Here is a 72,089-nt window from a genome sequence, read left to right as displayed (position 1 = left end):
ATCATTATAGAGCTCGAGGCCTTTAAAGGTTTTCCTACAGCTCTGGTCTGCTTATTGTCCTGAGACCGAGAGGAAAGATCCTAACTATTTAGTGTCTTCCCTCTTCCTGGACTCAGGCACCAGCTCCATTCTGTCCAGAGCTCCCCCACAAAGAGATCAAGTGAAAATCTCAATGATGCACTTCTGTTCTACTTCACACAAACTGAATTTAAAACCCCCTGAAGATAAGAAAAACAATCTTCTTTTTTCTGTGTAAGCAAAGGGTTAACACTGACAAACAATGGCCTAAATGTGTTCATTTATGCATGTGCTTGCATGTCTAGTTGGAAGCACTCTGCCCATGCTCATTTTCCATGTGACCTTTACAAGTAGCTAAGAAAGACGTCTATTGTTTCCTTGCATTTGGTGGGTTTAAAACCATAGTCCCCACAACTGAAAAGGCATGTCGAGAAAGAATGCCGAAAGCAAAGATAGAGCATTCTCCCCCAAGACAAGTCATGTATCAAGTCAGTCACAAGAGAGTGGTTAGAAACTGTACCCATCTCTGTGAGCTACGTCGCGGTTTGATGAGTTCTAAAATAGAGCCTGTGTGCTCTCTTAAACCCATATCCAGGCCCTTACACACACTTTCTATACCATTCAATTTTTCCTTGCAAGCAAAAATGAGGCTTTGGGTCATTCATATGGGCCTACCTGGCTGAACTTGCACTAATGCACACTTCATGTCTCACATATATATAATGTGTTCTATTTACACATACATGTGTTAGAGAGAGAGAGAGCTAGGAGATATATATATATCAAGCTCATGAGAGGTAGGCCCTGACTGATAAGTAGGCACGTTTTGGCTTTCACATAAACTATTACGGCAGCTAGTTTCCCAAGATGGCCCCAAATAGTTTCCCACAATCCCACTCTTCTATGTACATGCTGCTCCTCTTACCAAGACATGGAGTCTATTTCCCTCCCCTTGAAACCTGGCTGGCCCCAAGACTGCTTTGACCAATAGAAAATGGAAGACTACTTTGGGACTTCTGAGCCCAGACATTAAGAAGGTCTGGCAGGGGCACCTGGGTGGCTCAGTTGTTTAGCATCTGCCTTTGGCTCAGGTCATGGTCCCAGGATCCTGGAAGCGAGCCCCGAATTGGGCTCTCTGCTCGGCAGGAAGCCTGCCTCCCTCTCCAATTCCCCCGGCTTGTGTCTCTCTCCCTCTCAAATAAATAATTTTTTTTAATTTAAAAATATATTAAGAAAAAAAAAAAAAAGGAGGTCTGGCAGCTTCTGCTTCCTTCCAGAAGCTTTGAGTTGCCATGCCAGAAGTCTAGGACGTGCTACTGGAGAGAGTGGTCATGGGGACAGGCTCTGAAAACTGAGACACCATGTGGGGAGGGAAGCTACATGGAGAAGCTCCAAGGCCTGAGACACCCATGCCAACCCAGCTGCAGCCCCCACTGCATGAGGAATTACATGAGACACACCAGGCAAGAGGAGAGGAGCCACAAGATACAATAAAATAGTTGTTGTAAGCCATGAAGGTTTGGGGTGGTTTCTTATGCAGTAATCAATAAATGAGACAGTGTTCATTTAAGGGGCAGTTTTTGTCTATCTGGGTAAAATGACAGCTTCAAATTTCACATAGAACACAACTTAAAAGATAAGCATTTGTTGTTCCTCTGTTTTGGGGCAGGAGGAGATGAGTGGGAAATGAACATCAAATAGTTCTTATATGAAAATATTTGAATGAGCTAAGTAGAAACATCTAAATTAAGTTACTTTTAAAATACAAATGATTTGGCAAATAAGAGGGAAGTATTTGGCATGATGTACTTAGGACTTTAGTCCTAAATGAGTTTTGAAGAAGTTCTCGTGTGCTTGGTTAACACCTTCTAAACCTAAAGTCTGACCGGTGTTTTAGGAATAGACACACCGCCTAATTTTTCTAAAATTATTTATAAAAAAATTTCAAATATATTCAAACTGAACGCAGAAGTATAATAACCTCTCACACATCCAATACTCAGTTTCTACAACTATCAACTTAACCATTTTTGTTTCACCTGTAGTACCCCAAGCTGCCCCCCGACTCCCCTGATTATTTGAAGGACATCTAAGACAATGGTATCAATTCACCCATAAATATTTCTAAGAATTCTTAAATAAAAGATAAAGATTTTTTTAAAACAAAACTATAATACCATTAACATACCTTAAAAAGGGGGGCACCTGGGTGGCTCAGTGGGTTAAGCCTCTGCCTTCGGCTTAGGGTCCTGAGATTGAGCCCCGCATCAGGCTCTCTGCTCAGCAGGGAGCCTGCTTCCTCCCCCACACCCCCACCCCCTATTCTGTCTGCCTCTCTGCCTACTTGTGATCTCTGTCTGTCAAATAAATAAATAAAATCTTTTAAAAAAAACTTAAAAATCTTTAACAGTGATTTCTTAATAGTATCAAATATTCTACTAGTATTTCAAGGAGTTATTTATTTTTTTTAATTTTTTATTTTTTATAAACATTTATTTTTATCCCCAGGGGTACAGGTCTGTGAATCGCCAGGTTTACACACTTCACAGCACTCACCAAAGCACATACCCTCCCCAATGTCCATAACCCCACCCCCTTCTCCCAACCTCCCTCCCCCCAGCAACCCTCAGTTTGTTTTGTGAGATTAAGAGTCACTTATGGTTTGTCTCCCTCCCAATCCCATCTTGATCAAGGAGTTATTTTTTAATTGAGATTCAGATAAGGTCCCTATATTGTTTTTTCTTGACATGTTTCTTCAGAATATATCTCGTCTCTCCTTTTCTCCCTTGCTATTTATTGGTATTGCTTGCTGTTGAGAATATTAGATTGCCTCTCCCATGGTTTTCCTCAATCCAGGTTTTGCTGACTGTATCCCCATGGCCTCCCTGAATACATTCTCCTGTTCCTTGTGATCCTGTAAGTGGTTAATTATTTACCTTTTACCCCTCTGTTTCTAGAAGCTCATTTTATATCATAACTTTCAAATATTTGTCTTGCCTTTCTTATGGTAGATCTTTCCTGCCATGCAAAATTTGTTTATGTTGTTTGTGAATCAATCTTTTCTACCTTTGCTTCTGAGGTTTAAGTCACAGAAAAAGTTTTGTGCACTGTATTTCCTTCTGGTACTTGGAGGGTGTGGTTTTTCACATTTGTATCTCCAATACACTTAAAGTTTATTTGATGTGAAGAATGGACCTAATTTTATCTTTTTGCATAAGGCCATCCAACTTTCATAGGAACACTTTTTATAAGTCCATCTCTTTCCCCACTGATTTGCATATGTAACTGAATCTATTTCTGGATGTTCTATTCCAATGCATGAGTCTGACGGTTTATTGATGTACACAAACCACTCTCTTTGTAATGTGTTTTATTATCAGCTTGTGCTAGCTCCATTCTCTATTTTGTTCTTTTACTGGCTATTCTTGTTTGTTGTTCCAAGTGAACTTTTATTCAACTTGTCTAATTGATTATAAAAAATTTAAAAACCTGATGACATTAAATGTATAAACTAAAGAGAGTTGACAACTTTATAATGTTGAATCATCCATCCAAGAACATAGTATGCCTTTCCATTTGTTCAAGTTTACTTTTGTATTTTGAAGGAAATGCTTATAAATTCTCTTTAAAAGTTTTTTTAATATGTCTTGTTACATATACACTAGTTATTCTGCTTTACTTCCCTTTTTTCATTTCATTCTATTCCATGTTATTTTATCTTATTTTTATTTTGTTATTACTTTATCTTATTATTTTACTTTATTGACCCTTATAAGTGGAGTCTTCTTTTCCAATATTTATATATTGTTGGAAAGGAATCTAATATATATATGTCCAATTCCTTTCCAACTATATATATATATATAATTTTTATGTATAAAAACTATTTTTGTATGCTGATTTTATAATCTATCATTCTATGAAATTATTTTATTATTTATAGTAGTTTTTCCATTGATACCTTTGAACTATTCAGTCCAATATAACCTGTAAAGATAATCTTGCCTTTTCAATTTACTGCTAATTGCCTTCTTCTGTCTAATTCCTTTAGCAGACACCCACAACACAATGTAAAATGGTGGTGAAGGTAGTGAACATCATTGTCTTGTTCCCAACTCTGATTTTTAGAAGGAAAACACCCTATCTTTCTCCATCAAGTAAGAGGTTTTAACACTGAGGTTAATTACCATGTTTTTAAAATATCGAAGATTTCTATTTTGTTGAATGTTTTGTAACATGAAAGAACATTGAATTTTGCCACTCGTCCTTTGTGCAGGTACAGAGATAATTATATTTTCATGACTTCTCTGTATTCCCCAGTATTAAGCTTTTTGTTCTTGGACTAAAGCCTACATGGTAATGATGCATTATTTTTTAATGTGCTGTTAAATTCTGTTTGCTAATATTTTAAGAATTTTTTATCACCATCTATATGTGATATTATTCTGAAATTTTCTCTTTTTGGTGCAGCCCTTGGCCAAATTTAGGAGTCAATATTATCTCATTTTATAAAACAAATTTTAAAATCTTTTTCTTTACACATATCTTGGTTTAGTTTCATTTGAATCTGGATTATTTTATATTTGAAAGTTTTTGTAGAATTCCCCCATGAACATTTAAGAGTCTGATGCTTTTTTGTAGGAGAGCTCTTTATCTACTTTTCTACTTCTTCTATAATAATCAGCTTATTTTATCTCTATTAAGATCAATTCTGCTATGTCATATTTTCTTGAAAACTCTACTTTTTCATCTAAATTTTCAAATTTATATGCATATGCAAAATAATCTATGATTAATATTCTCTATTGAATAATTTCTTTTACCTTGTCATTTCTAATTTTTTCTTTTTTTATTTAAATTTAATTACCCAACATATAGTAAGTATATCATTAGTTTCAGATCTAGTATTCAATAATTTATCAGTTGAGTATAACACCCAGTGCTCATCACATCCAGTGACTGCCTTAATGCCCACCACAATATTACTTCATTTATTTCTTGATTCCATTAGCCAGTGGTTTGTCTCTTTTGTTGATTTTTAAACAAAGCTTGTTTGTGTTTTGTTTTTGTCTTTGTTTTTAACCTACAGAGCTGTTCCACTTTTTTGTTTTGTTTTGCTTCTATCTAATTAATTTCTGCCTTCATCTATTATCTCCTGCTTTTTGTTATTGATGTTTTAAGTTGAATTTTCCATTTATTTTCTCTTTTCAATTTTTAATCATTGTAGGTTTTTTAAGTCACAAAATTTCCTTTGATAACTGCTTTGACTGTATGCCATAGATTTTAAGTCATATTTTCATTATTCTTATTTCAAAGATTTCTCCAATTTAGTTTTTTATTCCTCTTTTGACCTGAAAGTTAATTAATAGCATTTTTATGGTTGCTATGCTGATTTCTATTTTATTGCACTATGATCAGAGAATTTCATTTGTAATTTTTCTATTCTTTCTAATTGAATGAGGTTTTCTTTGTTGTTTAGACATAGAAAATTTTTGTAAATACTTCACTTGCATTTATAAGCAAAGGGCATTCTCTGTTAACTGGATTCAGAATTGAACATTTATCTGTAAACTGTAACTTGATGATTAGGTCATTTAAATTTTCTATATACTATTTTTATCCACTTGATCTATCTTTGAGAGAAATGTGTTAAAACCACCTATTACTGATATATTTTTGTCTATGTTTTCTACTTGTTTTGTTTTTATAAATTTCATTGCTATGTTATTGCAAATATAAACATTAATGACTGCTATATTTTCATTGTGGATTATAGCCTTAAGTATCATAAAATGTTCTTTGTCTTTCAATGCTTCAATGTCTGAACACTGCCTTGTCAAACACCAAGATAGCAAGCCCTACTTTTTATTTTTTTTTAATTTTTATTTTTTTAAAGGGATTCCTTTTTTTTTTTAAGATTTTATGTATTTATTTTGACAGAGAGAAATCACAAGTAGATGGAGAGGCAGGCAGAGAGAGAGAGAGAGAGGGAAACAGACTCCCTGCTGAGCAGAGAGCCTGATGCGGGACTTGATCCCAGGACCCCGAGATCATGACCTGAGCTGAAGGCAGCAGCTTAACCCACTGAGCCACCCAGGTGCCCAAGCCCTACTTTTTATATCTTTGTTCACCTTCTGACTTTTTTTTTCTTTAGGTATATTGCCTGTATACAACTTACAGTATTAAATTTTGCTGTTAGACAACCTCAGTTTTTATTTATTTTAAAAAGTGAGTTAATCCCATTTATATTTACTGATGCATTCAATGTATTTGACCTTAATTTTTATTGGTGTGTGTGGTTTGTGTGTATGTGCTATATATTCAGTCTTTCAATCTGTGTTCTTGTTGATCCTACCTTTTTTTATGTATCTTTCAGTATTTCAGACACTTTATATTTTTGTTCTAAAGATTACTTTAGTAATCCTTAGTTTTCCATCACCTTTCTTTTTGTTTTTGTCTATTAGTTCCTTATTCTACACATGATTGAAATTAGCTAGTAAATACTTCTCCCATTCTATTTCTTGAGCATTTAAGTTGAAAAAAATTTCCTTTTCTTCCCAATTTAACCTGTAAGTTCATTAAGCAAATTTATTTTATTTATATCAATAGTTTTCTGGTTATCTCCCAAATTCTTTATAATTATACTTATCTACATTGTCAGACTATATAGTCATTATGTATTATAAAATGTCTCCACTACAAATATTATGTAATCTTAATTCACCAGATACTTATTTATATTAAATGCTCTCAACTCTTCCTCTCCAGTCATCTTAGTTGCCTGAAGCTTGTCTTTTAGTGCACCCTTCATAAAGTCTCAAAAATACAAATTCTAAGAGTTTTTTCCATAGTTATAACAGTCTATCTATGACCTTTATTATTAAAGTTTGACAAGTTATAATATCTTTTGTTCATATTTCAATTACTAACTCTCTTAAATGTGTTACAATAAAGTTTTTGCTTAGATGGCCAAAGGATTGTCTCTCTTTTTTTTTTTTAAGTCCCTAGTTTTAGTGAAATATATATTTGAGTTCATTTTCCCAGGTTTGCAGTATTACCTTTTAATAAGTATTTTTAAGTCAGGAAATTTTTTCTTGAATCATACTTTGGAGTCCTTGTTCTATTCCATTGCCCTGGTTCTTTCTCTGGGTACCCCTATTATATATGTGTTGGATTTCCTCTGTCTGCTTTTATAGGGGTCACCCTCTCTTCAGTCCTTTTAATCCATTTGTTTTTATAATGTCATCTATATTTCTTAAGATGTTTATTTGTTCCTTTTAGTTTAGATTTCATTGCTGAGCTCGATTTTTTTATTTTATTACCAATTCTTCTTAAGTTATGTCATCAATATTTCCAAATCTTATTTTTTTCAATCACCTCATCTCTGAGTTTTTCTAATTCAGATTTGTTGTTCTGTCATATCTATTAGTGACTTCTCCATTTCTTTTGGTTCATTTTGAAATATTAGGTTCAGTTTTTATCAGTCTTGTAGGTCAATCTTAGTGGAATGACTTCATTGTCTTTAGATATATTACTCTACTTCATTTCTTTTTTTTTTTCTTATAATAACTTTATACAGGATGTGACTGTAATCTTTTTCTGTTCCTCATGCTAAAGTGAAATGAGTGTGCTTTATACTTTCATAGCAGTAATGGGGGCTCAAATTTACATTCTAGCACAACCTCTTTTCTTCTTTACCCCCTTCCCCATGAATGATCCCAAATTATGGCTTATGAGATTTGCCTCTTCTGCTCCTCCACCTCACTTTTGGTGGGACCTTCTATTTCCATGCCCCTATGGTCTCCATCTTATTCAATTTGAGTACCACTTCCAGAATCTCAATACAGGGCTCTGTTCTGAAAGTGAGCTTCACTTAGTTAGTTTCAAGAGTTCACAGAGCCAGAGAGTTAGAGCATCATCTGATCTTACCATGGCCTCATTGCACCCACCAGGAACTGAGTCCTCCAACACCACCTCTGAGAATCAGTTGAGCCCCTGTGAATAGCAATGGTGATATGGAGGTTCTCCAGTACCCAGGTCCAAAATGAGTCTCAATGTCTTCCCTCTGCTTCTTGCACAATTTTGGTGATAACATCTGACATTTTGCTGTCAGGGTTTTGTCCCTATATGCACATGTATTAGGACACTGGTTTTATTTTCTTTGTTGTAGGTTTCATCTTTGCAGTCTTGATTTTGCTACTTTGCCTGTGCTTACTGGAGAATTCAGGGATAGTCATAAATTATATTGCCACCTCCTGCCATCTCCCCAGAATTCTTATTTCCCTAATTTCATACATAACAGATCTTGAAAATAAAGTCACTTTCTTCTATACAGGTTATATCTCATCTCTGTATCTATGAGACAGCTAAGGAATAATAAAAGCTTAGAAGATAATAAAATTTTAAATAAAACATGCAATGAAAGGACTGTAAGTTAAATTTTTCTAGACATTTTTGAGTAGTCTAGGTGCACAGACATACATTCTGTGGGGGCTCAATGAATGCTAATGGTATTAAATTCTTTATTTTTCTATTTGGTCATTCTTTATAATTGCTTTTGATTTTCTATAACTGACACTCTAGCTTTTTTGTCATAGAACAGCAACTTTTCCTAGTATACAATGTGAGATAGTCTATCCAGTCATTGGTAATAGTTTCCTTTAGATATATGGCTTAGATTTGTTTTAGGATTAAATGGTTAAGATATATAATGTATTTAGAACAGTTAACAGAAGTTATCCCTGGAACATGGTAGATAATATATAAATGTTAGTTACTATTATTATAATTATTATTTGTATTTTTTTATCAAGAACACATGTCCCAGCTCTTCCCCACTTGGCCTTCTACTATAGTGCTGGAAAAGGTAGTGGACTGTGTGTTACATAGAATATTACATAGAATATTACTTTCGTGTAATATTTTAAAATATTGTATTCAAAACCAATTCTATTATTGATCAAAATAAAAATTTAGGAAACCAAATTAAGGGAAAAGAAGATTTCACTAGTTCATTGTAGTTCTCTGACAGTGAATCCAAAGTACTTCTCTGTCACTGTGTTTACCTATTCTCCCATTCTTTTCCTTCTCACCATACTGTCCCAAGAATTATCAAAACCTGGAGTCCACTCTCAAAGATACCATACTCAAGCATGATATTCATGTCAGGTGTAAACTTAAGCATACTTACTTTTGCCCCAAAGAAAAGAATGGATAGAAGGAAAACAGAAGAAGACTTTTGGTTATGTTGTTTAAAAAAAAAAAAAATGGAATGTCCTTCTACTGATGTCTGCAGTTTACTTCAAACTTTTCATATAATCAATGTAATATAATGTTCAGCCAGCTAAAGCTTTAATTCTAAAGATGGTTGCTACTATGATATCCAGAATGCAGAGTTCATGGTAGTCACCTACATTACATCAGAAAAGATCATACTCCAGGGTATCTATTATAAGTCCTTCAGTTACCAGCATCTCAGTGAACAAGCTACTTTGCTAATTAGCATCCATAATGTCAAAAATGGGTTCAATTGGTTAAACTGATGACTGACTATTGAGCATAATGAATATTACAAACAGGCTTTCATTGGTGACATTAGAAATACCAAGATATGTAAACTGACCACAGCAGTTCAAAGACATTTGCATGAATGGAGTTTGAAAATCGAACAAATCCTGCAACCTGGATGATAGAAAAAATGCCTAGTTCTAGTCATTGGTTTAAGAGGAGTTCTGATTTCATGTTACCTACTAGAGGGCACAAAATTCTGACCCTGGAATATTATGCCTGCTTAGAGTAAATCTTTCTTTCTTTTCTTTTCTTTTCTTTTTTTTTTAAGATTTTATTTATTTATTTGACAGAGAGAGATCACATGTAGGCAGAGAGGCAGGCAGAGAGAGAGGAAGGGAAGCAGGCTCCCTGCTGAGCAGAGAGCCCGATGGGGGCTCAATCCCAGGATCACCACCTGAGCCCAAGGCAGAGGCTTTAACCCACTGAGCCACCCAGGCATCCCCTAGAGTAAATCTTTCATACAAGATGGGGTCAGAGTGCCAAGAGAAGAGCTTAGACTTCATCAAACTTATAGAACAGGTTATAAGAACTCTTTTGTGCCTGCTTGCTTGTTAATGAAAGTGCAATCAGTGTCTGCAGGAAGAATCTCTTATGAGACTTATTTTTATTCTTATTTTTATTATAGCCATGTAGGAAGTTTGTGGGTCAGTAGCTAATCCTGGCCACCTCAAATTTCTTTGGTAGCTATTACCACCTACCAAAAAACAAATAAACAAATAAGACAAAAATACCAGGTGTTATAAATTAATCAAAGTACTACTTTCGGAACTGGTGAGTTGCTGTCATTCAAGGAATTCAAGAAGACAATCTTGACAAAATTTTGACTACTAGAAGGATATCAGAGAATTGTCAAATTCACTTTTTAAAAAAAAGACTTCTTTAGAGTAATGTTAGGTTTACAGAATAACTGAAACATAGTATAGAGAATTCCTATATACCCCACATTCAATATCTCCATATTATTAACATCTTACATTAGTATAATACATTTGTTACAATTAATGAACCAACTTTGATACATTATTAGTAATCAGTTATTGATACATTACTGATATATTACTAATAACTAAAGTTCATAGTCCATTCTGTAACTTCAGAAGGAAGTCACTGTGCAGATCATGCCTAAGGAGTGAGAGCTATGTTCTCCCTTCTTGAGATGGAGGTAATATCTACATGAGTTATTTGGAATTCTTCTCCATAGAGTCAAAATGTCTTTTAATTTGAGCTTTTATGATACTGTGAATTAGCTTTAGGAATCCCATCACCTCCCCAGATGTTCTTCCTAGTTTTAAATGATCTGAAATATGTTCTAAGTCTTCTAGGTAATTATCAGTGACATATAGATTTAATACTTCACCAATCACCTTGATTGTCAGACAAAATATTAAAAAGTCAAAGAAATGGCTAATAGTTTAACATAATGTAAACACTTTTTGTCTATTATTGATTTCCTGGGTGTGAGAACAGCATCATTACTAAAAGATATATGTGGAGTATTCCCCAAAAAGCAATCAGATTCTGAGGAAAACAATTCTATAACACTCTTGCTTGTTTACTGCAAAGAAATATAAGCCATCCAAAGACAAAAATAGAAAGAAATCAGCAAGTGGTATTTTCTTCTGTTTTTGTTTTAGGAACAAGAACTCAACTATGATAATTCCATAAATTTCCAGCACTTAAGAAAACATACTAAACTACTAATTTAGAGGCAGAAACCCAGTATTTAACCATAGAGACACAAGTTGGTACAATAACTTGATGTTCTATAAATATCTCTCCCTTTTTGCTCCAGGACTGTCACATGAGGGCTCTCCATGAGAGCAGTATGGAGGAGATCAAAGGTCAAGAGTCCAATCATGAATTCCCAAGGGAGGAGACAAGATCCTGAAGGTTTGGAGTTTGCTGCTGTCTATTACATGCCAAAAAGACACCAAAAGCAAGAGGATAAAGTCTGAATAAGCAGAAGAATGTTATTTTCAGAGAAATGATTATTTTCAGAGAAATGATTATTTTAGACCTGAACTTAAATATTCTCATTGCCCTCGAGAAGAGGCTTAAGTTAAAATAATTCTTTATGGTCTCAAAAATATATTCATACATTGACCATTCATAATCAGGCATGGTGACTGGATAAAATTAGGATTAAAAAGATAGTTATTGTGCTTTCCTTCACCTATTTAAAGCACTTCTTGTCCTTTGCTCTAACTTAAGGATAGAAAGAACATTTTTTTTAAATGATTGACTATTTTAGCTAAAAATAGAAAAACTATGGTATATTTGGCAATATACGTATATATACATATGTATTGACAATAAGTGGATCTTTATTGCCTACTTCAAGGTAAGTTCAGGTATGGCAGTGAAGTATTATAATAATAACATCTCCATTGAGCAGCTCTTCACAATTTAAAAAATATTTTGTCATTTATTATATGTATATTCAACTTTACAGATCATAAAAAGATGTTACTATTATTTTACAGATAAGGAGATATTTTACAGATAAGGAGACAGGCTTGAAGAGATTAAGTGACTTGCTCAAGTTTTCGGAATTGGAACCCCAGCTCAACAGGAAATCAGCTCTTGAATTCTCTCATCCTGGAACTTTTTTACCGCACCATTTTTCTTTTCCTTGTATGTGTGTAAACTTAGATTGTCCCCGTCAAAGTTTGGTCATCCTTGTGTTGAGGTCCTGAACCTGGTTCATTAAAGATGAGTGGATATATGTATGATTATACATCCATGTACACATATATACACATGCCTCCCTTTAACATATTATGACATCCCTTCCCAAAAAGCACTAAGAATCATTCCATCTTCTCTATATCAGCCAAAATGTTGATAATCTTTAAATGGCTCATATTAGGAAACTGGAAGTTTCTGTTTAATTTCAAATATAAATAATATAATACTGAAAATGTTTGTTTGTTTTTTTTTTAAGACATACTATGCCCCAGCCCCCATATACTCTTGTGACTTTGTGGGGACTGCTAAACTTCCCCTTCATGGCTTCTACCAATGAACCTAAGTTTCTTCCTCCTGACTAAGGAAAAATAAAATTGAAAGTAGAGACCACTTACCTGAACACGGACCTGGCATTTATGCTTGGCTTGACGCATTAAAAGTGGCGTCCAGAAATACCAAACTACAGCAAACATTCTTTATTAAGGCATGTCAGAAAATTCTCAATCCACAACTTGTTTTCCAAAATATCTAAAAGTCAGGAAGGTTTGTAACATGCAAAATGATGGTGGGAATTAAAGTAATTTTCCAGATAATTTAAATTAAAAAGCTTCCTTCCCCTCATTTTGCTATGGCATTTTGGCCCAAATTAGCCAGGTGGTTGACTCCATTCTGCACCTAACTTTGGAAATGTAAAAGCCCCTACCTTTGTAAGTGATGATGCATGTCAACACTAAGCCGTGAACCACATTTCTGACTAAACCAGCACAAATTTCCCTGGCATAAATGTTCAGCAACGTTCCTTCCCTGAAAAGAACAATCTCTCAGTCTCTCCAGCTTTTTTGCTGAGTCATCAGAGAAAGTCTTGGTGAAAAATACCTTATTGGGTCATCTTGTCCATAAACTTACACACATAATAACACTTCCTGTGGCTTACTCCCCCCATATGTTGCCTGAGTTTGCATGACTCCAACTCGAGATTCTACCTTGTCCTCGGGGACTCCTTTACAATTTAATATTCCTTATTGTCTGTATTTGCTGAGGGCTGTTGACTGTTTTCTTCATTTCTCATCATGACTCTTTGCCCTACTCTCCTGACACCTTTACTAGGATTTATATTTCTTCCTTGTTCTCAGCTAGATAGTAACAGCAGCTAATCATTAATGAACAATTACTACGGAGTTAACATTTTCAAAGTACGTTAAATATATGAATGCCTTTAATCCTCACAACAACTGTCTTGGGTGGCTGGGTACAATTATGATTCACATTTTATAAGTCGTGAAGTTGAGACACAGGAGGATTAAGGCTGCACGATTAGTAAAAAGCAGATCCAGGACTTGGAGCTCTGCCACCCAGCTCCAGAGACCATGCTGTAACCAACCACGCCTTTGGGCTGCATCAACAGACTCCATTGTCTGTTTGGCTCATCTGGATGCCACACGTAAAATTTTTCCTTGTAAATGAATGCCTCTACCATCTTCTGTTGCAGGGAGTAGAAAAATCATCCTTCAGTTCATTCTACCGTGTAATGATTAAAAGGCTGGTCTTGTCAACTGGATCCTCTTTATACATGCCATAGTTGTAAAATCTGGTCTTCTGAGCCTCACTTTCAGAAAGTCTTCCTTAAAGGATAATAATAACAAACCAACCATACTCCTTCTTTATCCCAAATCCTCAAGAAAATTTGATAGGCCACTTGGCCACTGTGATTATTTCCCCCAAATCTGTCAAGTCTTAAAGGTAATTTTATGTTTCCCATTAAGACTATTTCTAAGCCTTTATTCCAAACCATGGTTCTCTCTGTCTCTTAAGCCAAGTTTTCCATATTAATAATAATAATAGCTAGCATCAACTCAAACTTAAAATGTTCCAGGCATTCTTCAAACTGATTTACAGGAATTATAAACACTTCAACCCTATGAGATAGGCAATATTATTATTATTATTATATTATTATTATTATCATATGCATGTTATATATATATATGAAAGTGAGGCATAGAAGGTTAAATAACTAGCCAAAAGGCACACAGCTGGTAATCGGTAGACCACTATCTTCTGTTAATACTTGGGGCTCCACCAGCATACTTCTCACTAACTACTTACTGTGACAGAGAGGGTAGTACTCACCAAATGTTCCATATGCTCCTCTACACTTCCCAGGTGCCTACAGTTAGGCAGGACTATGTAACTAGTTATAATCAATTGGGTGTGAGAGGAAACAATGTGTAAAACTAAGGGTCATTGTGCATATGCAACCACGTGTTGAGATGGTGGCATCATAAAATGAAGGGAACTCAGAGAAGAAATGCTCAGGAGGATTGCCTGAACTGCACTGGATTTTATGTAACAAAAAATGAGCTGCTCTTCTTATACCATGGAATACAGACATCTACCTTATTAGTGCAATATAACATAGTAACATAATGTTACTCTAGTGCATTGATCTTCTTCCTCTTTCTCTGAGGCTATAATTTTATATCTGGATTTTTAGTTATCAGAATCTGATCTTATTGGGAAGGAAGAGATTCAAAGAATTTCTAATTTCTACCAGCAATCAATAGGATCACTGAGTTAATGAAAATGAAAGAAATACTTTAAATGGTGGCTTACATATAGATAGTAAGACTTCTATGAATACCTAATCCCTAAATCCTATTAATAGTACTTTAACCAATTCATAAAAGCCCCCAATATATTATATTTCATGTTCAAAACTCAAATATCCTGATTCAACAAATCATGTTCTAAGTACTGACCATAGGCATTGAGTTCAAAGCAGAAAGAACAATCAAGAAGAGGAAAGCATGGGTTTGAGTTCTTCCTAGCTAAATTATAGAGTATAAAAAGTTCTGCAGAGCCAAAAGGAGAGGTTCTTGCATACAAAAATAGGTAACTTGGAACATCTCCTATAGGCAGTAAAAACTACTGAAGGTTTCTGAGCAGAAGGGTGTAAGAGCTGAGCTTCAAAAAAAACTAACTTAAAAGCTAAGCGTAAAATAAATTCCTCAGAGGGATGGGAGGCTAAGAGCCCAGTGGAGACACTGTTGTTAGCCTGAGACCAGGGAGAGGCAGCAATGAGAGAAGGGAAGGCTTGCAGAGATAGGGAAAATCACCCAGATTTTTGTATGCATTCAGATGTGGCCAAGAGTGAAAGGGAAGGAACAGAGATTCCTTTGAGATTTAGAACCTGGATGACAGATGGGATGTTGGGTCCCTGAATACACAAAGAATACAAGAGAAGAAGCATGTGGGGAGAGGAAAAGCTATATATTCAGCTTTATCATCCTATCAAGTCATTCAATGTACATTTAAACATACTACCTTTCACTAAAATGTTAGAAAGCTTCCTGTAGAGATGTCAGTATTGTGTCCTCAGAAAAGTTATTGTGTGTTCTTTTTCTCCCTTCCTGGAATTTGCTCTCTTCTGCTCTAATAAGCTTTCTTATCAGGCCAGGCCTAACTCCAGTGGCAATTCCTCCTTAGAGCCAAAACTTACCACCCCACATCTATTCCATCGAAACCATTTATTAACAGTATCCCTCCTACTGGCACTTATCCACACGTGTACCACACATCTGGATTACAAGTCTCTAAAAGACAGAAAAATGTATGCTTCTTTTTATGCCTTAACTTCATCACAATTCCATCATGATTATGTGCATAGAGAGATAAGCTGCTGCTATGATGAGGGGAGGGAGGTGGTTATTATTTATAATGTTTGAGCCACAGCATTCCTATGCCCAATAAAACACACACCCAATATTTAACAAATATTAAAATTTAAGCACTGTTAAAATATCTCTACTATGTGTAATTTGTTACAATTATTGAAAAACACATTTTAAGGTAATATAACAGATTGATGCAAAACAGGTGGTCTCTCCATTGTTGACCAAAATACCAGTAACCCTACTCATGTATTTGAACAGTTGAGGATGAGGAATAGCCATCAAAGAATAGGTTTAAGAGATGGTAACATGGACACAGAGAGAACTTTTCTTAAAATCTCAGCATTACCAAAAAGCAAGTTTCTGCTTCCCATACCCAGATTCTCAGTCCTTTTTTTCTGAACTCTCAGAAATGCTTACATTACCTAAGAGATCATATGAAGCATATCGCACACAATTTGAAACTTTGGGTAAATATATTTATCTTCTCTCTCCTTGGCTAAAAAAATGAAATGCAAAAGTGAACTAAGCAATCTGAATGACAATGAAAAAACAAAGTTGCTCTGGAAGCCAATGCCAGCTTTCCTCTGAGACAGGACTCAGACTCTCCACTTCTCCCTGCAAACCATCTAAAATCAGGCTGAGAGCCCATTTTTAAATTCACTCAGGAGAGCCAAAGGGTTAAGAGATGATCCAGAAAGCATAACACAGCATTTCAAATCACTCTATTTCCAGTTTGAAGCACAGTGCTTATTACGCAGACTTCTTTTTTCTCTTCTTGCTCTCCTTCCCTCAACTCAAAAGACATTCTCCTTTTTTTAATAAAAAGAAACAAATCCCTATCTTAATCACACAACTAGCACGAAAATGAACTCAATGAATAAAGTTGTCAAAAGGGATAAATGATAGGATTCCCTCTTAGCCAACTTTTCTGTCTAAAATTAGACTGCCTTTCAGGATTTACTGCCGTTATTAAGTGAACATCCTTTTGACGATAAAGCAGTGCTTCTTGGATGTAGAGTGCTGTGGAACACAGGCTCAAGTGCTCAGTGATGTATGACTTTGATGGACTCCAGGGATCTTAATGTTTCAATGCTATCGTCTGTTCTTTGTTCACCAAAGACACTGCCGTGGAATATACAGTTCAAGACCAGCACTTGGGGAAGGATGAGTGTAAGGACGTAGAATACCTTGTTTTTGCCATGCTAACATGATGAATTACAGTGTATTAAGAAAGTGTTGACACATGTGGGAATAAGCTTTTGACAGGCTTGCCAGCAATTAAGGCACATCGTATGTAAAGTCACTACAAAACATTGCAGTCTCGTTCTTTGTTCAGGGTCTTCTGCCAAGGGGTGTTATTCATAAGCTTGATGGAAAATACTTGTATCTCCAAAATCTCTGTGGTTCACTGGGTGATGAGGGCAAGAAGGAAGAGAGATTGGGTTTTATGAAAGCTTTCAGTGTTCCTGCAGCTAGGTACAGTAATGATTATCCTACTGCTCCAGAGGGCTGCAGATTTTCAAGATAAATTACCTAAAATGGGACAGGGACATAACAGAATTTAGGAGATGTTTGGGAAAGTCAGAAAAGTTCCTCCTCTCCATTCCTTCCCTGACCATTTATCCTGACTGCTCCTAACTTGAAAAGTTCAATGGAAAAACCAAGTACTGCATAATAGTGTTTCATGTCACATTCCTTAAGCCCACCTGGCTCCTCATTCTTGGCTACTGCCAAGAAAATGGGCTCCCTATTTGTGATAACAACCAAGTAGATCTAGAGCTTACAAACCCAAAGCCTATAACCAGGCTTCAGGCTGGAGCCAACAACCTTTGTCCAGACCCTTCACACTTGGCTTCCAACAATCAGCACGATCTCATTCCCCAGTCCAGTGCAGATCTCAGCATCCAGCTCCCAGCCAGCAGCCATAAGGAATGGCATATCTTAGTTACCTCTCCTGCTATCCAACAAGATTTAGGACATTTATGATTTGCAAGGGCTGTATTGCATGTAGTCTGGCACTTCTAAACCTTATTTTTCCTAATAAATTGTTTTATTGAGTGATAAGAAATAGAATTGACATCCAGGCCAGGTGTAATGGAAATTCTTAGAATTGTACATCACTAAGAACCAAACTGAACCTCTCATTCCCTAAGAAGGGTTGAACTGAAGAGTTCATGTAAACAATAGTCTCATACTGAGTAATTTTCACTAGAGAGCTATTATTCCAAATTGCATCTCAGTGAAGGACAGATACTCAAACTGGATACCAGGCAAACACAGAGGTGACGTGCAGGTTCTCCCCCTACACCCAAAGGGCCAAAACCCAGATGGAGGTGGGGATGGGCTTGCATTTGCCTCAGTTTACCCTGTCAGAGAGACCATTGGCTTCTACTTCCTTGGCTGCTGAAATGAGCCAAAATGTCAGAACTCTCTACTACATACACTGTGAGCCTCTGACAATGGTTTGACCCTGCTACACATTAAAGTCACGTGGCTGTTCCCTGCCTGGGAGATAATTTTTAAAGTCTCCCACATAACTTTAAAGTAGAGTCAAGGCAGAGGGCCTCGGGCTTAGGAGATTTGTTTGAGTCCCATTAACAATGATGTCGACTCTGTAAAGAGACCTCTTCAATACAAGGTGAACAGTTGTCATAGACTTTGCACACCATGTTCAAAAGACCTGTCACTCACTGTACTCATATCTACTTTCTTTCTGCAAGAAAAGATGACACATTTCTTTTGAATTATGAAATTATAAAGATAAAATTATTAAAAATTCCATGCTCAATATAGAAAATTTGGAAATAAAACATGAAGAATAATATAAAACCTCAAATCTCACCAACCAGATAAATGTCTTTAATATTCTGAGGTCTTTGTTTCTGATGCTTTTTCTAAAATAAATAATAACATGCATATGTATTTTGTTTTAAAAATATTGGAATAATACATGGTTAGACAAGAATAGCTTATTTATATCATTGGAATTATTTGTTCCTTGAAAGTTCAAAATAACTTACCCACAGAATTCCATGGTTCTAAAGCCTTTTTTTGGATATACATCTCTGACATTAAAGTCTTTTATTGATATTTGTTTAAATAATTTTTTTTCTATTAGAACCAACGTTGATAATTCATAATTGCCCAGGAAAAGAGTACACTTTGGTAATTTGCATTTTATTGGGATAGAGTTTAATGTACTGTTTCTTTATATTCCTTGCTATGTTGTTTCCAACAGGAGCAGGGAAGGTGGTACTGGGGGGACTGGTGGAACATAATCTCCTGATGGGCAATTTTAAAGCATGTACCCCAGCATTTTGCAAATGTTCTCATGTGCCCTACCCCTAAACCTCCTTTGCCCCTAACATTGTTGAGAATCACTGGAGTGAAATGAGAACAACTACCGAGAGGTGCACCTTACACGTGCAAATGGCATGAAGTCATAAAAAAAAAAATAAAAATGCTGAGAGCCACCATGGGGCACTCTTATTCCAAAACCCCTTTTAGTGGAAGCTCCTGAAACATCACCAGGAGAGTATTACTGTCGTCTGGTTTGCCCAGCATGATCCAGCAGTAAGGAGCATAACTTAAAGTAATATACTTTATTTAAGCGGTAACTTGGGGTTAACACTACTTATATTCAGAGTGGAGTAGACCAGCCAAATTCATAAATTCTACACATGTTCCTACTATAAACAATTGGACTTCACAATTAGATCCAATTACTTTTCACTTCCAAGAACTCAATCACCTCTGTCATAAGATGTTCATTACAGCTGAATTTTTATTTTTGCTTTCTTGGCAATTTATAATCCCTCTTAACACTGGCTCTGAGGAAGACATGGAGAGCTTCCAGGCCTGTAAAAAGTCTTAGGTGTCTTTCTGGACAGCTCAATGAAGATGTATGCTCCATACATGGTGGTAATCCAAAAAAAAAAAAAAAAAAGGCAGAAATAGAATTTAAGAAAATATGAAACATATTATTATATTTCATAAATCATCCATGACTTATCTTTATCACTTAGAGTCATCTTCTCCCAAAAGGGAAAAGAATTCCACAAAAGAGCAATAAAAAGGAAGCAAGGCAAAAAGAGGATTTTCACATATAGAGGCATTAGAAAGCCTAGGCCTTACTGACAATACTTAAGAATATTTAGAGAAATGTGAAATAATGTGCAGAGATATAATAAAATGAATTTTAAAAAATGAAGAAATGAGTGACTCCCATGCTAAGCAAAAACCAATTCACTTTAATCAAAACCTATATAGGCACAATTAAAACAATAATTCAGAATTTTTAGTCCAATTTTTATGAACTGACCTGGATTATCATATATTTAAAAATAATTAAAAGCAATGATTTGGAGTACAAAATTATATAAATCTCCTCTTCCTAAAAGACTAGCAAAAAAAAAAATTGGTTTCTGACTTTTGCTGTACTAGAAAACTATCGACCTCTAATTTAAATGTTATCAGCTATACTTTAATAAATTACACAATAGATCAAATTAAGTGATTTTAGGTGAAACATAATCCCACATAAACAAAGGACTGCCATGAAAATGTCATTTTTCTGGAGAACTCAACCCAGCACATAAAATGAAATCTGAAAATCATACAACAAGAAAGCAGCTTTGTTAAAACAACACTCTCTGGGAAACACTTAATAAAGATGATTAACTCCCTACTTAGAACAACTGAAGGATGAAAGCTCTGGCACATTTATGAGAGCAATGATGAGCGACCTCACATAAATGAAGTACACATAGCACAGTGTATAATGTACCCTTCCCTATCTTTACATTCCACTTGGTCTATAAATGAATTGAGAACAAAACTACATGTGTCATGGACACAATGATCAAAAAACTAAAACTAAGTCTTTAATCGAAAGGCATCAGTAACAGACAACCATCCCTACTTCTATGCTTTAAGAGCAAGCTGGAAATTTCTTGCAGGGGGGATATTTATAAAGTCCACCATTTCGCTCTGTAGAATTTTAAAGAGCCTGAGAACAAGGGAAAATCCTGGCTTTGGTGAAGGCTGATTCTATAAGTGCCATCCATATCCGATATCCCCTAAAGTGCTGGCACTATTCAGACAGAAATTATTTTTCCTATTTCTGTACAATACTCTTTTAATGCCTAGATTGCATGCCTAATGACTAACAGGTAGTCTAATAAATAAGGGCAGAAGACAGAACAGTGGTTAACACACTGGGTTCAGCATTAAATGAACCAAGTACGATCATATCACATGCCACTTTCCAGCGGAAACCTGACACAGGTTCCCCAACTTCTCCGAGTTTCAGTGTCCTCATCCGTAAGTGAAGGCAACAACAGGCCTATCTTATGAGCCTTCTGTAGGGGTTCAAATGAAGACAAGGTGCTTAAAACAGGGCCTCACAAATGACAAGATTTCAATAATGTTGGCTATTTTTATAGAAAAACCATTGCTACAGCCTACATTATCTGAGGATATAGGTTCATACAAACTTTACAAATCTTCCTGAAAAGCAATTTGACTATGTGCCTCAAAAGTCTTAAAAGTGTCAGTACAATTTGTAGGAGAAATTTCAGCCTAAGGAAACAGAGACTCACATGCATAGAAATTCTCATTGCATTGATGTTTTCAATTTGAACTTCTAATTTTCAGAAGATTGTACATTCACATGCAGTTGTATAAAATAATAAAGAGAGATCCTGTGTACCAGTTATCCAGTTTCCCCGGTGTTTACATTTTATAAAACTACAATACAATATCACAACCAGGATATTAACATTGATACAGTCAAGACACTTGATTTTTTTTTTTTTTAATTAAGACATTAACTCCATGCCATCAGCACAAGGATCTCCAAGTTGCCCTTTTATGGCCATATCATGTCCCTCCTACTTTCCCCCACCTCCTTCTTGACCTCTGGCAATCACACATATGTTCTCCATTTATATAATATTGCCATTTCAAGAATGTTACATAAATGGAATCATAATGTATGAAATCTTTGAGATTGGCTTTTTCCACTCAGCATAATTCCCTGGGGATTCATCCAAGTTGCATGTCTCAGTAGTTCATTCCTTTGTATTCCTGAGTAGCAGCCCCTGGAATTGGTGTACCATGATTTGTCTAGCCATGCACCCATTGAAATGTATCTAGGTTGTCTGAGTTTGGGTCTTTTAAAAATTAAGTTGCCAAGAACATTTGTGTATAGTTTTTTTTGTAAACATACATTTTTATTTCTCTGGGAGGAATACCCAAGTGTTCAATTTCTGGGTAGTTGCATAGTTAGTTTATTAAGAAGCTGCCAAAATGTTTTCCAGAGTGCCTGTCCCATTTGGCATCCCACCAGCAATGTGTGAGTGATCTATTGCATTATTTTAAACACTGAAAACAATAAACCACTCCCAGTGGCAGCAACAAATAATGCCACAGCCTCAGGATGAACTAATATTAAGGTATTTTAAGATGTCATTTAAAAATACAAATAGAAGTAAGAATAGGTACAGTTGACCCTGGACTAGTACGGACTTAAATTGCACACCTCCACTTATTAATTAATTGCACATTTTTTGGTAAACATAGTGCAGTATCATAGCAACATTTTCTTTTTTCTAGTTTACTTTATTGTAAGAATATAAAATATAACACAGGTAACATACAAAATATGTTAATCAACCATTCATGTTATTCTTAAGGCTATTAGTCAACAGTAAGCTATTAACAGCTAAGTTTTGGGGGTGTCAAAAGTTATATGTAGGAGGAGGAGTCAGGATGGCTGAGAAGTAGCAGGCTGAGACTACTTCAGCTAGCCAGAGATCAGCTAGATAGCTTATCTAAAGATTGCAAACACCTGAAAATCCATCGGCAGATCGAAGAGAAGAACAGCAATTCTGGAAACAGAAAAACAACCACTTTCTGAAAGGTAGGACCGGCGGAGAAGTGAATCCAAAGCGACGGGAAGATAGACCCCGGGGGGAGGGGCCGGCTCCTGGCAAGCGGCGGAGCAACAGCAAACAAAATCAGGACTTTTAAAAGTCTGTTCCGCGGAGGGACATCGCTCCAGAGGCTAAACCGGGGCGAAGCCCACGTGGGGTCAGCGTGGCCTTAGGTCCCGCAGGGTCACAGAAGGATCGGGGGTGTCTGAGTGTCGCAGAGCTTGCGGGTATTGGAACAGGAAAGCCGGCTACGGAGACAGAGCCGACAGTAAGCTCACAGCTCGGTGTAACCTTGAACCGGTCGCAGGCTCGGTGAGCTTGGAGCGCAGCTGGAGGTTAGGCCTATGGGAGTAACTGGCGCTGTTCTCTGAGGACGCACTGAGGAGTGCGGCCCTGGGCTCTCGGCTCCTCCAGGCCGGAGACCAGGAGGCCGCCATTTGTATTCCAGTCCTCCGGAACTCTACGGAAAGCGCTCAGGGAACAAAAGCTCCTGAAAGCAAACCCTAGCGGATTACTCACCCCGGCCCCTGATAAGGGCGGTGCAATTCCGCCTGGGGCAAAGACACTTGAGAATCACTACACCAGGCCCCTCCCCCAGAAGATCATCAAGAAATCCAGCCGAGGGCGCCTGGGTGGCTCAGTGGGTTAAGCCGCTGCCTTCGGCTCAGGTCATGATCTCACGGTCCTGGGATCGAGTCCCGCATCAGGCTCTCTGCTCAGCAGGGAGCCTGCTTCCTCCTCTCTCTCTCTCAATCTGCCTGCCTCTCTGCTTACTTGTGATCTCTGTCTGTCAATAAAATAAATAAAATCTTTAAAAAAAAAAAAAAAAGAAATCCAGCCAAGACCAAGTTCACCTACCAAGGAGTGCGGTTTCAATACCAAGGAGAGCAGCAGAATTCCAGGGTAGGAGAAAGCAAAGCACGGAACTCATGGCTTTTTCCCTGTGATTTTTTTTAGTCTTGCAGTTAATTTAATATTTTTCTTTTCATTTTTTGGGTTTTTTTACTCGCCTTCTGGTAAAATTTTTTTTTAACTTTTACCTTTTTCTTTTTTAACATTTTTAACCAGTTTATCTAATATATATATTTTTTTCTTTTTATATTTTTATTTGTTTTCTTTTTTTTAAATTCATTTCTTTTTTTTTTTTCGTTTTTCTTTTTTTTTCTTTCTTCCTTTTTGAAACTCTTTTTATCCCCTTTCTCCTCCCTCACGATTTGGGATCTCTTCTAATTTGGTTAAAGCATATTTTCCTGGGGTTGTTGCCACCCTTTTAGTATTTTACTTGCTCCTTCATATACTCTTAGCTGGACAAAATGACAAGAAGGAAAAATTCAACACAAAAAAAAGAACAAGAGGCAGTACCGAAGGCTAGGGACCTAATCAATACAGACATTGGTAATATGTCAGATCTAGAGTTCAGAATGACAATTCTCAAGGTTCTAGTCGGGCTTAAAAAAGGCATGGAAGATATTAGAGAAACCCTCTCGAGAGATATAAAAGCCCTCTCTGGAGAAATAAAAGAACTAAAATCTAACCAAGTTGAAATCAAAAAAGCTATTAATGAGGTGCAATAAAAAATGGAGGCTCTCACTGCTAGGATAAATGAGGCAGAAGAAAGAATTAGTGACATAGAAGACCAAATGACAGAGAATAAAGAAGCTGAGCAAAAGAGGGACAAACAGCTACTGGACCACGAGGGGAGAATTCGAGAGATAAGTGACACCATAAGACGAAACAACATTAGAATAATTGGGATTCCAGAAGAAGAAGAAAGAGAGAGGGGAGCAGAAGGTATACTGGAGAGAATTATTGGGGAGAATTTCCCCAATATGGCAAAGGGAACGAGCATCAAAATTCAGGAGGTTCAGAGAATGCCCCTCAAAATCAATAAGAATAGGCCCACATCCCGTCACCTAATAGTAAAATTTACAAGTCTCAGTGACAAAGAGAAAATCCTGAAAGCAGCCCGGGGAAAGAAGTCTGTAACATACAAAGGTAAAAATATTAGATTGGCAGCTGACTTATCCACAGAGACCTGGCAGGCCAGAAAGAGCTGGCATGATATTTTCAGAGCACTAAATGAGAAAAACATGCAGCCAAGAATACTATATCCAGCCAGGCTATCATTGAAAATAGAAGGAGAGATTAAAAGCTTCCAGGACAAACAAAAACTGAAAGAATTTGCAAACACCAAACCAGCTCTACAGGAAATATTGAAAGGGGTCCTCTAAGCAAAGAGAGAGCCTACAAGTGGTAGATCAGAAAGGAACAGAGACCATATACAGTAACAGTCACCTTACAGGCAATATAATGGCACTAAATTCATATCTCTCAATAGTTACCCTGAATGTTAATGGGCTAAATGCCCCTGTCAAAAGACACAGGGTATCAGAATGGATAAAAAAACAAAACCCATCTATATGTTGCCTACAAGAAACTCATTTTAAACCCGAAGACACCTCCAGATTTAAAGTGAGGGGGTGGAAAAGAATTTACCATGCTAATGGACATCAGAAGAAAGCAGGAGTGGCAATCCTTATATCAGATCAATTAGATTTTAAGCCAAAGGCTATAATAAGAGATGAGGAAGGACACTATATCATACTCAAAGGGTGTGTCCAACAAGAAGATCTAACAATTTTAAATATCTATGCCCCCAACGTGAGAACAGCCAACTATATAAACCAATTAATAACAAAATCAAAGAAACACATCAACAATAATACAATAATAGTAGGGGACTTTAACACTCCCCTCACTGAAATGGACAGGTCATCCAAGCAAAAGATCAGCAAGGAAATAAAGGCCTTAAATGACACACTGGACCAGATGGACATCACAGATATATTCAGAACATTTCATCCCAAAGCAACAGAATACACATTCTTCTCTAGTGCACATGGAACATTCTCAAGAATAGATCACATCCTCGGTCCTAAATCAGGACTCAACCGGTATCAAAAGATTCGGATCATTCCCTGCATATTTTCAGACCACAATGCTCTAAAGCTAGAAATCAACCTCAAAAGGAAGTTTGAAAAGAACCCAAATACATGGAGACTAAACAGCATCCTTCTAAAGAATGAATGGGTGAACCGGGAAATTAAAGAAGAATTGAAAAAAATCATGGAAACAAATGATAATGAAAATACAACGGTTCAAAATCTGTGGGACACAAAAGGCAGTCCTGAGAGGAAAATATATAGCGGTACAAGCCTTTCTCAAGAAACAAGAAAGGTCTCAGGTACACAACCTAACCCTACACCTAAAGGAGCTGGAGAAAGAACAAGAAAGAAACCCTAAGCCCAGCAGGAGAAGAGAAATCTTAAAGATCAGAGCAGAAGTCAATGAAATAGAAACCAAAAAAAACAATAGAACAAATCAACGAAAGTAGGAGCTGGTTCTTTGAAAGAATTAATAAAATTGATAAACCCCTGGCCCGACTTATCAAAAAGAAAAGAGAAAGGACCCAAATAAATAAAATCATGAACGAAAGAGGAGAGATCACAACTAACACCAAAGAAATACAAACTATTATAAGAACATACTACGAGCAACTCTATGCCAATAAATTTGACAATCTGGAAGAAATGGATGCATTCCTAGAAACATATAAACTACCACAACTGAACCAGGAAGAAATAAAAAGCCTGAACAGACCCATAACCAGTAAGGAGATTGAAACAGTCATTAAAAATCTCCAAACAAACAAAAGCCCAGGGACGACGGCTTCCCGGGGGAATTCTACCAAACATTTAAAGAAGAATTAATTCCTATTCTCCTGAAAATGTTCCAAAAAATAGAAATGGAAGGAAAACTTCCAAACTCATTTTATGAGGCCAGCATCACCTTGATCCCAAAACCAGACAAGGATCCCATCAAAAAAGAGAGCTATAGACCAATATCCTTGATGAACACAGATGCGAAAATACTCAACAAAATACTAGCCAATAGGATTCAACAGTACATTAAAAGGATTATTCACCACGACCAAGTGGGATTTATTCCAGGGCTGCAAGGTTGGTTCAACATCCGCAAATCAGTCAATGTGATACAACACATCAATAAAAGAAAGAACAAGAACCATATGATACTCTCAATAGATGCTGAAAAAGCATTTGACAAAGTACAGCATCCCTTCCTGATCAAAACTCTTCAAAGTGTAGGGATAGAGGGCACATACCTCAATATCATCAAAGCCATCTATGAAAAACCCACCACAAATATCATTCTCAATGGAGAAAAACTGAAAGCTTTTCCGCTAAGGTCAGGAACACGGCAGGGATATCCATTATCACCACTGCTATTCAACATAGTACTAGAGGTCCTAGCCTCAGCAATCAGACAACAAAAGGAAATTAAAGGCATCCAAATCGGCAAAGAAGAAGTCAAATTATCACTCTTTGCAGATGATATGATACTATATGTGGAAAACCCAAAAGACTCCACTCCAAAACTGCTAGAACTTATACAGGAATTCAGTAAAGTGTCAGGATATAAAATCAATGCACAGAAATCAGTTGCATTTCTCTACACCAACAGCAAGACAGAAGAAAGAGAATTAAGGAGTCAATCCCATTTACAATTGCACCCAAAACCATAAGATACCTAGGAATAAACCTAACCAAAGAGGCACAGAATCTATACTCAGAAAACTATAAAGTACTCATGAAAGAAATTGAGGAAGACACAAAGAAATGGAAAAATGTTCCATGCTCCTAGATTGGAAGAATAAATATTGTGAAAATGTCTATGCTACCTACAGCAATCTACACATTTAATGCAATTCCTATCAAAGTACCATCCATCTTTTTCAAAGAAATGGAACAAATAATTCTAAAATTTATATGGAACCAGAAAAGACCTCGAATAGCCAAAGGGATATTGAAAAAAAAAGCCAACGTTGGTGGCATCACAATTCCGGACTTCAAGCTCTATTACAAAGTTGTCATCATCAAGACAGCATGGTACTGGCACAAAAACAGACACATAGATCAATGGAACAGAATAGAGAGCCCAGAAATAGACCTCAACACTATGGTCAACTAGTCTTCGACAAAGCAGGAAAGAATGTCCAATGGAAAAAAGACAGCCTCTTCAATAAATGGTGCTGGGAAAATTGGACAGCCACATGCAGAAAAATGAAATTGGACCATTTCCTTACACCACACATGAAAATAGACTCAAAATGGATGAAGGACCTCAATGTGCGAAAGGAATCCATCAAAATCCTTGAGGAGAACACAGGCAGCAACCTCTTCGACCTCAGCCGCAGCAACATCTTCCTAGGAACATCGCCAAAGGCAAGGGAAGCAAGGGCAAAAATGAACTATTGGGATTTCATCAAGATCAAAAGCTTTTGCACAGCAAAGGAAACAGTTAACAAAATCAAAAGACAACTGACAGAATGGGAGAAGATATTTGCAAACGACATATCCGATAAAGGACTAGTGTCCAGAATCTATAAAGAACTTAGCAAACTCAACACCCAAAGAACAAATAATCCAATCAAGAAATGGGCAGAGGACATGAACAGACATTTCTGCAAAGAAGACATCCAGATGGCCAACAGACACATGAAAAAGTGCTCCATATCACTCGGCATCAGGGAAATACAAATCAAAACCACAATGAGATACCACCTCACACCAGTCAGAATGGCTAAAATCAACAAGTCAGGAAATGACAGATGCTGGCGAGAATGCGGAGAAAGGGGAACCCTCCTACACTGTTGGTGGGAATGCAAGCTGGTGCAGCCACTCTGGAAAACAGCATGGAGGTTCCTCAAAATGTTGAAAATAGAACTGCCCTATGACCCAGCAATTGCACTATTGGGTATTTACCCTAAAGATACAAACGTAGTGATCCAAAGGGGCACATGCACCCGAATTTTTATAGCAGCAATGTCCACAATAGCCAAACTATGGAAAGAACCTAGATGTCCATCAACAGATGAATGGATCAAGAAGATGTGGTATATATACACAATGGAATACTATGCAGCCATCAAAAGAAATGAAATCTTGCCATTTGCGACAACATGGATGGAACTAGAGCGTATCATGCTTAGCGAAATAAGTCAAGCAGAGAAAGACAACTATCATATGATCACCCTGATATGAGGAAGTGGTGATGCAACATGGGGGCTTAAGTGGGTAGGAGAAGAATCAATGAAACAAGATGGGATTGGGAGGGAGACAAACCATAAGTGACTCTTAATCTCACAAAACAAACTGAGGGTTGCTGGGGGGAGGGGGTTTGGGAGAAGGGGGTGGGATTATGAACATTGGGGAGGGTATGTGCTTTGGTGAGTGCTGTAAAGTGTGTAAACCTGGTGATTCACAGACCTGTACCCCTGGGGATAAAAATATATGTTTATAAAAAATAAAAAAATTTAAAAAAAAAGTTATATGTAGGTTTTCAATTGCACAAGAGGTCTGCATTCATTTTGGTCAAGGGTCAACTGTATAACCACATAAATATGTATTGTCGGGCTCTCTGCTCGGCAGGGAGCCTGCCTCCTCCTCCTCTCTCTGTCTGCCTCTCTGTCTACTTGTGATCTGTCTGTCAAAAAAAAAAAATCTTAAAAAAAAAGTTTGTATTTTTAATCCTTATTTTCTAATTTTTGTATGTTGACTCTGGACCTGTATAATTTAGAAATGTTTCTTTTAACTAGAAATGATCTTCCTACTAAATCAATATCTCTTTAAAATGATACATATAAATGTATCATTATTTATTCAATGTACACTCTAATTATACATGTTAATGATTTGTCCAGCTTTTTGCCCCTTCAAACAATGGTAGAGTAAGAATTCTTGAACATATAGCCTTACACTCTAATGACTTTACTTCTAGAGGAGAGATGCTTAAAGGCAGAACTGAGAGGTCCAATAATATTATTAATTTTTACTTTAATCTGCCAGATCACTTTCCCCCCAAAAAATTTCACATTCCCAAGAGCAGTTTATGAGAACTATTTCCCCACACACTTTTTCCTTGAGTTTTTATAAATTTTGGACATTGTTGCCAACATAATGCATGAAAATGACATCTTGTTGCTTGATCTATATTTCTCTTCACATGTGATTTTTGTATCTTTTCATTTGTTTATTGCCCCTCTGATTTCCTCTTCTGGCTAACCTGTTGATATGCTTTCCCCAGTGTAAAATAGATTACTTGAATTTTTTGCATCAGTCTGTTGGATTTTTTTTTTAATAAAATGACACTAGCTCCTTGATTATTACATTATATATATTTTCTCCCTACATGATTTGTTTTAAACTTTGTTTATTGCCTTTACCCAAACAAAAATCTTTATTATATAGTCAAATTTGTCAGCCTTTTTGACTTTAGGACTTTTTATGTTGTTTAGAAGTCTACACCAATACATACACACATACCCAACGTTATACAAAAGGGTATTCTAAGTTGCCTTCTAATACTTTCAATGTTTTATATTTAATTCCTTAAATTTACTTCTATTTTTATATACTAGTCCATATATAAAGGACAGAGTAAGCATCTGTGTAGATGGGAAGGGAGGAAATAATTTTCTTACTGATTTAAAAGGTCAGATTCCAGGGACACCTGGATGGCTCAGTGGATTAAAACTCTTCCTTCGGCTTGGGTCATGATCCTGGGGTCCTGGGATCGAGCCACACATCGGGCTCTCTGCTCAGCAGGGAGCCTGCCTCCCCCCGCCCCCACCACGCTCTCTGTCTGCCTCTCTGCCTACTTGTGATCTCTGTCAAATAAATAAATAAAAATCTTTAAAAAAAAGTCAAATTCCCATTCGAATTTAGAATTATTCCTGAATTCCCTATTATGACTTAAGTATCGACTTTGTATGGCTACCACAAAATTTTGATTAAGTAGTTTCATGACGAATTTTAATATCTGATAAGGCAATTTTTTAAATTCTGCATTTTAAGCACACTTATTTTCCTGTATGACATTTAGATTCAGTTATACCCATGATATATTAAATAAAAAATGCCACAATGCTGAACAGGATATACAGCATGATTTTATGGTCTAATAAACAGAAAACACTGAGGGCAGGGGAAAGTGAATGGAGAAATGGTGTGCATATGTGCGTTTAAGTTTGTACTAATATAATAAAGAAAGGTCTAGAAAAAGAACACAAACCTAGTTGTCAACACTGGTTACCTCAGAAGGATAGGATTAGGAGGTGTGGAGATTGGCTTTCTCATCCCCACTCCACCCTGTTGTTGGGTCACCTTGTGGTTTGGCTTGTTGCAAGAATGCTAGTTTGAGGAGGAGGAGTCAAGATGGCGGAGAAGTAGCAAGCTGAGACTGCTTCAGCTAGCCGGAGATCAGCTAGATAGCTTATCTAAAGATTGCAAACACCTGAAAATCCATCGGCAGATCGAAGAGAAGAAGAACAGCAATTCTGGAAACAGAAAAACAACCACTTTCTGAAAGGTAGGACCGGCGGAGAAGTGAATCCAAAGCGACGGGAAGATAGACCCCGGGGGGAGGGGCCGGCTCCCGGCAAGCGGCGGAGCAACCGCGCACAAAATCAGGACTTTTAAAAGTCTGTTCCGCGGAGGGACATCGCTCCAGAGGCTAAACCGGAGCGAAGCCCACGCGGGGTCAGCGTGGCCTCAGGTCCCGCAGGGTCACAGAAGGATCGGGGGTGTCTGAGTGTCGCAGAGCTTGCGGGTATTGGAACGGGAAAGCCGGCTACAGAGACAGAGCCGACAGTAAGCTCGCAGCTCCGTGTTACCTTGAACCGGTCGCAGGCTCGGTGAGCTCGGAGCGCGGCCGGAGGTCAGGCAGACGGGAGTAACTGGGCGCTGTTCTCTGAGGGCGCACTGAGGAGTGGGGCCCTGGGCTCTCGGCTCCTCCGGGCCGGAGACCAGGAGGCCGCCATTTGTATTCCCGTCCTCTGGAACTCTACGGAAAGCGCTCAGGGAACAAAAGCTCCTGAAAGCAAACCCGAGCGGATTACTCACCCCGGCCCCGGGTAAGGGCGGTGTAATTCCGCCTGGGGCAAAGACACTTGAGAATCACTACAACAGGCCCCTCCCCCAGAAGATCAACAAGAAATCCAGCCGAGACCAAGTTCACCTACCAAGGAGTGCGGTTTCAATACCAAGGAGAGCAGCAGAATTCCAGAGGAGGAGAAAGCCAAGCACGGAACTCATGGCTTTTTTCCTGTGATTTTTTTTAGTCTTGCAGTTAATTTAATTTTTTCTTTTTCATTTTTTTTTTCTCGCCTTCGGGTAAAATTTTTTTTTTTTTAACTGTTACCTTTTTCTTTTTTAACGATTTTTTACTAGTTTATCTAATATATATATATTTTTTTTTACATTTTTCTTAGGTGTTTTCTTTTTTAAAAAAAATTCTTTTCTTTTTTTTTTTTTTTTTTTTTTTTTCTTTTTTCTTTCTTCCTTTTTGAACCTCTTTTTATCCCCTTTCTCCCCACTCACGATTTTGGATCTCTTCTAATTTGGCTAAAGCATATTTTCCTGGGGTTGTTGCCACCCTTTTAGTATTTTACTTGCCCCTTCATTTACTCTTATCTGGACAAAATGACAAGTCGTAAAAATTCACCACAAAAAAAAGAACAAGAGGCAGTACCGAAGGCTAGGGACCTAATCAATACAGACATCGGTAATATGTCAGATCTAGAGTTCAGAATGACAATTCTCAAGGTTCTAGCCGGGCTCGAAAAAGGCATGGAAGATATTAGAGAAACCCTCTCGAGAGATATAAAAGCCCTTTCTGGAGAAATAAAAGAACTAAAATCTAACCAAGTTGAAATCAAAAAAGCTATTAATGAGGTGCAATCAAAAATGGAGGCTCTAACTGCTAGGATAAATGAGGCAGAAGAAAGAATTAGTGATATAGAAGACCAAATGACAGAGAATAAAGAAGCTGATCAAAAGAGGGACAAACAGCTACTGGACCACGAGGGGAGAATTCGAGAAATAAGTGACACCATAAGACGAAACAACATTAGAATAATTGGGATTCCAGAAGAAGAAGAAAGTGAGAGGGGAGCAGAAGGTATACTGGAGAGAATTATTGGGGAGAATTTCCCCAATATGGCAAAGGGAACAAGCATCAAAATTCAGGAGGTTCAGAGAATGCCCCTCAAAATAAATAAGAATAGGCCCACACCCCGTCACATAATAGTAAAATTTACAAGTCTCAATGACAAAGAGAAAATCCTGAAAGCAGCCCGGGAAAAGAAGTCTGTAACATACAATGGTAAAAATATTAGATTGGCAGCTGACTTATCCACAGAGACCTGGCAGGCCAGAAAGAGCTGGCATGATATTTTCAGAGCACTAAACGAGAAAAACATGCAGCCAAGAATACTATATCCAGCTAGGCTATCATTGAAAATAGAAGGAGAGATTAAAAGCTTCCAGGACAAACAACAACTGAAAGAATTTGCAAATACCAAACCAGCTCTACAGGAAATATTGAAAGGGGTCCTCTAAGCAAAGAGAGAGCCTACAAGTGGTAGATCAGAAAGGAACAGAGACCATATACAGTAACAGTCACCTTACAGGCAATACAATGGCACTAAATTCATATCTCTCAATAGTTACCCTGAATGTGAATGGGCTAAATGCCCCTGTCAAAAGACACAGGGTATCAGAATGGATAAAAAAACAAAACCCATCTATATGTTGCCTCCAAGAAACACATTTTAAGCCCGAAGACACATCCAGATTTAAAGTGAGGGGGTGGAAAAGAATTTACCATGCTAATGGACATCAGAAGAAAGCAGGAGTGGCAATCCTTATATCAGATCAATTAGATTTTAAGCCAAAGACTGTAATAAGAGATGAGGAAGGACACTATATCATACTCAAAGGGTCTGTCCAACAAGAAGATTTAACAATTTTAAATATCTATGCCCCCAACGTGGGAGCAGCCAACTATATAAACCAATTAATAACAAAATCAAAGAAACACATAAACAACAATACAATAATAGTAGGGGACTTTAATATTCCCCTCACTGAAATGGACAGGTCATCCAAGCAAAAGATCAGCAAGGAAATAAAGGCCTTAAATGACACACTGGACCAGATGGACATCACAGATATATTCAGAATATTTCATCCCAAAGCAACAGAATACACATTCTTCTCTAGTGCACATGGAACATTCTCCAGAATAGATCACATCCTCGGTCCTAAATCAGGACTCAACCGGTATCAAAAGATTGGGATCATTCCCTGCATATTTTCAGACCACAATGCTCTAAAGCTAGAACTCAACCACAAAAGGAAGTTTGGAAAGAACCCAAATACATGGAGACTAAACAGTATCCTTCTAAAGAATGAATGGGTCAACCGGGAAATTAAAGAAGAATTGAAAAAAATCATGGAAACAAATGATAATGAAAATACAACGGTTCAAAATCTGTGGGACACAACAAAGGCAGTCCTGAGAGGAAAATATATAGCGGTACAAGCCTTTCTCAAGAAACAAGAAAGGTCTCAGGTACACAACCTAACCCTACACCTAAAGGAGCTGGAGAAGGAACAAGAAAGAAACCCTAAGCCCAGCAGGAGAAGAGAAATCATAAAGATCAGAGCAGAAATCAATGAAATAGAAACCAAAAAAACAATAGAACAAATCAACGAAACTAGGAGCTGGTTCTTTGAAAGAATTAATAAAATTGATAAACCCCTGGCCCGACTTATCAAAAAGAAAAGAGAAAGGACCCAAATAAATAAAATCATGAATGAAAGAGGAGAGATCACAACTAACACCAAGGAAATACAAACTATTATAAGAACATACTATGAGCAACTCTACTCCAACAAATTTGACAATCTGGAAGAAATGGATGCATTCCTAGAAACATATAAACTACCACAACTGAACCATGAAGAAATAGAAAGCCTGAACAGACCCATAACCAGTAAGGAGATTGAAACAGTCATTAAAAATCTCCAAACAAACAAAAGCCCAGGGCCAGACGGCTTCCCGGGGGAATTCTACCAAACATTTAAAGAAGAACTAATTCCTATTCTCCTGAAACTGTTCCAAAAAATAGAAATGGAAGGAAAACTTCCAAACTCATTTTATGAGGCCAGCATCACCTTGATCCCAAAACCAGACAAGGATCCCACCAAAAAAGAGAGCTATAGACCGATATCCTTGATGAACACAGATGCGAAAATACTCAACAAAATACTAGCCAATCGGATTCAACAGTACATTAAAAAGATTATTCACCACGACCAAGTGGGATTTATTCCAGGGCTGCAAGGTTGGTTCAACATCCGCAAATCAGTCAATGTGATACAACACATCAATAAAAGTAAGAACAAGAACCATATGATACTCTCAATAGATGCTGAAAAAGCATTTGACAAAGTACAACATCCCTTCCTGATCAAAACTCTTCAAAGTGTAGGGATAGAGGGCACATACCTCAATATCATCAAAGCCATCTATGAAAAACCCACCGCAAATATCATTCTCAATGGAGAAAAACTGAAAGCTTTTCCGCTAAGGTCAGGAACACGGCAGGGATGTCCATTATCACCACTGCTATTCAACATCGTACTAGAGGTCCTAGCCTCAGCAATCAGACAACAAAAGGAAATTAAAGGCATCCAAATCGGCAAAGAAGAAGTCAAATTATCACTCTTCGCAGATGATATGATACTATATGTGGAAAACCCAAAAGACTCCACTCCAAAACTGCTAGAACTTATACAGGAATTCAGTAAAGTGTCAGGATATAAAATCAATGCACAGAAATCAGTTGCATTTCTCTACACCAACAGCAAGACAGAAGAAAGAGATATTAAGGAGTCAATCCCATTTACAATTGCATCCAAAACCATAAGATACCTAGGAATAAACCTAACCAAAGAGACACAGAATCTATACTCAGAAAACTATAAAGTACTCATGAAAGAAATTGAGGAAGACACAAAGAAATGGAAAAATGTTCCATGCTCCTGGATTGGAAGAATAAATATTGTGAAAATGTCTATGCTACCTAAAGCAATCTACACATTTAATGCAATTCCTATCAAAGTACCATCCATCTTTTTCAAAGAAATGGAACAAATAATTCTAAAATTTATATGGAACCAGAAAAGACCTCGAATAGCCAAAGGGATATTGAAAAAGAAAGCCAACGTTGGTGGCATCACAATTCCGGACTTCAAGCTCTATTACAAAGCTGTCATCATCAAGACAGCATGGTACTGGCACAAAAACAGACACATAGATCAATGGAACAGAATAGAGAGCCCAGAAATAGACCCTCAACTCTATGGTCAACTAATCTTCGACAAAGCAGGAAAGAATGTCCAATGGAAAAAAGACAGCCTTTTCAATAAATGGTGCTGGGAAAATTGGACAGCCACATGCAGAAAAATGAAATTGGACCATTTCCTTACACCACACAGAAAAATAGACTCAAAATGGATGAAGGACCTCAATGTACGAAAGGAATCCATCAAAATCCTTGAGGAGAACACGGGCAGCAACCTCTTCGACCTCTGCCGCAGCAACATCTTCCTAGGAACAACGCAAAAGGCAAGGGAAGCAAGGGAAAAAATGAACTACTGGGATTTCATCAAGATCAAAAGCTTTTGCACAGCAAAGGAAACAGTTAACAAAATCAAAAGACAACTGACAGAATGGGAGAAGATATTTGCAAACGACATATCAGATAAAGGACTAGTGTCCAGAATCTATAAAGAACTTAGCAAACTCAACACCCAAAGAACAAATAATCCAATCAAGAAATGGGCAGAAGACATGAACAGACATTTCTGCAAAGAAGACATCCAGATGGCCAACAGACACATGAAAAAGTGCTCCATATCACTCGGCATCAGGGAAATACAAATCAAAACCACAATGAGATATCACCTCACACCAGTCAGAATGGCTAAAATCAACAAGTCAGGAAATGACAGATGCTGGCGAGGATGCGGAGAAAGGGGAACCCTCCTACACTGTTGGTGGGAATGCAAGCTGGTGCAGCCACTCTGGAAAACAGCATGGAGGTTCCTCAAAATGTTGAAAATAGAACTGCCCTATGACCCAGCAATTGCACTATTGGGTATTTACCCTAAAGATACAAATGTAGTGATCCAAAGGGACACATGCACCCGAATGTTTATAGCAGCAATGTCCACAATAGCCAAACTATGGAAAGAACCTAGATGTCCATCAACAGATGAATGGATCAAGAAGATGTGGTATATATACACAATGGAATACTATGCAGCCATCAAAAGAAATGAAATCTTGCCATTTGCGACAACATGGATGGAACTAGAGCGTATCATGCTTAGCGAAATAAGTCAAGCAGAGAAAGACAACTATCATATGATCTCCCTGATATGAGGAAGTGGTGATGCAACATGGAGGCTTAAGTGGGTAGAAGAATAAATGAAACAAGATGGGATTGGGAGGGAGACAAACCATAAGTGACTCTTAATCTCACAAAACAAACTGAGGGTTGCCGGGGGGAGGGGGTTGGGAAAAAAAAAAAAAAAATGCTAGTTTGAAAGAAAAACCCAATTAAATATTTTAAATAAATAAAATATAATTACATTATTAGACCTGGAAAAAACTTTAGAATTTATTTCTTCCAATTCTTACCCAAACAGGAATCTCTTTGGCTATATCTCTGTCAGATGGTCCTCCAGACTATTTTAAAATGTCCAGAGACAGTTTGTTCTCTTATTTTTGCTCGGCTGCCTGCTCTATCATTGGAGAATTGTAACTGTTGGAAGGCTCTTTCTTAAATTTATTCAAAATGTGTCAGCCTCTAATAACCACGCAGGTCCTGGGGCTGTCTTCTGAAGCAACATAGTATGAAAAGGACTTTTGCTTCATTTAATGGTGCCCCCCATTGTGAACTTGACCAATCCTTCAACTGTGTTGTTAGTTGTTGCTATACATGTTTTTAGAGTGTATCATGTACTAAATAATATTATATTAAACATTTTTGCATGGACTTTCTTACTCCTCCCAATAACATAATAATGTTAACTAGTAAGTGATAGTACCAAGATAAAAAATCTAAATCTGGGGTTTGGGGGAAGATGGCAGAGTAGGAGGACCCTAAACTCACCTTAACTCATGGTTACAATTAGATAACATTCAAATCCGTGCAAATAACCCAGAAAACAACACAGAAAGGCTGGCAGAACAAACTCTATAACTGAATGTAGAGAAAAGGCCACATCAAGGAGGGCAGGAAGGGCAGAGCTGCAATGGAGAGCTAAATCCTGCAGGTCTGGTGACTGGAGGGAGGAAGGAGGGAGAAAGGGGTGCAGAGAGGGGTGAGAAATAGACCCATAAAAGGGAACCTACACAGGGCAGATGAATCCCCATAGCATTTAGCTTTGAAAATCAGAGGAACCAAACTTCATGAGTTCTTAGAACCAACAGGACTTAAAGCCTAGAACTTTAAAAATCAGCAGCTTGGTTCTGGAGAGCCTGGAGAATGATAAGAAGTGGAGTCCCCCACCCCTAAAGAGACAGTGCAACAAACAACCAGGGAGATACAGCTTAAAAAAATGGTAGTTGGAAAAATGCCTAGGGCGTTCCAGAGGGAGAGTTAGTTACTAATCTCAGAGTTGACTGAAGGACTTCTCCAGGAACAAAGGAGCTGGCAGGTGCCCCTTCCCTCTCTGACCCCCCAGCATAATCACGCAGCCACCTGCTGGAACATGAGTGGCTCAGCCATTCACTACATAACTTACTTATGCCACGCTCCACTCCTCCAGCTTGACATGCTTGCTTCTTTCCGATACTTGAGGTCTCTTCCCCAATAAGACCAGTGTCAATACTGTGATACCTGTAAAGAATGTGCACACCTTGTTATGGTACCCCTGGCCGCCCATGCTTTGGACAACATTCCCAGCTACCTGCATCTCCACAGAGTCTACATGTTCCCTGTGGAAGTTGATAGGCACCATCTTGTTAAAAGTACACACCATGCCCACTATTTTCAAACCAAAAGACTAACTGAATTTCCTACACAGAAAATAGACACAGAGAGCTAGGCAAAATGAGGAGACAGAGAAATACGTCCCAGATGAAAGAACAAGCCAAAATTGCAACAAAACACCTGACTAAATTGGAGGTAAGCAATATATTTGATAGCGAATTTAAAGTAATGATCATAAATATACCTACTGGACTTGAGAAGAGAGTAGAGAACATCAGTGAGACCCAAGAAGACATAACAATGTAAATGTTTATGCCCCCAACATGGGAGCATCCAAATACATAAAACACTTATTAACAAATATAAAGGAACTAATCGATAATAATATGATAATACTAAGGGACTTTAATACTCCATGTACATCAATGGACACATCATACAAACAGAAAATCAATAAGGAAACTGTGGCTTTGAATGAGACACTGGACCAGATGGTTTCAGCAAATATATTCAGAACATTCCATCCTGAAGCAGCAGAATACACATTCTTTTCAAAGGAACATGGAACATTCTCCAGAACAGGTCACATATTAGCCACAAAACAAATCTCAACAAAGTCAAAAAGACTGAAGTCATACCACACATCTTTTCTGACCAAAATGCTAGGAAACTAGAAATCAACCACAAGAAAAAAAATCTGGAAAAAGCACAAACACATGAAGGTTAAATAATATGCTACTAAACACTGAATGGGTCAACCAAGAAATCAAAGAGGAAATTTTTAAAAAATGCATAAAGACAAATGAAAATGAAAATACAAGGCTACCTCAAAAAAACAAGAAAAATCTCAAATAAATAACCTAACATTATACCTACAGGAACTAGAAAAAGAACAAACAAAACACAAAATCAACAGAAGAAAGCAAATAGCTAAAGATTAGAGTAGAAATAAATGAATACAGAACAGATCAATGAAAATGGGAGCTGGTTTACTGAAAAGATCAACAAAATTTATAAACCTCTAGCTAGATAACAAAAAGAGAGAGAGGACTCAAATAAATAAAATCACTAATATACAGAAATCCATTCCATTTCTATATGCTAATATTGAAACAGCAGAAATAGAAATTAAGAAAACACTCCCATTTGTAACTATACCAAAAATGATAAAATGCCTGGGAATAAACTTAACCAAAGAGGTGGAAAACCTGCACTCTGAAAATGAGAAAACACTGATGAAAGAAATTGAAGATGACGTAAACAAATGGAAAGACGTTCTACAATCACATTAAAATGTCTTTACTACCCAAAGCAGTCTACAGATTAATGCAATCCCTATCAAAATACCAACAGCATTTGCACAGAACTAAAACAAACAATCCTAAAATTTGTATAGAACCATGGAAGAGCCCAATAGCCAAAGCAATATTTAAAAAGGAAAATAAATCTTAAAATATCACAATTCCAAACTTTGAGTTATATTACAAAGCTGTAGTTATCAAAACAGTATGATACTAGCATAAAAATAGATGTATGGCATGGATCAATAGAACAGATTTGAAAACCCGGCAATAAACCCACAACTATATGGTCATTAAATCTTCAAGAAAGGAAGAAAGAATATGCAATGAAAATAAATGGTGCTGGGAAAACTGGACAGCTACATGTAAAATAAGGAAAGTGGACCTCTTTCTTACATCATACACAAAAATAAATTCAAAATGGATTAAAGACCTAAATGTGAGACCTGAAACCATAAAAATCCTACAGGACAACATAGGCAGTAATTCCTCTGACAGTAGACTTAACATTTTTCTAAGTATGTCTCCTGATATAGGGGAAACAAAAGCAAAAATAAACTGTTGGGCCTACCTCAAAATAAAAAAACTTCTGCATAGTGAAGGAAACAATCAACAAAACTAAAAGGAAACCGAGTGAAAGGGAAAAGATATTTGCAAATGACATAGCCAATAAAGGGTTAGTATCCAAAATGTATAAAGAACTTATACAACACAATACCTAAAAAACAAATCCAATTTAAAATGGTCAGAAGACATGAACAAATATTTCTCTAAAAATGACATCCAGAAGACCAAAAGACACATGAAAAGATGCTCAACATCATGCATCATCAGGGAAATGCAAACCAAAACTACAATGAAATATCTCCTCACACCTGTCAAAAAGCACTAACAAAACAAAACAAAACAAAAAACACAAGAAAGAACAAATATAGGCAAGGATGTGGAGATAAAAGAACTCTCGTGCACTGTTGGTGGGAATGCAAACTGGTGCAACCACTGTGGAAGAAACTAGGGAGGTTCCTCGAAAAGTTAAAAACAGAACTACCCTATTATCCAGGAATTGTGCTACCTGGTATTTACCAAAAAAACACAATAACACAAATTCAAGGGGATACTGGCACCCCTATGTTTATACCAGCATTATTTATAACAGCCAAGGCAGGGAAGCAGCCTACTGCCAATCAAATGATGAATGGAACAAGAAGATGCAGCATACACATGTAATAGAATATGATTCCGCTATAGAAGAGAATGAAATCTTGCCATTTGCAACAACATGGATGGAGCTAGAGTATTATGCTAAGCAAATTAAGACAGTCAGAGAAAAATAAGTGCCCTATGATTTCATTCATATGTGGAATTTAAGAAACAAAAAAAATGAACAAAGATAAAAAAAGAGAGAGAGAGAGACAAACTAAGAAACAGATTCTTAACCATAGAGAACAAAGTGATGGTTACCAAAGGGAAGGTGGGGTGGGGCATGAAATAGGTAATGACAATTAAGAAGTTCACTTGTCGTAATGAGCACGGGATGATGTATGGAAGTGTTGAATTACTGAAACTAATATAGCACTGTATCTTAACTATACTAGAATTAAAATTTAAAAATTAATTTAAAAATATCTAAGTCTGGCTGGCTCCATAGACTATACTCTAACTACTCTGCTGCACTACACTTTGGTGCCCCTCTGTTTCAATACTATGGGATTTTTTTTTCCCTAGCATAAACAATGCTTCAATAAACATCCCTGGCGATGTCTCCTTTGTACATGTCCCTGAAGTGAAAATTCAATTCACAGGGTGTGTATGTACATCCTCAGTGTTATAAGATACTACAACATTGGCCTTACAAAGTAGCAGGCCAATTTATACTTTTACTCTTAACTTTGTAGGGATACTTGAAAAGTGGCCCCAAGGATATCCAGATCCTAATCCTTAGAATCTGTGAATGTTATCTTTATGGCAAAAAGGACTTTATGGAAGTGATTAAGGTACAGAGAGGTAGAGTGAAATTTGACTACAGAAACCGAAAAAAAAAAAAATCAATGGGATGATGGACACAGGGGGAGAAGAAATGATGCGATGTGAGGGAGACGACGTAAGCGAGCAAGGAACACAGGTGATTTCCAGAAGCTGGAAAAAGCAAGGAAATGGATTTTCCTCTAGAGTCTCCAGAAGGAACGATACCTGGCAACACCTTGCTTTTAACTCCTTAAAACTATTTTTGGATTTCTGACCTCTAGAACTATAAGAGAATAAATCTGTGTTGACTTAGAATACTAAGGTTGCAATAATTTATTGTACCAGCCATAAGAATAGATATAATGCTTTAATTATATTTTTAAAAATTTTTAAATTTTTTTTAAATCATAAAAGTGGTGCTGAATTGTATTTATTCATATTTTTCTATGTATATCTTATCTTCCTTACTTTGTTAATATTTTGAATTATACTGATGGCACTGATAGATTTTTAGTATCAAAAAATCCTTACATTTCTGGGAAAATCAAACTTCATCATTATGTATTTTTAAAATACGTTGTTGAATTCTATTTGCTATTGTTTTGCCTATGATTTTGTACCATGCAAAATGTCCTCTCATTTTCTTCTTTATACCAACATTGTTCACTCTGAGATTACTGCCCCCAGTAAACCCTCCAGCACATCGTGTCATCACATTTCAACTCTTCACTCCCATGGTCTTTTCCTTATAAACTGCTGTCATTTCAGTCTCCCTCATTTTGTATTTAGGATTTTTTTTTTTTAAACTGACACATGTCCTTCCTTTCATTCAGTAAAAATTAATTAAGTACTAGGGTGCCTGGCTGGCTCAGTCAAAAGAACATGAGACTCTTGATCTCTGGGTAGCTGAGTTCAAGCCCCACACTGGATGTAGAAGTTAAAAAATAAATAAATAAAAGGTAAGGAAATAAGTAACTACCTTTTGAGTACTTCATTTAAAAATTAAACACATAAACTACTCCATCAAATAACTTGCAGGGAAAGTTATTGAAGGGAAAGACATAATGACAGAAGAATGGACTAAACCTATTTCTTTAACAAAATGCAGAAGGAATAGCAAGAAACAGAGAATAAATAACCATGGAAGTTACTGCCTTCTGCATGGCCACAATTTCTGGCCCTTCTGTAGTTGCATCTCACACTCCTCCACAGGAACTGTCTTTGGTCCCCTTTAAAACTGATTCCATCTGCCATATTTCTGCTAGACAATCTCCCAATTTCAGGCAGTCTTTCTGTCTTCCTTTGTGACGAGAGTGCATGGTCCATTGTTCATAGGGACTTCCCTGCCATCTTCGGCTCTCTCTTTCCTTTCCAATGCCTAGAACTGGGTGTCTTCCCCTTCCTACTCCCCTCCAATACAGGTATCTTTTACTCATCATCTTCCCAATAAAAATGTCCTCAACTCACCATCCTCCCAAACCACTGTCTCCTACTCATTCCCTCAAACACGGGTTGCAAAACGTAAGAATCAAAGATGTAAGTTCATAAACAAAGCTTTATGCTTTGTCGTAAGTTTACAGGACAGTAAATATATATAGCAAGGGCTTAGTTATTAATTGTTCGAGTTGTGTTCTTTTGTTGTTGTTATTGCTCTTCTGTTACCACATCTTTCTGATTCACATTCCACCCTCCACAGAGATGACTCCAAATCTTCACTCTCCCCAGTCCTACTCCCACTCGGGTTACTCTTAGAAAACCAAGATGCTTGCTGGTTCTACTCATAATGCCTCCACACCTTTTCTTTTCCCCGTTTCCCCATTTACTCTCTTTGCTTTGTTGTCCACAACAAAAGTCCTGGCTTCTCCAATACTAATGTTTTCACAGCCAAACTATTACTAACTCTACTAAGAAATGTAGCCTTTCTGGAGGCAGTTTAGCACTGTATGTGAAAGTTTTAAATGTATTTACCCACCCAAACTATTTCCAAGAAATTATCCTAAGAAAATAATTGGAAAGATTAAGACACCATCGGGGCGCCGGGGTGGCTCAGTGGGTTAAAGCCTCTGCCTTCGGCCCAGGGTCCTGGGATCGAGTCCCGCAGGGGGCTCTCTGCTCAGCAGAGAGCCTGCTTCCCCCTCTCTCTCTGCCTGCCTCTCTCTCTGCCTATCTGTGATCTCTATCTGACTTGTGATCTCTGTCTGTGAAATAAATAAATAAAATCTTAAAAAAAAAAAAAAGACACAATGGATGCTCATGACAGCATTAGTTGTAAATTAAGAAAAAAAAACAGGCTATATCAATAAAGAAATGACTACATGAATTTCAATATCGGAATACTATACAGCCATTAAAATTGAGAAAACAGATTCGTAGTTGTTGACATGGAGAAAGGTCCATGACACATTACCAATTAAAAAGGAAAATTACAACAAGCATTTTTCACAGAACTAGAACAAACAATACTAAAATTTGTATAGAACCAGAAAAGACCCTGAATAGCCAAAGGAATGTTTTTTAAAAAGAAAAGCAAAGCTGGTGGCATCACAATTCCAGACTTCAAGCTCTATTACAAAGCTGTAGTCATGAAGACAGTATAGTGCTGGCACAAAAACAGACACATAGATCAATGCAACAGAACAGAAAACCCAGAAATAGACCACAGCTATAAGGTCAACTAATTTTTAACAAAGCAGGAAATAGTATCCAATGGAAAAAAGACACTCTCTTTAAACAAATGGTTTTGGAAAACTGGACAGCAACATGCAGAAGAATGATACTCTCAATAGATCTGATACTCTCAGTAGATACTGAAAAAGCATTTGACAAAGTACAGCAATCTTTCTTGATTAAAATTCTTCACAGTGTAGGGATAGAGGGAACATACCTCAATATCATCAAAGCCATCTATGAAAAGCCCACAGAGAATATCATTCTCTATAGGGAAAAAGCTGAGAGCTTTTCCCCTAAGGTCAGGAACATGGCAGAGATGTCTACTATCACCACTGCTATTCAACTTATTATTTTTTGTTTGAGTATAGTTGACAAATAATATTACATTAGTTTTGCCGTACTACATAGTAACTCAACAACTCTATACATTATGCTGTGCTCACCATTGAATGTAAGTATCATCTGTCACCATACAAGGATATTACAGTACCATTGACTAAATTCCCTATGCTCTACCTTTTATCCCTGTGTTTTATTCATTCCATAACTGGAAGCCTGTACTTCCCACTCTCCTTTACCCATTTTGCCTATTCCCCTACTACATTTGCTTCTGGAAGTTTGCAGTTTGTTCTCTATAGGTTTGATCAGAATCTTAATTTAGGTTGCTATCTCTGTGTGGTGAGATCGGGAGTGATTTTGAATTTTCTCCTTTGTCGTATGTATGTATGTATGCATGTACATGGGATTTGTACATGCATGTACACAAAGTCTCTGTTAACCCATGGCAGTGTTTAGCAAATATATTTTGGCAATCAAATGCTTATCCAGGGGCACCTGGGTGGCTCAGTGGGTTAAAGCTCTGCCTTCGGCTCAGGTCATGATCCCAGGGTCCTGGGATCAAGCCCCGCATTGGGCTCTCTGCTCTGTGGGAGCCTCCTTCCCCCCCCCCCTCTCTCTCTGACTGCCTCTCTACCTACTTGTGATCTCTGTTTGTCAAGTAAATAAATAAAATCTAAAAAAAATGCTTATCCAACACCACTGTATTTTTTGCCTTTTTATACTATGTTTACTTTTATTTTTTTATTTATTTAATTTTTTTCTTTTTTGAGAGAGAGAGCGAGAAGTGGGGAGGGGTATGGGGAGAGGGAGAAAGAGAATCTTAAGCAAACTCCATGCATAACACAGAGCCTGAAGTGAGGCTCAATCTCATCACCCTGGGATCATGACCTGAGCCAAAACCAAGTCAAATGCTTTAACTGACTAAGCCACCCAGGTGCCCCCTATGTTTACTTTTATAACCAGAATAAACACTAAAGCTACTTTCAATCTGGGGAAATCTAAGTGTACCGGTTATCTACTACTATAGCAATATTGTATGACAACCACAAAACATAATGGCATAAAATAATAACCATTTATTTATCTCAAAAATCAGCTGGGCAATTCTCGTGCTCTGGACTGAGCTCGGCTGATCTTGGCAAGTCTTAATCATGTGTCTACAGTCAGCTAGTAGCATGGCCAGGAGCTTGCTGGTTCAGGTTGGCCTCAGCTGAGATGACCTGCTTCTGGTCCATGGGATCCCTCATCCCCTGGCAGATTAGCTTAGGCTTATTCTCATTGTGGAAACAGGGTTCTAAAAGATAAGGTGGAAGTCCCCCAGGCCTCTCAGACCTTTGCTTAAAACTGGCCCACTCTCACTTCCATTTCTTGTAGCTGCAGCCACATCCAAGAAGTAGAGAAATAAGCTCTTTATTGAAGGGGCAACAAAGTCACGATGCAAAGGGTATGAATACAGGAAGGCCACTCATTGGGGTCGCTGATGCAGTCCATCCATTAGAACCAGATTTACCCACAGCAGAGATGTATGATAAAGGGAGACAAGGACAAAAATAAAAAGTATCTGGGGTGTCTCATTTGCTAAGCCAGTTAAGTGTCTGCCTTCAGCTCAGGTCAAGATCCTGGGCTCCTGGAACTTAGTCCCGCATTGGGCTTCCTGCTCAGCAGGAAGCCTGCTTTTCCCTCTCCCATCCCCTTAGCTTGTGTTCCCTCTCTCGCTGTCTCTCTCTCTCTGTCTGTCAAATAAATAAGTAAAATCTTTTTTAAAAAAATACATAAATTAAAAAAATAATAATAAAGCATTCAACCCCGTACATTACATGGGAGGAAAGAGGAATCCATGGCCTCCTGAGTCAAGGTGATATAATGACATCATCCCTTCCTCTCCACAGGGTACATCATCAGTTGTTACTTGGTAAATGGCTGCACCATACCTTTAATTCGGACATTTCTTATGGTTGTGTGTGTTTGTGTGTGTGAATACAAGGTCTCAATTAATCCATGGGCATGATTTAGTAAAAAATTTTGGGAACAAAAAGCTTTATCTAATACCACCATCTCTAAAGCATAGAGCTGGCCATGAGAAATGAGAAGTGGCCCTAGTTGAACATGGATAAAGCACCTAAGACATTAGACAGATCCACTATTGAAAATCTCTATTTTCTGTGTGTTCTTTCTATGCAAAATTTGTATGTTTTTCCAACGTTCAACTGGACGTGACTTTCACATGATTGTTCCAAGAAATAAACAAAGATTTAGTGATTATGTCAAAGCACATCATCTGTTAAGTTACAAATGTGAACTCTGACAGTTGACAGGTAGATAGAAACTGTTTATATCAATTGTAGGCATTTCTGAGTGTATATTTACTCAACCTTTTAGAAATGAAACTAAAAATTTCTATAATCGGTGATGTTAAACACACTATTTTGAACTTAATATGGCACATAAACATGTTTATAAGACTTGTATTCATTTCTGAAGGGTTTTTTTTTTCTTAACCCAAATAATTTCTATGTGTTTTGTGTCCTGTATTTATTTAATGAAAGGTTTAAAGTTTTAAGAAGTATAAAAATGGCTGAGGCATGTGAGGGAATCCTGAGAAGCCATAGATAAAAGAGGTACTGGAAAAGAGGTCCAATAATACCAGCACTAAGACAAAATTCTAGGATGGTAAAGACAGAGAAAAAAAAACTATAAAGAAAAAAAATAACACTTGGAAAGGAGTAGGGGGGGGAAATGCATAGAAATAATCTAAAAGAAGCACCATATGTAAATAATTAAGTTGGAGAAATACTTCAAAGAAGATGGATGAACTTAAAATAGCACAAAGCAATATAGATACTGTCAGCAAGTTAAACACAGAATAAATACAATCATATTTTGTTAATAACTATTAAGAGCTGATAGACTAGATTACATTAAGTCAGATATGGCTAGTGTACAACAATGTGAGATCATTACATGCTACTCTTTATTGATCTGAAGATTACAAATCACCTCACATATGCTAGTAAATTCTTATACCAACTCAGCTGATGTTGTGGTGTCTTCCATACAGCTAGGAAAATAGGACAAGGCACAGACCCAGTCACATAACATACTTAAAGCAAGGCTGGAAGAAGACCAAAATCTTAACCTATAAACTTCATTCCCACTTTTGGATCCACTTCACCAAATCATTCCCTTGAGATGTTAGACTGATTGCCTCTGAATTAAGTTGCCAACTTTTAACTGTTACTCTTATTCATGCAACCCTGCTGTGCTGCAGAAATTCAAGTTTGAATGGTCCCCAGCTTTGCCTATTAGCCCAGCCACAGGAGAAATTAAGTGCTGGAAACCAACACCTCCATGCATTTCCTCATTTGATATATTCAGCCTCAGTGGGAAACTCATGCACCTGTCTCTGTCCTTAGAAGCCAGGTTGATGACCAGAGCTGTGTGAGGCAGGAGCCTTGTGGCTGGGAGCTGCTGGCCATTCCCTCCTCTGGTGCCAAGCCACCTCATCACATCACAAGGAAACTTTTGAGCTGATTCTGTCAAAAGAAAATGTTGGTAAGAACTCAGAAAAAGAAGAACCCTCTTACACTTTTGGTGGGAATCCAAGCTGGCACAGCCACTCTGGAAAACAGTATGGAAGTTCATCAAAAAGTTAAAATGGAGCTACCCTATGACCCAGCAATTGCACTACTAGGTATTTATCCAAAAGATACAAACATAGTGATCTGAAGGGGCACCTGCACCCCAGTGTTTATAGCAGCAATGTCCACAATAGCCAAATTATGGAAAGAGCCCAAATGTCCATCAACAGATGAATGGATAAAGAAGTTGTGGTATATATATACGATGGAATATTGCTCAGTCACCAAAAAATGAAATCTTGGCCATTTGCAATGACATGGCCAGAACTAGAGGGTATTATGGTAAGCCAAGTAAGTCAATCAGAGAAAGGCAATTATCATATGATATCACTCATATGTGGAAATTAAGAAACAAAACAGAGGATCACAGGGGAAGGGAGAGAAAAATAAGACAAGATGAAATCAGAGAGGGAGACAAACCATAAGAGACTCTCAACTATTGGGAAAAAAACTGAGGCTTGCAAGAGGGGAGGTCTGTGGGAATATCAGGTAACTGTGGTGACGGGCATTAAGGACACTTGAGTAATGGGCACTGGGTGTTATATGCAACTGATGAATAACTGAACTCTACCTCTGAAACCAAAGATACATAAATGTTAATTAACTGAATTTAAATATGATAAAAAAATTTTAAATGCTCCAAAAGGAGATTAGTACCTGGGAAACACTCCTTGATTTTTTTTTTATTTTTTAAATTTTTATTTTTTATAAACATATAATATATTTTTATCCCCAGGGGTACAGGTCTGTGAATCGCCAGGTTTACACACTTCACAGCACTCACCATAGCACATACCCTCCCCATTGTCCATAACCCCACCCCCCTTCTCTCAACCCCCTCCCCCCAGCAACCCTCAGTTTGTTTTGTGAGATTAAGAGTCACTTATGGTTTGTCTCCCTCCCAATCCCAACTTGTTTCATTTATTCTTCTCCTACCCCCTTAACCCCCCATGTTGCATCACCACTTCCTCATATCAGGGAGATCATATGATAGTTGTCTTTCTCCGATTGACTTATTTCACTAAGCATGATATGCTCTAGTTCCATCCACGTCATCGCAAATGGCAAGATTTCATTTCTTTTGATGGCTGCATAGTATTCCATTGTGTATATATACCACATCTTCTTGATCCATTCATCTGTTGATGGACATCAAGGTTCCTTCCATAGTTTGGCTACTGTAGACATTGCTGCTATAAAGATTCGGGTGCATGTGCCCCTTCGGATCACTACGTTTGTATCTTTGGGGTAAATACCCAGTAGTGTTGAAAATAGAACTAACCTCGATTTTTTAACCAAATAAAGTTTTAAGTCATTCAAGAACTAGCAGGATAACCATGAAGTGTACCAATCAGCCAAGTTCAAACTTCAGTCCTAAAGGTATGATGTCATCTGCTGTGTGCACAAGACAGTGGGATGTCACTTTATCTTAAGAATTGAGATTCACAGACCTGTACCCCTAGGGATAAAAATATATGTTTATAAAAAATAAAAAATTTAAAAAAAAAAAGAATTGAGAAAAGGTTAATGTGTCCATAGATGCCTGAAAAGGTATGCCCCTTGCAATTTCATTATCTATACATACAAATGTGGAGAAAGAGAGAAATTTGAGGAGATGTAAAAAGTTATGTCAACAAACTTTAGCAAAGGTGAAAAAGGATTAAGGCAAGGAGAAAAGATGATTGTGGGGATAGGAACCATAGTAGAAGTTATTATTAATTCAAGGGAAATCATTATAGTTAGCAGAAACTTTATATGAAAAATATGAGAAAGACTGTGAGGATAATAATGGAGCAAAGGCAGAGAAAATGTGGAATACACAAACCATAGACATGCATGTGTGAGAGACTCAGAGTCTGAGACCCAGAGGGCAAGATGTCACAAGAAGAGCAAAGCTGGCTAGCCCATGCTGCTTTGTTTTTCTAGAGGTTTACCTGATTGTAGCAGTGAGACTATCTTCTAATCCCATTCCTGAAGGTTAGGAGCTGGAGACAAGAACAGGGCTGGAACCCGGGGTGGGGGGAGAAGGGAGCCCAGCTCTGAGACTGGCAGTAAGTGAAGTAACAAGCTAAAGCCTGGAAGAGAGTATTGGAGGATACTAGGTGCACATGGAGCCCAGGAGACCCCTACGTCAAGGCATAGTGGACACTGTGGCAACTGACGTTAGTCTGAAGAACACAAATAATTCGGGCTTCCCATTAGGCCATTTTCTTCTCAGATGCTTGGGGATCAACATGGCCTGGCCTGGCCTGGTTGCAGGCTCATCACAGGCCCGGTCCTGCTCATTTATAATCCCATGGTAGTTTTAATTTCTGGCTCTGCATGAGGAAATGATTGGAGGACACAGTGGCTCCATTGTACAGCTGAACCACACTGTTCCACCACGTGATGGGTGCAAGCCACCTAAACTCCTCCCTGTCGCTCTCGGGGACTTTCTTCTCCACCTAGCCACACTGCTAAGCTGTTCCTGGAATGGAGTGGGGCTGGACACCACACAGGACCTCACATGGCCATGGTAGGGACCTCACATGGCCGTGGTAGGGTTTGGAGAATGAGTTGAAGTTACATCCAGCCACAAGCATTAAAGCCAAGAGCCGTACTTGATAAGGAGCTCCAGGGCCACCTGAAGACAACAGTTATCCAAGAGAAGGCACAAGGGAAAAAAGAAAATTTTCAGCAGATTCTTCTACGTACTTTATTATCTTTATTATCAGTACTTTATTATCTTTTATTTTTTTTCTCACCACTTACCACAAACATTTAATCCACCCTCGCAGTGGTGTTTCCTTAAAACATTCCTTCTGGGGGCGCCTGGGTTGCTCAGTGGGTTAAACCTCTGCCTTCGGCCTGGGTCATGATCTCAGGGTCCTGGGATTGAGCCCCACATCTGGCTCTCTGCTCAGCAGGGAGCCTGCTTCCTCCTCTCTCTCTGCCTGCCTCTCTGCCTACTTGTGATCTCTCTCTGTCAAATAAATAAAATCTTTAAAAAAAAAATTCCTTCTGATACTTGTGAATTTGCTTCAGATTTGAATTTCAAACTGTTCCTCCTCATTAGCTCATGTCCCTGAGTTCTTGTCGTCCTTTGTTGCATGGCTTTTTTACCTGAGTATTTCTCTGTCACCAGAGGACTTTGTCATTCTTTCCTCTAATTGGCAACTCATTAAAAAAGTTAACAACTGGTACTGGATAGTAATGTTATTAATACTTTGTTGTTTTTCTTTTGGTCTGGCTCCTGGTCTCAATTTGAACTGTATGATTTTCAATCCATAGTCCACTGTTAGAGTTGAAGATATTTGTACGTATGCTAGGTAGGTAAATAATATACTGATACATATCTATATATCTCTATATAATATATATGATATGCTACTCTAAACTGATGTGTTACATATGCCAGTTCTTTTTTTTTTAAACTTCTTTTATCTTTTTTTAGAAAATTAAACCTAGGGGCACCTGAGTGGCTCAGTGGGTTAAAGCCTCTGCCTTCTGCTCAGGTCATGATCTCAGGGTCCTGGTATCAAGCCCCACTTTGGGCTCTCTGCTCGTCAGGGGGCCTGCTTCCCCCTCTCTCTCTGCCTTCCTCTCTGCCTACTTGTGATCTCTGTCTGTCAAATGGATAAAATCTTAAAAAAAAAAAAAAAAGAAAAAGAAGCCTAACATATATGAAAAGTATTGCTTGCCCCTCTGAAGATGTGTGAGAATATTTGTAAGATTTTCTCAGTCACTTTATCAACTCTTTCAGAAAAAGACTCTCAACCAAATTCTCTAGTCCTTTCTGAAGATAGGCAACAATTCCAACATCAGGCAACATCTTTGAGAACTCTAATTCCTGCAACAATAATCCCATGCATCTCAAATAGGCCTCCTACTGAGAGTTTCGGTTTCTGAAGCAATTTCAGTACAATCTAATTTTTTCAAACAGCAGAATAGAGGAGGTTAAATTCCTCATGAGTAAACTGAAGAAGTTATCACAATGTCACAGATCATAAACTATGAATTATTTTTCAGTGAATTGTATAGTAAAAGATTTCCTTTTGAAACAATAAAGTATTGGGGGGGTTTTTTTTGGTTTTTTAATTTAATTTTATTTTTTAAAGATTTTATTTATTTATTTGACAGAGAGAGAGAGATCACAAGTAGGCAGAGAGGCAGGCGGGGGTGGGGGAGGAAGCAGGCCCCCTGCTGAGCAGAGAGCCCGATATGGGGCTCGATCCCAGGACCCTGAGACCATGACCCGAGCCGAAGGCAGAGGCCTAACTGAGCCACCCAGGCGCCCCTATTTCTTTTTTTTTTTTTTAATCAGACATACTGGGGCACCTGGGTGGTTCAGTGGGTTAAGCCTCTGCCTTCATCTCAGGTCATGATCTCAGAGTCCTGGGATCCTGCCCCTGCACTGGGCTCTCTGCTCAGTGGGGGCTAGCATTCCCCACCCCCTTTCCTGACTCTCTGCCTACTTGCGATCTCTCTGTCAAATAAATAAATAAAATCTTTAAAAAAAAAATCAAACATACTTATAGTAGAAAATGGACAACTAAAGAGAAAAAAGAAAATTTTCCATGATTTGTAATATAACTGATTTGTTTCTTTCATTAGAAGTGATCACTGACAAACGTTATGTGGTTGAACCAGATGACTCCCTTAAGCAACTAAAGTGAAAGCCCAGTGGCCCCATCCGTTGATTTCCCGCAGAAAGTCAGAGCCTCCAGTTTGTTCCTACCTTCTTAAAAGTACTTATAATAACACTCACAATAATCATTATTATCAGTTCAGCTAACATTTATTGTGTACTTATCATATTAAGCCCTTTATTTAACACTATACAGACATTGTCTGTTTTAATGCTCAGTAATGTTTTATAAGAAAGGTGTAATTATTCTCCCCATTTTGCAGATCAGGAAACTGAAGTTTCCCACAACTGTAAGTGGTGTGGCCATGCTTTATGATGCCTGACCTCGAAGGCAGTCCTTATTACTATGCCAGTGGAGTGTCGAACTTTAACAGCCATGAGAATCACCTGGAGAATTTATTCAAATGCCAGATTCTCCAGCTTCCGTTTTTTGTTTTTGTTTTTTTATTTGAGAGAGAGAGAGAGCATAAGAGGGGAGAGGATCAGAGGGAGACGCAGGCTCCCCGCTGAGCAGGGAGCCCAATGCAGGACTTGAACCCAGGACCGTGGGATCATGACCTGAGCCGAAGGCAGTCACTCAGCTGACTGAGGCACCCAAGTGCCCTCCAGCTTCAGCTCTTAAAACTCTGATTCTGTGGGTCTGGGCTGGGGCTGAGGAGTCTGCATTTTTTTTTAATTTTTTATTTTTTATAAACATATATTTTTATCCCCAGGGGTACAGGTCTGTGAATCACCAGGTTTACACACTTCACAGCACTCACCAAAGCACACACCCTCCCAAATGTCCATAATCCCACCCCACCTTCTCCCAACCCCCCTCCCCCCAGCAACCCTCAGTTTGTTTTGTGAGATTAAGAGTCACTTATGGTTTGTCTCCCTCCCAATTCCATCTTGTTTCATTGATTCTTCTTCTATCCACTTAAGCAACATGGGGGCTTAAGTGAGCCTGCATTTTTTAAGCAGCCCAAGGGACTCAACTGGAGAGGGTACCCCAGGAACACACTGCTGTTCCATCTCATAAATGTAGACAACAGAAACTGCCAGCAAGTAGTTCTCTAGACTCGATGTCTTTAACCACAGCGGTTCCTAAGATTTTGAGAGGATCCCAGACCCCTGTGAGAATACAGTTAAAGCTGTAAGCCTTCTCTCGGTCAAAATATACCCAAATTTATTTTGCCTTCATTTTCTGGGAGTTCAAGCCCATACACTTCAAATTAAGGACTCCTGTTCTCCAGCCTCTCTCTACTTTTTTTATTCTAGCGTCTCTTGCCTCATTATTCCCACCTCTGAAACAAGGACACTTACCCTCCTGGCTGCCTGCTTTGTCAGGCTATTATAAGGAATATATATATATATATATATATATATATATATATATATTTATATATATATGTTAATACAGGGGTTTTGAGATACAGAACTAGAAACAACATGTAAACTGCATGTTTACAACAAATAGAGGGTTAGGGAAGAACTGATTTAATAGGAGGGGCTTTTAAAGAGAAACGGAAACTCAGAACTGATTAAGGGAAAAAAGTGGCAAATGACCATGAGCAGACTCAGAATGGTCGTTTACCCCTCTCTGAGTGCCTACTGTGCACCAGGAGGCACTGCAGTTTCTGCCTCAGCAGCACCTATTCTAGCGCTCACACACTCCTTGACAGCATCATCATCTTTATTTCACCAGTGAAGAAACCCAGGCCGAGAGAGAGTAGGTAACTTGCCCAATAGCCAACAGCGAATCAAGCGACAAAACCAGGTCTGTCTGCCTGCAAAGCCCATCCACGCTTCATGATATAAAGATATACGGACCAGAGCCCCTTTCCAGCCCAGATTCCATACGTGGAACAGGCGGGATTTCTGAGGCAAATGCTAGAATGGGAATGGGGAGCCTTAGCCTCTACTTCACCCTCTTCCCAACCAATCCTTTAACTCCTGGGATAATAGTTTGCAACACTGCAGTTGATTTGGAATTACTGTTACCACTCAGTTGCCTTGTCCTCCCAGTGGAAGCAGAATAGCAGAAGGCACAAGAAATGCTTGGGTTCCTAATGGTAGGGACACCGAAGACAAATCCACGGGACAGTAAAGGTGGATGTCTTTCTGCTTGTTTTGTGGCATGTTCCTATTATCAAAGCTCTTGGGACCAGCTGTATGAGTCACACTTCTAAGTGCTGTTCCAACTAGTAGGAAACAGCCTTCCCTTTAAATAAATTTTGCTTTCAGGGAAGGCTTTAAAGCCTATTACAGATAGGGCCATGAAACATTTGGCTACATGTAAATCCTTCCACAGCAAAAGGAAACCTCCTCATGTACCAGTAAAGCTAAAACTAAGTCCAGGAAAGTCTTAGCCAGGAGGGCCGAGAGATATCTGGTAGAAAAGAATGCTTCACTCCCATTCTCTTTCAAACCCACAGCATTCTTTTGAAGGACTCTTTAATAACAGGAATTAATAGCAAGAACAACAACAACAAAAAAGTGTTAACTGAGGTACTAAGCCCAGCGGGTAGTCTGCTCTCCTTCTCCAGTAGTCACCCTGTACTTCTGTCCTGCTCAGCCCATCCTAATGTCTTTTCCTTAAGGCTGCTTCTCACATCCTTGTTTTATAGAATAAAACTGTAACCCAAGCTTGCCTCAGCACTAACAGATGTGCAAGGAATCACTTCGGCTTGAATTCTGTCTCTCTGTCTTCACCCCACGAGTCCCGTCAATACCACAGGCTTTTGCACAGACGTTGAGAGCTCTCAACGCCACTTTCTGCAGCATCCAATGAACCTTGTTCAGTTAGAATTTTTTTAAAAGGGGAACTATAGTTCCATTAGATAGCTAGGACTATTCTTGACTGGTGATTGGAGGAAACCTGTTAGATCAAGCAGCTGCTTTTCTAATGGTTTCAAAGATAAGCTTTTCTGACCTAGAATTGGCCTGATTCTGTTATTCATTAACTCACCACATGACTTGCAACACCTTATCATACTTCTTAGAATCTTACTGTTCTTTTTTGTAATAACTTCCCTTAACTCTGACAAAAGAGATCATGCCATAAAAAAGACAGAAACATAATGCTCTATTATAATGGTGATTGGTATTGCTTTTATATTAATGTCATCCAGAGGTTTCCAAGACACCCAGGAGCAAAGGCTCATGAACAACAAACAAGTTAACACTAAGCTCAGGCCCTGGATGGATGAGTTAGTAGTCTCAACACTTTTCTAAACATAATCAGAATTTAATGTGTAATAGATTCAATATTTTATTAAGCATAATAAAACCTATAGCCTTGGATTTCTAATTGCTCACTGCTTATTAGAATACAGTAGACAAACACACACTAGCTTGGAATTCAGGAACCAAGAGTAACACATCAGTGGTTTCACAAATAATTGTCTAAAGCCAAGGCAACAGCAACCAGGAGGGCAACTCTTGATAATGCCTAACTCATAAAGCTTGATTGAGCCCTTCATTCCCGAGTCAGAGTGGTCAGGGTCCCAATGCAGAGAAACGAATTCAGTCTGGCAAGGTTAAGCAGAACCAGGTTTATCACGGTGTACGAAATAGCTTACAGAGCACTGGGAGAGCTAAGGAAACAAACTCGTGGTTCTTCCAGGGACAACTCCCAAGCCACACAGCAGAACCAGGCCACCAAAGTTGCTGCCTGCGGATCGGGAAGCTGGTCTACAAGCACACCACCGCTGCCATGAGGAGGAGAAAACACCCCCTCAAACCCCAGGAACTGGCTGCTGCTGGCTCCAGGACTCAGCCAGGCCTGTGACCATCTGCACGGGCAGTTGGGCCAAGGGGGGGCAAGGGGCCCTGTGGCAGTCCGGCAGGGGGTAGGGGGGGCCTGGTGCCCCACCTTTCACATGCAGGACAGTAGCAGCCAGCCTGGGGCCTTTGCTAATAGGGCTACAGAGAACCCACCTGCTGCCCACTCTTCCCAGACTGAATTTTGCCTTCCAAGGGTACCGGAAATGCAGCTTTTAGCTTTCCAGCCGCTGCAGTACAGGAAGGCACAGCAGGAGGAGGCTGAAATGGATGTTGAGTGAGAACCCCTCACACCCACCACAGAAGTCAATGGGAAAAGACTCAACTTCTCCTCCTTGCCCACCGGCCCACCAAGGCTGCTGAGAGAGATATGGGAAGGTAGGTGATAAATATAGTGAGGGCTTGATGACACAAATAGATGGCTCAGAGTTAGCACAACTGTTTACACGAGGCTGCTTCAGAAGAGAAGTTACAACCAAGCTCAGGGAACTTTCCATCAGCCAGCAAAATTTAAGAAAAAGCATTTCTGTTTTTCTTGGGACCCTCAGGAAATACGGGATTGCTTTCCCCCATCACTCAACTATATGCCCTACCCACAAGCCAATGTGAGGTAACTCGTTATGTTTTAAGTCTTCTCTTCAGAATGAGGCAATCAGATTACTTATCCTGAGGTTCACTTGCTATTATTAGGCAGAAATTCCAGACTTTCTAAGGGCTCTACTAAGAGAGGTCTCTACTAACAGAAAAATTATCTATTTCTTAATAAATATGTAGCCAACATGACCATTATTTCTGCAGACAGAGCTGCTGTAGTGTTACTGATATTTGTATCTATTTTATAGCGGAGTCCTTACACTCGCCCAGGATGATGCTGTGTCTGCCACCTTTCAGCGCCTTCTGTGGAGTGACTCCAAATTCCAAGTTCCCGTCAGGCGTGAACAAAATCCCGTCACGTGCTATTGTGTGTCAAGTACAACAGACACAGAAATAAATCAGACAGACATGGCCCCTGCCCTCGTAGGACATTTAGACTAGAAAAGGGCTCTAGGAAGTTCTTCAACATAAGGCAGGATCATTACAGCCCTGAGATCTGCGTGGAATTCCTGAGAATGAACTGCTCTAGTTCCTCCCCTTCAGACTTTGTTCCCACACATGGAGAGGTTTCAGCTACATGACAAAATCACTTTGGTGTTTGAATTTGGAGAGTATTCCGGAAGAACAGAGTGGTTAAGGGAAATACATAGAGCAAGGGTAGTATTGCAGGCCCGAATGCTGATGCTGGACAGGTATGTCTGTCGTGAGAAAGAGGGAACTGGAGCTGATACGATGGCAAGGGAGGTGCAGGGCTTCTGGTCAGGGTCCTGGTGTAGATTCACCAGTGGAAAAACACTCACGAAACTTGACCTCAGTGACAATTAACTGGCCACAGGTCGCATTTCAGTTATCTTCCGGGAAACAGGGATAAAAAGCAAGCCCAACTAACTTAGCCATGGTTTTCTTTACTGTCTGAAGAGCACCTGCTTCCATTTAGCTAGGGGAAAAAACTTTAATTAAATTTCCCTCAAAATTCATGTGGTTTTAGATTAGGGGAAGGTGTTAAACCAAAAAAAAAAAAGGGGGGGGAGGGGAGGGAGAGTTTTGCCAGAAAGATTGAAAAATAGTTCTCTAGAGATTTTACCAATTCCCTCAGGCCACAAAATCCTGCCTTACCTCCCCCCCTTCCCAGCCATGTCAATTCCAGTTCAGTTTACCTTTAAGCTGAAATTTTGGATGACATTTCATTATATCCAAACAAGACCAACTAGTCCTATTGGGCTTCCTGGCTCCATATTGGAAAAGAAAGGGCCTAATTCTTGTGAATGAGACCTCCTTCCCCTCTTTTCAACAGTCTGGATTATGCATCGGGCAGTAGAAGTGCTGAGATGAGTAAAATACAATCCCTTCCTTTCAGGAAAATAGCCCGCACCTCACAAAAAGAGATAAAGCAAACTTCCGTCCAAGACAAAGGGCCCCATCTGACAAAGGTCACACCTGAGAATCAAGCAAATGTGGAAATAAAGACCAAGCAAATAAAAACAAAAGCTATTTGTTCAGAGCTTGCTGTTGGCCACCATCATTTGCATTTTGCAAGAGACTCAAAGGTAGGCAGAGAGGTTAGAGAGCCTTATGGTGGAATAGGGAAGGGGGCAGGAGTGCCCTGAATGGAGGCTGTTGGCATGGGGAAGCTGCAGGTGGTTCAACCAGAAGAGGGGCATCCTTTGTGATTGGTTAGGGTACATATTTGGCTTTCTTTAGTTGGTCCTAAATTCGAAGTAGGGACTAAAAGAAGGAAGGTGTCAGTTATGAACCAAGTCCTGGCTATTTGGTACTGACAGTTACATAGTTATTGTTTAGTTTCCCAGATTGTTACAAAAGATGGCTATCTGGCTTCCTGTAAGCCCAACTTCAAGTATGCTGGGATGTTTACTGTAGATAAGGGGGTTGCTTTCCTGGGCTGGGTGCTACAGGCTGTTGGCCAGAGTCCCACATGTATGTTCAGCAATTATCCATCCGTGTATTCACTCTATCACAAGTCTAGGATTCTATTCTGTCCTGGCACTAGGAATCTACCTGACATTAGCTCCCCCTTGCAGAGCAAATGCCTCCAGAGCCACCCCATGCTCCAGACCTCCTTAATGTCTCCCAACATGCTCAACTTCTGTCCTTCACAACAGTGCCAGAGAATGCTTCTGCCAGACCTGCTCTAGGCAATCATCTTCCTGCCCCACTGCCCTCACTGCACTCTGTGTAAGACAAGGAGAACAAATCTCACCCACAAAAAACAAGCAAATAATCTTACATAAAATAGCAGGTCTTTGAATCATGCCTGACCCTATGGCAAGGACCTGGTTTATCTTTAATGGTATTAAACATCTATGAACATAAGCAATCATTTACAAGCATAGCAGCAAGACTAGAGCAAAACAGAAAATAATAACATGACTGAATGAAAAGGCATCTGAAGAACAATAATGTATACCATCCCATTCTAAATAATGTGTATGTGTACATAGAAAAAAACACAAAAGCTAGACAAAAATCAAATAAATTCTCTGTTGTAAGATTAAAGGTGATTTTTTAAACATTTTTGCTTGTTTGATTTCCTAATTTTTTATAGTCAGCATGCATTTCTTATGAAATAATAATAAAAGTTTTAATTTATTAAAATCCTACAGTATATTTTAAAAATAGGACCCTCTCACAGCAACACATCTGATTTATTAATAGCTGCCATCACGAGCACTTATCACTTCCTAGGTTATTATCCTCATAACTACAACAAATCTACAAGGTGAGTGTTTCTATCCTATTTCATAGATGAAGAAATCCAGGTGCAGAGTAGAGGTTAACAAATTCCCAGGTCTACCAGACCCCTGTGTTGGAGTTCTCAACCACTATTCTATTCTGCCTCCCTTCTAGGACACATGTCCTTAAATTGTGCCTTATACCAAGAAGATGACCACAGAAACTCACTTTTCTAAAATGGGGATGATAATTCTACCTACCACATATGGAGAGTCATAAGGACAAGGAGATAACACACATACAGAGCTAATACAGGGCCCAATGCCTAGGAAATGTAAAGGCCATTGTTCTCAGGGTTGTATGAAATACTCCAGGAAGGACTTTTACATTTAAGAGAAACAGCAATGGGTGACAAGAACCATTGTAATAGGGATTTATTAAGATATTGGGCTTTAGAATAAGTTAATATAGTTAAGAAGAATGTGAAGGATTTTTTTTTTTTTTTTAAGTCACTCGGGATTATTTTCTTCACTGTTCAACACTGACCTATTTCTGTATTGAGTTACGGTTCACTTTGATAAAATAATAAAATCGAAAAAAGAAAATTCGAAACTTCCTCAGGCAATCTCACTTGTGGCTGAAATCAGGTGGCTCTAGGCCTAGCAGCCAGGTCACCACAAGGCACTGGGAGACCATACACCCTGACTGTGACTGTGGCTGTCCAGTCAAGTCTTCGGGGACTCTCTGAGACATCCAGATGACCAAGCTCACTTCAGAGGTTTTGATCAAATTGGCCTGGATGGGGCCCTGGCAACAGTAGGACTTAGAAGGATCACAGGTAATTCAATGTACAGCCAGCTGAGAACTCATTGAACCTAAAGTCACAAGGAAATAAACAACTTCTTTGGAACTCAGTTTGAAAATCTAAATATAGGTGACAATACTAACAATCCTCACAGGCAAGTGATCTGTTTAAAAGCAATTAACAGGGTGCCTGGGTGGCTCAGTGGTTGGGCTGCTGCCTTCGGCTCAGGTCATGATCTCAGGGTCATGGGATCGAGTCCCGCGTCGGGCTCTTTGCTCAGCAGGGAGCCTGCTTCCTCCCCTCTCTCTCTCTGCCTGCCTCTCTGCCTACTTGTGATTTCTCTCTGTCAAATAAATCAATAAAAAAAATTTAAAAAAAATAAAAAAAATAAAAAAAAATAAAAGCAATTAACATTTTCCTTGTGTGTGTTTTTTGTTTGTTTGTTTTTGAGAGAGAGCAGTGTACATGAGGAAGCAGGGAGGGGCAGAGGAAGAGGGAAAGAGAGAATCTTAAGCAGACTCCACACTCATCCAGAGCTCGATGCTGGGCTCCATTTCATGACCCTGAGATCATGACCTGCACAGAAATCAAGAGTCTGATGCTTAATGGACTGAGCCACCCAGGAGCCCCAACACTTTCCTTGTGTTAAACACATTTCCATTAATTTCATTTTTAAACTTCCCACTGATAAAAATAATACCTACATTTATTGAGCACTTATTATGTGCCAGGCACAGTGCTAAGCACTTTTCATAGTGAAATGGATGACTCACGATTTGAACCCAGGCAGCGTGGCCCAAGGTTCTGTTGGGCCAATCCCTATTTTACATTTTCAACAGTGCAAACATTCTTAAACTGTAAAAGTGGTATGGGTGTTTAAGGGTATTAACCTAAAATCTGTTAAGATGAAATAAACTGTTTTTTTTTTCCCCCACTTGACCCAGACTTTTTACAAATAGGCAGTTTCTACATATGCAATGTTGTTTCATTTGTCTACTGGAGCCAATTGCCATAAAACCTCTGGATAAGCAGATCCATTTGACAATAATGAAAAGGAGCAGGTCATTCTAACTCAGAAACTGGCATGGTTTTTACCCAGAGGCTGATTTTCCATGAAGCTGGGTGCAGGGCCCGTCCTTTACATGGCCCCTTCTAAGGCCCAGGAAGAATCACAGCAACTTTTTACTTGTAAATTTGTTTTATTTCTCCTAAGGAGGGCTCCCCCATATTGTGTAAGCTTTAAGCCCTAGCAAACTTGGATCTGTCCCTTATGTAGAAATAAGTAGAGATTTGATCTAAGTTCGAGTTCAAGACTTAACACCCAGACTAATGCTAGAGCTTTCCCACTGGACACCTTGCCTGCAGGCTGCTGGCTCTAGCCCTTGTAACTCCACCATGGAAGTGTCCTGCAAATGCCACCATCACCATACCATTGCCCTACCCAAATGCAGTGATTCCCATGCCTATAAAGCCCAAAGGCTCTTCATAATATGACCTCTACTTGTATCTTCCACCTTCTCTATCATTCTTCTATATTTATACAGTCTACCACATTTACCCCCTCCATGACATTTTATACCCCTTTCTATGCAATGTAACTAGACTTCCCTTTCTTTTTTTTTTTTTAAGATTTATTTATATACGAGAGAGAGAGAGAGAGAGAGAGAGAGAATGCATGAGTGGGAAGGGCAGAGGGAGAGGGAGAGAGAGAATCTCAAGCAGACTTCCTGATGAGATCATGACCTGAGCCGAGATCATGACCTGAGCCGAAATCTAGAGTCAGACACTTACCTGACTATACCACCCATGTGCCCCTGGATTTCCCTGTCTTTAAGTGTGACTCATTCTTACTTCCTTGATCTTGTTTATGCAGTTTATTGTACTTTCATTCCTATTTAAAGTAGTCCTGATAACATGGAAATATGTTTGCCCATTGATAATTCCTACCCATCTCTTAAGGCAACTTACTGCATAAGCCTTCCTGGGCCAAAAAGCAACACTTTGTAAACACTAATTGTCTGCATTGTTCATAGGATTCTTATCCTATATGGTTTGGAATTATGGTTGCTAGTATATATGTTCATTTCTCCTATTAATTTGTAAAACGTGGAATCCCAAACTATAATTTCTCAACAATTTTTTTAATATCTAAAGTATCTTTAAACCAAAAAACATTTTATAGACTTCTGTTTTTGTATAAATTTCTTGCTTTCAACTTCACAGGCTCTTGGGAAGAAACTTGTTGGTTTTTTGTGTGGTTATAATGGATAAGGACTACCTTTTAACTGGGCAACCTCTAGCCAGTATATGGAAGTCTCTGGGCTCTTTTACTTTCTGTACAATGAGAAGGTAGAGAAAGCATGGCTTTTTCCTACTGAGTATATACAGACAAACTAACTAGCCAAGTGGGTCCACATCCTACCAAAATCAACAAGGTAACTAGACTACCTTCAGCTGGGAATGAGAAAAGTTGTTGATAACCCAAAAAAAAAAAAAGTCACATGAAGGAAATTTTAACAGCAAGTTACCCTAAGACCTTAGCCTTTTGCGGAAAAAAAAAAAAAAAAAAAAAACAACTTAGCCTTTTGGATCTACCCTACAAGGGATCTGAGTTTAAAATGAACTCTGAGTAATTTAGCAAAGAGACTTATAATCAAAATCTGGAGGCTACAGTTGGGTTAGATTGTTCTGGAACTGGTATAATTAAGTATTAGTCTTAAAGTGCATGTAGAATTTGGAGCAATATGATCTAATAGCATGAAAATGACCAAAGGGGACAATGTTCAGACTCAATTGCAGAATTTGTAAAGCTTGTTACAAGGTTTTTGGAGACTGAAAATGTCACACTATCTTAGATACTGAGTTTGTACTAGGAAACCAAAATTTAAAACTGTGTTATTATAGATTATTTGGTACACCCTCTTTACCCCTCCAAGAGCCCTTTCATTTGCATAAACTAAATAAATGAGATAAATGTTTGTATGGAGTTGGGGAAGAGCAGAATCTTGAAGCACCTGGGTAATTTTCTGTTTTACTAAAATAAATTCCACCATAAACTTTGCTTATTTTCTTCACCTAAAATTAAGATACCTGAATGTAATAATGGAATAAGGGGAGACAAGTTACCTTTTCCTTATGTTTAGGAGAGAACTACATCTTTCACCACAGAGAACGTCACTGTCAGTGCTAAAGGATAATTTTCATCATAAGGTCACTTTTGTTGATTTCTTATAACTATGTACACTTAAAAAAAAAAAAAACTAGTTTTCTTTTTGTCTTAAAAGTGTCAGACTTATTCTCCACTCCCCAAGGTAAATTACTTTGGAGCAATTGAGCAAAATAGCTTCAGGAAAAAAATGCTATTTTTCACATTCAATGAAAAGCACCTTTACCTCCAGCATTCTTCCAAGATGTCTGAGTCTAGGACCTTAGACTTGGCAAACAGATTTAGAAGCACTGATGAAGAGAAACAGAGCCAAACATGACCCACTAGCTGAGTGTTTTATTTAAGATGCAAAGGTTTTCATCTACAGATAAACTGAGCTCTGTAATAGGAGTATTTCTGCTCTTTGGTGAAGTCTACCAGAAACAAAATCTCAGAGGGAAAGGCTACCAGGGAAACTGAACTCACTAAAGTTTCCTCCAGACAATAACAACCAGTTAAGTCAGACAATTGGAATAATTCATCCTCCTGGAGCACAAAACACAAAGGGCAATATGAAATGTGATATTAAGATTTTAAAAAGAAGCATACAAAAGTCAGGAATTTCCTTCCAAAATAAAATTGTGGGTGGGAATTGATTAAATATTAGAAGTCACTCTGATATGTTTCAATCAACAAAAAGAATTCCTTCCTTCCAGGATTCATGGTCAGGTAGCAACTTGCAGTTCTACCCACTTTCAAACAAATATGCAGGTATGGCAGCAGTTAAAAACAGTGGCTGTGAATTACATCCAACTGACTTCATCTTGGACCCCCCTCTTATGCTTTCGTTCCTCATCTGGCACACAGACCCTGGTATGAGTCTGTTTCCCATGAGTTGGCAGACATAACCTGGCACTTCTTTTGTGTCAACACTTGGCTTAGAATTTGAGAAATAGCTTTTCTTCTCTGGCTCCTCTGGTCTTTATCTGTGGTATTTGACATCTGCCAATAGTTATGCTATACTTCTATACCCATCCCTATAGACACTTGGCTATAGTTACTTATCAAGATAACTTCAAAATACATAAATCATAAATTGATGAGTAAAGAGAATTTGAAAAGTCACTATGATAGTGAAAGATTTTAACATTCCTAAAAGAGATTGAAAAAAAAGTAAGTAAAGATGTAGAAGATTCAAACAACAAAATAAACAAGATTGATCTAGTAAGCATGTATCACATACAAAATGACATACTCTTTGAGTACACATGAAATGGTTCCAAAAATATCCTTGAAATAAAGATGTCTCAGCAAACACAAAGACGTATCATAGACAACATTCTCTAACCATATAATGCAATAAAATGAGAAATCAATTAAAAGAATTAATTCATGTATTTTGAAGCTAAAAATACACTTCTAAATAATCTAGTGGTCAAAGATGGATTATAATAGAAATTATGAACTATTTAGAATTAAACAATGCTTGTGACTAAAGTGGTACCTACAGGCAAATGAACAGACTTAAATTCAGATTCAGAAAAGAAAGTTTGAACATCCATAATTAATCCATTTAACTCACAACATTATTTAAAAAGCTACCAAGTAAACTGAGACAAGGGAGAAAAATGAAGAGAATGTAAGAGAAAACGTTAATCAAATAGAAGAAAAAACAGTATCAACAAAATCAAATGCTCTTTCTTTGAATGGACAAATCTTGGGTGAGAGAGTAGAAGAGGGTAGTGCATATGCAGAATAAATGATAGTAGAAATGAAAAGAGAGTCAAAATAGAGATATTTTATACTAGTTTATAAAATTATAAGAGAATACCATGAGCAAATTAGTCAGTGAGTTTTAAAAACTTAAATATGATAGACAGTTTCCCGGAAAAACATTGCAATTTCCCAAACTGACTCAAGAAGAAACAGAAACTGGGGCACCTGGGTGGCTCAGTGGTTTAAAGCCTCTGCCTTCGGCTCAGGTCATGGTCCCGGGGTCCTGGGATGGAGCCCCGCATTAGGCTCTCTGCTCAGTGGGAAGCCTGCTTCTCTTCCTCTCTCTCTCTCTGCCTACTTGTGATCTCTGTCTGTCAAATAAACAAATAAAATCTTTAAAAAAAAAAAAAAAAGAAAGAAAGAAAAAGAGAAAAGAAGAAGAAGCAGAAACCTAGAAGAAATATATATCCATTAAGGAAAGTGAATTAGAGTAGTTAAAAATTTAAAAGTGTCACATATAGAAGCACCAAAGCAGAGCTTTAAATAATTATAAAACCTCTTCCTTATTCAAACTATTCCAGGGACTACGAGATAGGAAAAGCTCTCCTGTTACTTTTATGAGGCCAGGAAAACCTTAGCATCAAAACTAAGTGAAAACAGTGTAAGACAGTGAAATTATAGGCTTAATTGCTTTTATGAATATATATCATAGATATAAGACTTTGGTATATAGCACTAGCACCAAGCAAGCTTTAAACAAGAATGTATGGATGACATACTTACTATAAAATCTTTTAATGTGAGCACTTTCTTAATAAATCAAAGAAAAAAATCTCAACAGATACAGAAAATTACACCATGAAAAAAGTCAATACCCTTTCATAATAAAGAGTTTTGGTAAGAGACAAAACTTATTTCACCTAAAAAAAGTACAAAAAATAAGTTTCTTACTTTGTAATCAATGATAGAGGCATCTGCTAAAGTTGGGAATATAATAAAGATGTCTGTTATGAACACAGCTCTTCAACTTGTCACTAGAGGTCTTCACCAATGCCATAGAACAGGAAACAGAAATAAGAAAAAAGTGGAGGGGCGCCTGGATGGCTCAGTGGGTTGGTTAAAGTCTCTGCCTTCGGTTCAGGTCATGATCCCAGAGTCCTGGGATCGAGCCCTGTATTGGGCTCTCTGCTCAGTGGGGAGCCTGCTTCCTCCTTTCTCTGCCTGCCTCTCTGCCTACTTGTGATCTCTGTCTGTCAAATAAATAAATAAAATCTGCAACAACAACAAAAAAAAGTGGAGGAGGGGTTCAAAATTGTCATGAACTATAGAACACATGACTGTCTACAGAAAAGTCAAAAGAATTCACGAACTTAGAACTGATAAGAGAGTTCAGCAGAGTCACTGAATACAAGATCAATTAATCAAAAAAAAAAAAAAAAAACCAATGGGATTCACATGCACAAAAATTACCTATTAAAAAACAAATGGCCAATTAAAATATTCATTCTATAATAAATGGAAAAATATTTTAAATTCTGCAAAATTCCTAGGAATAAATCTAACAAAAGCAGTATATTACCTGGCAGGATAAAACTATAAAATTTTAATGAAGGATATAACAGAATACTTAAGTAAATGGAAAGATATGTCATATTCATTTACCAGAAGGCTCTCGACATCATTAAGATGTCAGTCCTCCCCAGATTAACCTGAAAATTCAAAGGAATCCCAATGAATATTATAGCTTATCATGAAAACTGACAGGCTCTTCCTGAGTTTTATTTAGGTGAGTAAAAGTCAAAAATAGCCAACACTTCCTTAGAGAAGATTTAAAAGAGGGATTTCCTCCATCAGATACCAAAGCTAACGTAAGGCTGCAACAATTAAAACAATGTGCAAAAAGACTGACAGACCAATGGAAAAGAATGGAGACCTTGGAAATTAAAACTTGCCAGAGGAAATGTCTTTATGAAGCTGGCTAGGAAACAGTCTCTTAAATAAGATATAATAAGCCCAAACCAAAAAGGGGGGGAGGGGATTGACAAATTCAACTACATTAAAAACAAACCTATAACGGCACCTGGGTGGCTCAGTCAGTTAAGCGTCTGCCTTTGACTCAGGTCATGATCTCAGGGTCCTTGGGATCGAGTCCCACATCCAGCTCTCTTCTTAGTGGGTATTCTGCTTCTCCCTCTCACTCTTCCTCTGTGCTCTCTCTTTCTTTTTCAAATAAATAAGTAAAATCTTTAAAAAAAAAACTATAGAATTAGAACATTATTTTTCAGAAGTCACAGACTAGAAGAATTACAATCACTATAACAAAACATTAGTAATAAAAATATATAAATAACTTTAACATAAAGAAATAGACAACCAACCCAATAAAATGTAGACAAAGACATGACCTCTCAAATCACAAAAGAGCCATGTGACTGACAAATACATATATGAAGGATGCCTAACTGCATGAATAATCAAGGCCATGTGAATTAAAACAACAATAAAGCAGCATTTCATACTTTGAGATAAGCAAAAATTAAGAAGCCTAACAAAAGTTATGAGGGATGTGTAATAATGAAAACTCTACTAATGGAAGTTAAAATTTGCGTAAACCTTTAAGAGAGTAAATTGGCAATATATTAAATATAGTATAATTGGCAATATAGTAAATATAGTAAAACTGCTGATGAATGTACTCTACAAGCCAGGAATTCAAATCCCATGCATATACCCTAAAGCAACTCTAAGCACATATCTGTCAAGAATCACACATAAAGATGCTCATCTTTGCAGCCTCATTTACAAAAGGGAAAAAAAATGGAACCCTTTTATAGTGTCTATTACTATTGATGGATAAATAAACTGTAATATATTTATTCAATAGTGCATCAACCAGCAGTTAAAATGAATTAACTAGATCTATAAGTATTAACATGGATAAATGTCAGAAACAAAATAAAGAAGCAAGAATCGTTTCTGTCAAATGGGAAGCATATCATATCATGTAATACAGTGTTTAGGACATAAATATGTGCAAGCATAGGTACAGTAAATGTATAATGTATAATTTAAAAAAAGGAAGAACATAACACTACAAAAAAGTGAAAGTCTGTCAAGGAAAAAAGGGAAATGGGAGTCAAGGAGGTAAAATTAGATATATGGTGGCTATCCATTGAATTGTGTCTCCCCAGAATTCATAGGTTGAAGCCTTAATCCCCACTGTGGTTATATTTGGAGACAGGGCTTCTAAGGAAGTAATCAAGATTGAATGAACCATAAGAGTGGGGCCCTATTCAATAGAATTAGTGTCCTTATAAGAAGAGACACCAAAAAGTTCAAACTCTCTCTCCATTCACACATATTGAAAAAAGGCCAAGTGAGGACACAGTGAGAAGTCTGTAAACCAGAAAGAGTTCTCACCAGAAACAGAATCAGCTGGCATGTTGATCTGGGACTTCTAGCCTCCAGAACTACGAGAAAATAAATTTCTGTTGTTTAAGTCATATGGTCTATGGTATTCTATTACTATAGCCTGAGCTAATACAATGGCAGAACATTAAAATGTATTAAATCTAAATAGTGACTATATAGGTTTGTGTTATAATATTCTCTATGCTTTTTGTTTTATTCTAAATAGTCCCCTCACATATACAGTCATTGTTTAATCTGACTGATGCCACAAGGAAAACATTAGTGATTTTAATCACACTAGAAAAAAGGATACAGAACTCATTCTCTCCAAGAGGTCATAAAAGTTTTACATTTCACTGAATAAAGGGTTCTTGCAGAGAAGGGGTACTTCTGCAAACTGGTGAGGTCATACTGGATGCCGCTGTAGGTGAGATTGACAGACACTCGTGCCCTTCCTCCTGCACTGGGTCCCATTGTTGTCCTGTCAATGAATGCCCAGCCGGATTGACACCATCATTCGCAATTTGTTCCATTCTTTGAATTTTAGGAAACCTAACAGGGCTAACCCCAAATACTTTCAATCAACCTCTTGATATGAGAGGAAGAAAGATTCATCATGCTGTTTTTCAAACAAGAAGAAAAGATGTGGTATTGTTGTGTCTTGGCCAAACACTGTGATACAAAATGTACATCAAAGCATATTAGCACAATGCCTTGCACCTAGCAAGCACTCAATACACATTTATTGAACCAAGAGTTTATGTTTATGATATTACCCTTTGATTTTAGTTCAGCATTTAAACATTTGCTTGAAAGTGTCTACAAGAAACAAGATACCAACTAAACCAAGTATGATTGGGATTGAAAAACCATTAACCTAGAATGGTGATAGGCTCGATTCCACTGGTTCTCAAACTTTAGAGTGCATTGGGATTATCAGGAAGACTCACTGAAATATAGATTTCTGAGTCCCCTTCCCCAAATTTCCAGGGTAGAGTTTAAAATATAGAATTTCCAGCAAGTCCACAGGTAATGTTGATGCCACCGGGCTGGACACTACATTTTAATAACTGTTAGTCTAGATCTTCACAGATGCCTGGAGAAAGTAAAGTATGGTTGACCCATGAAAAACCCAAGGATTAGAGGCACTAACCCCCTCCCCACCATGAAGTTGAAAATCTATGTAGAACTTTTGAGTCCCCTAAAACTTAATGAGTAATAGCCTACTATTGGCCAGAAGCCTCATCAATAACATAAACAGTCAATTAACACTTATTTGGTATCTATATGTATTATATGCTGTATTCTTACAATAAAGTAAAAAACAGAATATGTAACTAAGAAAATTATAAGGAAGAGAAAATGTATTTACAGTACCATACTGTAGTTATCCAAAAAAATTTGCATAAGCGAACTTACGCAATTCAAACCTATATTGTTCAAGGGTAAAATCTGAATCTTATTCATATATACACTCACATATGTATATATAATAGAATATGTATACATAATGCTTGGTATAACATATAGTAATATATATAATAATCTTATTTTACTATACCCTTAAACTACAAATTAATAAACTGAAAAATAATTGAGTGTTTACTATATGCAGGGCACTATGGTAATTGCATAAGACACACTACTTATTTTAATCTTCACAGCAACTCTACAAGGTAAATGTTATTATCTTTATTTTTTAAAATACTTTATTTATTCATTTGAGAGAGAGACAGAGAGAGCACACAAGCAGGGGGAGAGGCAGAAGGAAAGGGAGAAGCAGGCTCCTCACGGGGCCAGCCAGGAGCTCGATCCCAGGACCTAGAGATCATGACCTGAGCCAAAGGCAGATGCCTAACTATCTGAGCCACCCAGGCACTCCAACCCTATTTTTACTTGAGTAAGTTGAGCCTCAGAGAGGTTAAGTGACCTGGCCAGCTGAAATGGGAACACTAGAATTTGTACCTAAGTGGATATCCAGAGCCCAAGCTCTCACCCTTGCTTTCACATCTGAAATAACAAGCAGGCTTCTGGACCTAGCATCAATCCACAAACCCGACACCATTTGTACTCTAAAACACCAACAATGGGAGATGTTGCATTCAGCTTGAGAGCCTGATGGTGGGAAAAGGCACCAGAGCACACGCTTCCTTCTACCTGAAACTAACCATTCACCCTATAGAGAGGAAAAACCAGAAGAAACAAAGTGAAGACGTTAGTAGAAGATCCTGGTACTATTTTTGTCTTGATCTCCCCAAACCACAAAACAAAGATTCCTGTACATTATATTCATTTCCTCCCTCAGTCCCAGTGGCATCATTTGAAAACACAATAAAGAAAAGACAAAACTGCGTTTTGGGGGGAAATACCTTACATCCTTTTGTTCCATTTTATCTGGTTAGTGAGCTGTTACAGGAACTTCTGACGTCTTTACATTTAAGGGGATGGAAGTGAACATAATTATTTCTTAGTAGTCTAGGAAGTGTACTGATGAAAAAGAAATGAAGTAGCAAGCAGGTAAGATATGAGATTGACCTTGTCAGAAAGCCAGTAAGATTTCAAGTACAGGGAGACCAGGAAAATTGAGACAAGCTGCTCTTTAAAAAGGA

This window comes from Mustela lutreola, chromosome 13, assembly GCF_030435805.1.
Source record: "Mustela lutreola isolate mMusLut2 chromosome 13, mMusLut2.pri, whole genome shotgun sequence".
Lineage (NCBI taxonomy): Eukaryota > Metazoa > Chordata > Mammalia > Carnivora > Mustelidae > Mustela > Mustela lutreola.
Note: the sequence above shows the minus strand (reverse complement) of the source record.